Source organism: Papaver somniferum, chromosome 1, assembly GCF_003573695.1.
Source record: "Papaver somniferum cultivar HN1 chromosome 1, ASM357369v1, whole genome shotgun sequence".
Taxonomy (NCBI): domain Eukaryota; kingdom Viridiplantae; phylum Streptophyta; class Magnoliopsida; order Ranunculales; family Papaveraceae; genus Papaver; species Papaver somniferum.
The window spans coordinates 21,433,439-21,505,527 of record NC_039358.1 but is presented as its reverse complement, the minus strand read 5'-3'; the positions used below and the strand labels follow the sequence as shown (position 1 = coordinate 21,505,527).

At 36.4% G+C, this 72,089-nt stretch overlaps 1 protein-coding gene across 4 annotated transcripts; it reads left to right on the top strand.

Annotated features, from left to right (window-relative positions):
- Nucleotides 1-38,589: 38,589 nt before the first annotated feature.
- Nucleotides 38,590-42,992, top strand: LOC113280991 (plant-specific TFIIB-related protein PTF2-like). Of its 4 annotated transcripts, none has more exons than XM_026529641.1 (6): nucleotides 38,590-39,267; nucleotides 39,361-40,278; nucleotides 41,062-41,175; nucleotides 41,545-41,805; nucleotides 41,887-42,531; nucleotides 42,626-42,992. In XM_026529641.1, exons 1-3 carry the CDS (start codon nucleotides 38,694-38,696, stop codon nucleotides 41,103-41,105), a joined length of 1,536 nt encoding a protein of 511 aa, XP_026385426.1. In that variant the 5' UTR covers nucleotides 38,590-38,693; the 3' UTR covers nucleotides 41,106-41,175; nucleotides 41,545-41,805; nucleotides 41,887-42,531; nucleotides 42,626-42,992. The 4 variants fall into 4 exon arrangements, with proteins under 4 accessions (XP_026385426.1, XP_026385418.1, XP_026385415.1 ...); XM_026529633.1 differs by having other exon boundaries at nucleotides 38,590-40,278; nucleotides 41,887-41,919; nucleotides 42,005-42,531; XM_026529630.1 differs by having other exon boundaries at nucleotides 38,590-40,278; nucleotides 42,631-42,992.
- Nucleotides 42,993-72,089: the final 29,097 nt, after the last annotated feature.

Sequence of the window (72,089 nt, the reverse complement as noted above, 5' to 3'; positions counted from 1 at the left end):
CAAAAAAGAAGTCTTCGTCTCCTTCATCCACTGGGGAATCTCAGAATGTGCCATCTGAAAAAGTTACCATTGATGTATGGTTTTCCAATGCATTTAAATTTTGAATTTTCCATTTACTATCTCTCATGCGCCTTGTGTTTCTGCAGGGCACAGGATGCAAACTTTGGTTTGGAGAAAAGGACAACATTGTTGCCATTGGTAGAGCTTACTCTTCAAAGAAGGTATCTTATAAAATGAAGTCAGGAATGACGGGTGAGGTTACATGATATAACGTCATGGTTAGTGAAGTACTAAATGAAACCATCAAATTACCCTTTGGCACATCTTCTGGGATAAAAACTTTAAAAGATGTTGGTGATGCTGAAATTTGTTGGCCATCAAATCAAACCATCTTGGATCAAAAGGTTGGTTGCTATGCTTGTTTTCTTTATTAACTCATTGGATATGTTTTTACACAAACCAGTTATATATATATATATATCTTGTTTGATATAAGAGACGGATATGTTATCAGCTATATGAATCACGGACGTTAGTGTATATTTTGGAGAATCTTATAGAACAAGATATGTGGTTAGCTATTTGATTGTGAGTCAGTTGTGCATTTTGCTTAAATAGTTTCACTGCAAAAACAAGGTACAACTTTCATTTCAATTTTCTGATGCAGGTAAGTCAACCAAAACATTCTGAGGCTGTGAAATCACCGGATCTACTCAACGGAAGCCAATCTCGTATCGCAATATCTGAAAAAGTACCGAAGGTATGTGTTTTAAACCAGTTACATGATCTTAAGACCATATGAGTCTGAAATATGCTATCAACTACTATATGAATCACAGATGCTAGGGTGTATTTTGGAAAACCTTGTATATTTGTTACATATTCATCCGTGTCTTCGCATTCTGATAAGCACATAAATACTATATTTATACACATATTTATATTAGCTAGTACTGGACATTTTGATTAATATCATTATTTTAATGCTTACGTAGAAAGTACAAATGAATTGGATCATCCGAAAATAAATGATTGAAGTTAAAATGGTGTTTGCGACTAAAAGCTCCAATGTTACGGTTTACTGCATCAAAGACGGATGAACTATTTTTCTATGCAACCCACTGAGACCATATGAAGGCCAGAAGATTAATAAGCACTCAAGGGAAGAGGACAAAACATGGTAGCAAAAGAACTCTCTTTGTTAAGTAAGTGAATTCCACCAGAGGCGTCATAATGGAATGGGTCAGAGACCACTACAGATGTATAATGTATGTACGTTTTAGAGTGGGTTTACTAAGTGGACGTGGCACTTCTCCATTACATTTTGGTTGTGGAATATTTAAAGCATCCAAGGCATGTCCCAGCCTTCATCAAAATGAAAGGAAATTGCGGTTCTCAAAGCCGGCAGTGAGAGTGAAAGTATCAAGAGCTACAGTCGGAGTTCTTGCCGTCGGCGACTAGGGGTATGAACTTGGAATGGCGACCGAATTGTTGTCTTGGGATTGTGTTATCCGAGGTTGGGAAAACCAGTTGGAAGAACTGATGCAAATGCCATGGTTACTGCTGTTGATTCATGGTTGTATACCAAGGAATATGAAGGGTTCTGGAGGACGAGATGGGACATTGAAGCACTGTTGTGTGTGTTGGCTGTATGGGAAGTGTGTGAAGACGTGAATGAAAACGAGTTCTGAATCCAGCTGGTGGCGTTATCGTGTGAGTTTGTTGCTGCCAGTAAACAGGAAGGCATGAGAACTGAAACGAAATGAAGATGGGTATTGATTGGAGCTCATTGTTTGTGGCCGGATTTGGTGACGAGATTCAGTTTGGCAGAGACATGTTGATGCTGTTGGCTAGTCGAGTTATGTTGGCTCAGTTGGTCAGAGAAAGGGAAAGAAGCGAAGTGAAGACTGGATGTTCTCATTAATTTCAGGGTCGTCCGTGTATATGGCTGACATTTTCTATATCACTATATGGGAAGTTCTGGGTTAGTTTGCTGGAGATGGTTGAGTTGTTGGTGATCATTACACGGAGAGGTTTACAAGAAAGAAACTAAGAAATGGAGCTGGTGTTGTGGTTGGTTCAAGCATCTGTAGTCGAACCGAGACAGAATTGCAGCTGACAAGAGAAGCAAAGGAGCTGGATTATTCACTGGAGTTCCTTGTGTGTCGACAGAGCAAACAAAGCTGAGAAGAATGGCGATGGCCGGTTTTTAGTTCGAACTCTTGGTTTCCATTGAAAAGTAAATTAGCAGCAGCGGGACAAGGCAGTGATGGTGATCGAGACAATCAGTTGGCTGCTCTTATTACTTGTGGTAATGGTGTGAGTTCTCGGGCAGTCACAGTGATATTAAATGGGTGATTTGCATGGGCTACCGAATAAGTTGGTGTGAGCTATTATTGCATGGGCGGGGGCGGAGCCGCAACTGGACAGAGCCTAAAGAAGAATAGGGTTTGCTGTTTACCGTTTTCTCTTGTTATGGCTTGCTAGTTTTTCATGTTAGGGTGAAAGGATTAAGTTGTAGGTTGATTTATTTGTGTTTTTGAAACAAGAGTTTTTTATAGTACGAGCTTAATAAATGTGGTTTGTTTCTCTATCAATGATTTACCTTCTAGCTAGATTTTTTCATGTTTTATGCCATGTATAGTCCATCGTTAGATTAGTAGAAGAATTCATTGAACCTTAGTAATAATCGAATTATGAATTTCGTTTGACTAGTTATGCCATGTATATCTAGTGCTTAAGAGTTCTACTTTTTGGTGAGAGCAAACAATCTTTTGATAATTATTGTCGACATTTTAAACGAAATATCTTATGTGTCAATATCCTTTGTGATTGAATCCAATAATTTACCTACAATGAATTCTCGGAACCCTAACACCTCCATAATCATTGGTTATGTTCTATTATTTCATTTTTAATTCTGAAAATCCAAAAACATCATTGTTGTTAATTAATTGAGAATATTGATTATTGGTATTTCCACCGCTCCCTGTAGGTTCGACCCGTACTTTCCTATGTCTACTAGCTAGACACCGTGCGATTGTGGTTAATCACATATAGGGTTTCCTGAAATCCTATCACATTCACGGTGGAATTTGGCATATTTGTCACCCGAATATGGAATATTACTCTACTGCTGCAGGTAAGTCGATAAAATTCGGGGAAACATACTCTGGATGTGACATCAAAAGATCCACCTAGTCGGAGCCAATCTGATATCACGACAACTAAAGAAGTTTCTCCGGTATCTGTTTTATTTTTACATGCATTTTAAATCTCAATTTGTTTTGAAGTTTTCGCTGGAAGATGTTCATATGCAATATAGTTCCGCAGGGTAGAAGGTGCAACCTTTTTGACGAGCTGTCTAAGGAAAACGTCCTTGCTAGAGGTAGAGCTTTTCTGTTAACAGGAAAACAACAATTACATGGAATGGATGGGTTGGAGGTTGATTGCCACAAAATCCTGATTGATGAAGTAATAAAACCGAATTTCTGTCTACCCGTACGATTTGCTGGTATGGAAACATTAGGGCAAACTTTTGGAAAAGCGATTTCTTGGCCAAAGTATGGTGTTCAGTTTATCGAGCCTGCTAAGAAGGTTAGTTGCTTGGCTTGTTTGATTTGTAAGTCGAATATACATAAACCAGTCTATCAATTATATGAATCACCGATCCAAGTGTAAATTAGAGAACCTAGAAAAATAGAAACATGTGTAACTTTCAAAAGTAACTAATAACTCTTTTAATCTTATGCAGAACCCTACCAATAATTCACAACCAACTACTTCTCTGCGGAAGTCTCCTTCACGTAGCAACCCTTCTGATGGATCTAAGAAGCAGTCTCTTAATCTTATGTAGAACTCTACCAGTAATTCCCAACCAAATCCTTCAATATCTCTAGAGAAGTCGTGCACATCTACGGCATAACATCTGGATAACACATCTAATGGAGTATGTTTTTTCTGATTTTTTTTCTTCGTAAATCTATATTGCTAATTTTAGCATCTTCTTTTTATATGATGTTCATATGCCGTATCTCCGAAGAAAGAAAAATACAACTTTTGGAATGGATCTAGGGGAAACGTCGTTGCTAGAGGCAGTATTTTACCTATGGTGCCTAACCAGAAAATACATGGACAAGATCTTCCTAGTAACTGTTATGCTGTCAATATCCAGGAGGTTATAGTTCCATCGTTCGTGTTAACCGAACCAAGTGGTGAGTTTAAGTTATTAGGGGAAGCTAAAGATGGTTTTGTGGCATGGCCGAAAGATAATTGTTCCATCTCTGATGACAAGGTTAGTTTCTTAGCTCTTTTGCTTTGTTAATCAAGTATATAAATAGTTTTACATAAATCGTGTATTTCGTTTGATGAAAGAATAAGTACGAGATAGAAATATATTAACACCTAAATGGAACATGAATGCCAGTGTAAATTTGAAAATTGATATTTGGTTACGGATTTTATTATGGGCGTCAGCTGTGAAAAATGCCGCGGCCTTCAGTGAAGTTGGCTTTATTACATTGTTGGAAAAATGATTTTTGTCTGTCTCTTGTTGAGAATTCACATGATAGACGAATTCGCCTTGGATTTAGAATATATATATAATACATTCAATCTCTTGCTGCAGGAAACTCCACAGCATGGAAAACCTCATGAGCAACCAGAACCAGTTTTAGATTCTGAGAAGAAATTGAATAGTGAAAAACTGAATGAGGAGCACCTAGCAGTCAATCCACATTCGGGGAGTCATGCAGCCTCTGAAAAGATTTCTCAGAAGACTAAAAAGGCGCAAAGAAGGTTATATGCACCAACTGTGCAGAAGGCATACCAACTTTCAGATGGGCAACAGAGGAAGACAAGGTTTGGCGCGTCGAGAATGTCACAACCTGATCCATTGCATGCAGAGACACCACCATCAAAAAAGTTGAAGAAAAACTGATGATTTTTGGATAAATGCTCTTTAATATTTTTTTTGCAAACTGTTAGACCAAAGCTCAACATTTTTTACTGTGTTATTAATAATAATATGAATTTTTGGCATATATGAATTTCAGATTTAACCACAATTTATAAAGTATATAAGAGAATTTGGATAGTGTCAGGTGGATGGTTTAGATGCGCCATATCTGAACGGCTTAGAGGCGTCACACGCGTAATATACACGCTTCGAGATTAATTGGCGTGGATAAACATAACATAAAGACACATTAAGCATATATAAATTGGCGTGTCTAAATATCATATAAAGCCACGCTATATGGCGTGTCTATAGGTTCTCCAATGAAAGGCTCCCAACGTTACATGTGGACGGTCAACGTTACATCTGAACGGTCAATATTGCATCATCTTAAACGAGATCCAATGGTACCTAATACAACCACGTGGATGAATGTAATTGTAAATTGGCGTGGAAAAATATCACATATAGCCACGCTATATGGCGTGTCTATAGGTTCTTCAATGAACGGCTCACAACGTTACATGTGGACGGCGTAGGATGCATATAATTTAACGGTCAATATTGCATCATCTAAAATGAGATCCAACGATTCCTAATACGGCCAAGTGGATCAAGGTAATTGTAAATTGGCGTGGCTAAATATCACATATAGCCACGCTCTTTGGGGCGTGTCTATAGGAAATCAGTGAACGGCTCACAACGTTACATGTGGACGGTGAAGGATGCATATAATTGAACGATCAATACTGCATCATCTTAAATGATATCCAACGATTCTTAATACGTCCACGTGGACCAAGGTAATTGTAAATTGGTGTGGCTAAATAGCACATATAGCCACGCTATATGGGGTGTGTCTATAGGATATCCAATCAACGGCTCACAACATTACATGTGGACGGTGAAGGATGCATATAATTTAACGGTCAATATTGCATTATCTTAAATGAGGTCCAACGATTCGTAATACGGCTACGTGGACCAAGGTAATTGGAAATTGGCGTGGCTAAATATCACATATAGCCACGCTCTATGGGGCGTGTCTATAGGATATCCAATGAACGGTTCACAACATTACATGTGGATGGTATTCAACGGTTCCTAATGAAGACACGTGGATGAAAGTAAGTGAAATTGGCGTGGCTAAAACATAACATATAACCACGTTAAACCTATATGGCATGTCTCTCGGATAACCAATGGCTACGCCAAAAAGCAATTTGCGTATCTAAAGTGAACCAAATAGGCACGCCAAAACGCAATTTTCGTGTCTATAGTGAATCAAATAGCCACGCCAAAAGCAATTTGCGTGTCTAAAGTGAACCAAATAGCCACGCCAACAAGCAATTTGTGTGTCTAAAGTGAACCAAATAGCCACGCCAAAAAGCAATTTGTGTGTCTATAGTGAATCAAGTAGCCACGCCAAAAGAAATTTGCGTGTCTATAGTGAACCAAATAGCCACGCCAAAACAATAAATCGTGTGTCTATATAGTACCAGTACTTAAGTTTTTGGGACCCTATATAGCAAAGCCTATATGGCTCTGGCGTGTCTATTTCATGCAGAAATAGACACGCATGGAAGGCGTGGCTATAAGCTACCTAAAACCACGCCATGTTACCTAAAACAACGCAAGCAGAAGTCACGCCTAGTCCAAACCGAAGTGGTGTTACAAAACCCCTATGGACACGCCAATTTGGCGTGGCAAAAGGGTCTCTGTTTACTAGTGTCAGATATTGATAGAGATGTTGATGAGGAAGTCTCAGAGTATGTTAAGTTTTTGGATTCGTGGAAGATGAAGAAGATTACAACTTCTCATGTCTCAGCTCTTCTGACTCCTCTCTGTCGAGAAAACAAGAAATTGAGAAGATGTTACGCAGGTGTTTATTTTTTGAATCGTTCTTGCGAATAGATCCTCAAGTCACTTGAATGTGATAATCTTTATCAAAAGTACTTTTTGTTGGAAGAGAAACTTGTCGAATCTGAAGCGAGGTTTAACTCTCAGCAAACAAGTTTTGATGATAGAGAAAGCGCTTATCTCCCTCGAGAAAAACACCTTGAGGCTGATTTAGCTGCTGCTCTTGATAAAATCAAGATGTTGGAAGATGACTTGAAAAAGTTCAATACTAGTTCAAGCAAATTAACCACTATGGTAGGAGCAAGTAAAAATCATTGTGATACACGAGGATTGAGCTATAAGGGAATAGATGCTCCAAGTATTAGCAAAGAGGTAAAAAAATTTCAAGGCTAGTGATTCTTCCCAACAAAAGGTTTCCGCTGATGGCAAAAGTGAAATACCTTCACCGGCAGTTAAGTTTCAAAAGAGCAAATTGACTATTCTTTTGCAAGTTAGTCTTTCTCCAATTGGGAGCATCAGATCTTGTCTTCGTCTTTACGAAGTTATCCTTTTGATAACCATTACGATTGTGTAAAGGCTTCGTATGACGTTTATAGGCAAATCTAGGATTATCACATCACTGATTCCTTTGCCGAAAGGTTTGACGTTTACAACCCGTAATGTCAAGAGTGTTAGCCTTAACATATGATCCCGGTTTAATAACTTCTTTTGACACCCAAACAAGAATATCATGAAGTTTTTCATTCCTTATACGAAAACGACATCTCCTTTCCAGGTGACCTTTGTTTCCACAATAATGACAAATATAAGGAACTTTCTTACCCGGATTCATGTGTGCTGGTTTTGGAGGTTGATAAAATCCAATTCTCTTCTGGAAAATCTTGAAGAGAGTAATGGGAAAAAGGTTTCGGTCGTTCCTAAACGCACTCAAAAGTGGATACCAAAGAAAGTCAATGATATTTTGAGTGTGAAAAGGAATGATCTCCCAGAAAGTTCCATGACTATGGAGAAAGCAGTATCCATGATGCTGGAACTTAAAGATTTCTTTGGGAAGATGGATTTGGATGTGAAAGGTTCTAAAAGCGATCTCCTTCATGATAATCCAAAAGTCACTTGTGGTGAGCAAGACTTTGTTCACCCCAACACAATTTGATTGTGTTGGAAGTGCATCCTCACTAAGGAATGCCCTGCTTTGTATATGGTGAGGGAAGCACAAGAATTGGGGCACACAGATTATATTCGGTAAGGCGGTAGAATTCGATTGGATTCATCTAAAAAGGTATGTCTATAAACTTGAGCAAGATTTGTACTTTTATTTTCTTAGAATACTTATAATAATCTTGTTTATCGTTCATTTCTACCTAACTTGATCTGTGTTTAAGGTTCTTAAATGTTTAGGTTTGAAAATAATAGTTCGGGATGTTTGGACTACATGGTACACATACCAAGTATTCATAACAACATTCAAAATCAAAATTCAGGGGTTTAAGTTCGCAAACCCGTATGCATACTTGACATCGATATTCGGTAAACTTGTTTTGGCCGTAACTTCTTCGTCCGAACTCAAATTTACCTCATTCTTTTTGCATTCTCTTCCTTATTGAATTCCCTTCAAAATGGAGATGAGAAATGTTGAATTTGGATGAGTTAATATTGGTCTTTATCCTGTCTCTTGTTTTTTAGTGTTTGCTCCGTTTCGTTGCACTTGTTCTATTTTCTTGGACTTGGGCACTGGGATTCTTGGAGAAATCCTATTCTAAGCTATTTCGTGGATGTTACAAGAGTGATGTTGGTGAATCACAAAGAAGGAAGTTTGAGAATGGGTAGTAGTTCACATTGCTATATATTCTTGAGTGTTCACAATCATCTCATGTGAACTATGGTGCATAGTCGTCAATGACTTTGTATGTTCTTCTTTGTTAAGGAAATATTTTTATACGCTTTTGGTAACCACTCTTGGTATAAATCCGTGCGAAAAAGATTGATTCTACCTTCTAAGGGCAAAGATTGTTATTGCAGTATTTTAATGGTTTGATATATTGCAATATTTTTATGGGATATGTATTGTTTGCGTCCGTGAACTTGAAGGTCCCATATTGCGGTCAAAAGTAAAGTCGTTCATGAATTAGTATTTCGTATTGATGAAAGGACGAATGGACTTTTGGAAATTACAAAAGTTATGCCTATACAATCACGTATTTGATGGAAAATAGGATAAAATCTTTTGTTTGACAGGGATAAAGTATATTATATCGTTATGATGGAAAATAGAATCGATCCTTGTATGTTATCCACGATATTGATCTTCATTGATCCATTTTATTATGTTCTACCGTGAAGGCTCCATTGTGTGTCTTATGTTGAGCACGATACAACTAAGTCGATTCTTCTTATTGGCTTGTTGGTTGTTCCATAAGATGCTATATGTTGAGCATTAGGAACTAAATTAATCAACTAGTTTGATTATTTAGTTTGTACTCCATAAGTTTTCTTTGTTATGTTGAGTACATGTACGGTTAAGGTTGTCATTTTCTATGATGAACTTAGTCGGGGTTCCATAAGTTTTCTTATGTTGAACCCAAAATAATTGAATTGATTACTTCGGTGATTAGTTTGGTTATTGGTATTCCAATTGGATTAATTATAGGTTCTCTTGTAATTATTCTAGTTGAGTTTTCATATATTCCACAAATTCTTGTGTTGAGTATATGAACGGATATACTAATCATGTTCTATTGGTTATGTAGTCCCATATTCCGTAAGGTTTTCCTTATGTTGAGTATGTGAACGATTAAGTTATTCACCTCCATATGATTAACTTAGTCGTAGATTGTTGCTCCGTGAGTTTACTTATATTGAGCACTTTCAATTAAATTGATCACTTTTGTGGTTTTGATTTAGTTGCGTATTCCAATTAAATTAATCATGGGTTTACTTGTGGTTAATTTGGTTGAGTTTTGGATATACAAAATCATTCTAATTGGTTTTGGTATCCAATAAAAAAAATCCTTCTTTTCTTTCGAAATTAAGGTCGCTCTTGTTGTTCTTTCGGGAATGACATCAAATATGGGAGAGTTCTTTTGAACTTGTGCTTAATGGTAATATCTTGCGGGGAGTGTGGCTGTGGAATTTTATAGGGGTTATCTTGCGTCTTAAAACTCCTTGATGAATGTTGTTAGCTTCGGCTATAAGATTGCATCTAAATTAAGATGATATGTTGTCTTTCTTTTGGCCATGAAATGTCTCTTGTGGAAATTTCATTATGAACCCATTCTTGTACCTTTGCCAATTTTATTGACAAAAAGGGGGAGAAATATTGTAGGTCACACTATAAATACATATGGTTGTCGGATCATTGTATAAGGGGGAGTGGTTTCCATGATCGAGATGGAGTATTGACTAACGGGGAGTGATACATATCACCATAGTATTATTATTAAAGTCGTGATGCAATTGGACTTTGATGTTCATAATAATACTATGACACTGTATAATAATGATCGAGAATCTCGATTTCTCTCATTGTTATAGCTACGGATCTTCAACAACGGTGATACTTAACTTACAACCTTTGGGATCATTGGAGTACTTGGAAGGACGAAGATTTCAAGGAACGTTGAAGATTGGACTATGGAATATGAGCCACTAAAGTTTATCTTTTTTGAATTCCATATGTATTAATAGTTTTGTCACTATAATTGACAAAGGGGGAGATTGTTAGAGCATAGCTCGGTCAACCTCGCATGTGTTGTTATATCAAGCATGTTTTTCAATGTTAGTGATCAAAACTATAAATTCTTGATTTCTAGCCTATTAGCTAAGTCTCGGACTAGGATAGGAAAAGTGTAGTTGAGCTCAAGGACTTCATGGTGATTCAACGACAACGACGAAGATCTACACCAAGGAACCGTGGAACTTCATCAACAAAAAGGTATGTGAAGACTTGAACTTATCTATCACTCGAAAGTCTATCTATTCTTCTCTTACTTCTTATGAGACAAAAGTCGTATGCTATATAGACTAGATCATATACACTTGATATTTCGAGCTGAGTATTCATTGCTTATCTTTTATTCAAAATCATGTGTTACAGGTTTATCTTCACCTAGTGACGAAAGTCATGAAAGTTTCAATCACTTTGGAAATTGCTCTGACGAGAAAGGTTTGTTGTTCTTCACAACTGAATATCGCCCTCTGAGAATGTTTCAATGATTGAAATGAGAGTTTAGATTATATAACCATGTATTCCTTGAACCGAAGTTTTCGAACTTTGTTGATCAAGAGAAATCGGTAGGATTGTGGAATTGGCTTGCCAAGTCCGCGAACCCAGTCCGCAGACTCAGTCTGCGAACTGACGGAAGTTCTCGACCGAGAATTTCTGCTGGGATTTCCAAAACTCGTTTGTGTGCTAAGTCCGCGAACTCAGTCTGTGAACCCAGTCCGCGAACTGGCGGAAGTTCTCGACCCGAGAATTTATGCTGATTTTTGAAAACTCAACCGATTAACTTAAGTCCGCGAACTTGTTTGTGAACTTAAGAGGTTATGATCTAAAGATGTGCTCTGAATATGAAACATTAATTATTAAGGAATGCTTTATGCAAACCGTGGCTATAATGTTCATGAGCCGATTCTAATCGAATCGAATCATCTTTGTTTCAATTGTGTCTTGTGTAGTTACATAAGATCTCATAGCAATTGAACAACTCTTAACTAGTTCATTGAGTCAATTGAACTAGTTATGGTGAAGAAGAACATGATTAATATGAGATGATCATATGGTTGACCTTTTGGGTTATCATGTTGAATCAACATACGTGTACTCGTTTGGGCATGGTTTTCTCAAACCCAGTAAACGTGTGACAAGCTATGTCTTTCGATCTAACGGTTGAGAGATATTGGCTTGAATCTAAATCAGGTTTTCATCTAACAATGGATAGAGTTTGCTTTGTACCTAAGGCAAAACCCTGATTTGAAAGGCTATATATAGGAGACATCTAGATAGAGCAAAACTTAATCCCCACACGTCTGTGTGCTACTAGTGCGCTCGCTAGAGTCAATCTCCATTAACTCTTGAGTTTCTTCTCTAAACTCGAGTTAACGATTTAAAGACTTCATTGGGATTATGAAGCCAGACCGATACTACTTTTATCGTAGTTGTATGATCTGATCTTCCATCTTCTATCGTACGAGTACAATCGATTGATTGACTTGAGATCGTGAGAGTTCTCCGATAGGCAAGATAAAGAAGTCACAAACATCTTCGTCTCACTGTTTGTGATTCCTCGACAATTCGCTTGTGTAGTCAGGAAGGATTATAGAGAGGTGATTGATTAATCTAGGCTGTTCTTCGGGAATTTAAGTCTGGATTATTAATTGGTTCATGTTACCTTGATTTTATATCTAAAGACGGAACAAACCCTAGGGTTTATCTGTGGGAGACAGATTTATCCTTTCGATAGACTCTTCTGTGTGAGACACATTCGCCTATTATCAAGTCTGTGATTTTGGGTTGCAGCAACTCTTAGTTGTGGGTGAGATCAGCTAAGGGAATCAAGTACGCAGTGTCCTGCTGGGATCAGAGGCCTAGGAGTACAACTATACCTTGTATCAGTGGGAGATTGGTAGGGGTTCAATTATAGATCAGTCCAAAGTTAGTTTGCAGTAGGCTAGTGTCTGTAGCGGCTTAATACAATGTGTATTCAATCTGGACTAGGTCCTGGGGGTTTTCTGCATTTGCGGTTTCCTCGTTAACAAAACTTCTGGTGTCTGTGTTATTTCTTTCTGCATTATATTTTATATAATAGAAATAATACAGGTTGTGCGTTCGTGATCATCAATTGGAAATCCAACCTTTGGTTGTTGATTGATATTGATCGATCCTTGGACATTGGTCTTTGGTACCGTCCAAGTTATTCCTTGTATTTGATAAAGACTCGCTATTGATTTTAGCTTGAGTAGAAATCAAATCAAGAGAGAGATATTAACTCCTTGATGTACTTTTATCTAGATTGAGTCTGACTGTCTAGTTGATTCTCTAGCAAAGTATTTCGGAGTTAATCCATACCGATTGCTAAGCGAAATATTGGGTGGTGTTGTTAGACCCCCGCTTTTTCAGTTAACCTATAGGGTCTCGGTAGAAACCTAAGGTTAAAGGAGAATCGACTCTATCTTATCAACTAGTATCACACAGTAGGTGTGGGGATTAGGTTTCCCAGTTGCTAGAGTTCTCCTTTATATAGTCTTTCAAATTAGGGTTTGCAATCAATGGTAGCTTAGTAACAAAGCATTCAATATTCACCGTTAGATGCAAACCTAATTAGATTCAAGATAATATCTTTCAACCATTAGATCGAAAACTTTGCTTGTTACACACAAATGAAATGCACGTTTTAGATTTGTGTAACCGTACTGTTCCTTCCATTAGAAATCACAAAGACGTCTCCAGCATGCCAAATGTAACCCACTATATTCAAATCAACACAAAAAGAAACCATAATTGCAATTTCATTAACCAGATTTACAAATACTAGTCAAACCCACCATATTTACAAAAAGACCTTAATTCCTAAGTGGTTCCATTACAATCAAACCCATTCACAAGATTCACATCAAAACATGACCCAAAAACCTAGTATGTAATTCCCTCAAACTTCTGATAGATTAACTATTCATACCAGGAAAAACTAGAGTGTTACCCCCCCCCCTGCAAACACACACCTTAATTACAAACAAACTAAAACTGTTACCCACTGCAAAACACCTTAAAACCATTAAACCTTAAAACTTTTAACACCTTAAAACTGTTAGCAGTTACCATCTGCATAACAGTATCAAAAAAAACCCACCTATTCCAAAAAAAGAAAAATATCCGAATAGCAACATAACCACAAGAAAACATCTGTCAGCAGATTCAACAATATGAGGAAAATCAGCAATGAGCAAAATGATCAGCAAACACCTACAAGATTTCTTTGAATTTTCACGAAGAAGCTCTTAGTCCGATTTCACAAAATCGAAGCTTTCTCATCGAAATCTTGTTGATGTTCCAGGGATGATTATTCAGAATCATCACCGTTGTTCTCATTTCTCTGCTGACTGCTATCGTCATCGTTGTCGATGCCCATCTCATGATCGCTGTAATCATTTCTATATTGACTGCCTGTTTCATTTGCACTTCCATAACCTTCATCACCTGCATCTTCACTTCCTTCATCATCTTCATTCTCTTCCTCCAAATCTCTAACCTCAACTGGTTCACCATTCTCATCAACACCATCAATTGTTTCTCCATCAGAATCAACATTCAATCTCTCATTCATGGTTCTTGCAAAAAGCCTAGGGATTGCTTTTTCTGCTAAGAAACTTTCATACCATGCATCCTAAATCTTCTTTTCTCTCTTCCTCCTTTGTTTCTCTGTCTCAGAATTTCTCTCATGATCATCACTTCTCTCAAAATCATTCTCTTTCTCTTCAGAATCACTTGAGGTTGCACTGTGGGTCTTTCTCCAAACAAATCTGCTCCTTCTCCCCTCATCTCTCTCCTCTCTTTCTCTGGATTTCCTCACATCTCTTGCAATTCTCTTCCTCTTCTATTGTTCATACAGTGGAGAATTTTCCTGACGAACTCTTTCGAACTCAATCAGACGATTTCTCTCGTCAATCTCTTGATGCACAAAATCCATCAAATTCTCCAACTCTCTAGTAGAGAGAGTCTTGGAAACTTTCTTGGCGAACTTAAAAGGTGCAGAAGGATGATTATATCCGTTAGCCTTTTTTACTCCTAGATCACCCATTATCTCTAATTTATGTTTTCTTTTCTTAATTTCCTTGCCTAATTTAGGATGATTTTATGTGTTTTGGAAATTCTCTGTTTAATTTCCTTTTGTAGAGAAGATGACATTAATAGTCATTTAAGGCATTCGATGGAACGTCTAGTCCCTTAGCAATTCACGCCTATTCAAAGGCATGCGCAACAAGTCCTAAACCCATCATAATAACTCCTGCACACCAACATTGCTAATGGGAGTGTACCAAATTAGAGGGTGGTGGGTTCAAAAATCATAAGAGAAAACTGGTTTTGCCTTGGGGATGGTACGCCCCCCACTAATTTGGTACACCCCCATTAGCCTAATTGCAGACTCTTCTGATGGTCAATATCTAATAAATCTGCCATTAAGGGGTTGATAGACAGTTCAACCAAGCACTAATTATCATATTTGATTTTTTGGTAGATACTGCAGCGCCAGCACCTGTTGAGGGACATGATGTGTCGCTGGTGTACTGCATCTATAATGGCAATGTTCACACCTGAAATGGCTTAACATTGATGAGATTTGTTAGGTGTACAAAAAATGGTCAAATAAGGTCAAATACCAAATAAAATCAGCACACTTGTGTATATTTGGCATAATTATTTGATTTGATAATTAGTTAACAGATGGGCCATATCTTGAACTGCAGCATGGTTTGGTTCAGGCATCATGCCATATCTCAATACCCTGGTCCCTGAGTCCTGACCAAAAAAAATAGGTCAAGCAAAATCAAATCACTGTGCCACATAATGCCTAAATTTTAAAGAAAAATAAAAAAGGTCTAAAGAGTTTCGAACCTCCAACTCAAAATAACTAAAGTGAACCACTGTGCCTCACTAACGTTTTTGAAATTTGATTTCCCTTCAAGATATTTTCTATTTTTTTTGTTGTTGTTGTTACCTTTAACATCTAAACTGGAGTACTTATTATTGTACTAGCTAATTCCTTTGTTACTAGTGCCTTGGATATATAGTAGTATCTTTTCTTTACTACTTTAGTCAACTACATTGCACTATTTTACTCCCAATTCACATATTCTTAAAAGCAAACTAATAAATTATTACGGAGTAATATAGTACTAGCTAGTGCCTTGGAAGATCATAAATGCTTTTTTGTGCAATTTTTTTTGATTAAAATCCCAATTCATATTCTTAGAAGCAATTCTAGCTAGCTCTTACAATTAAATTTGTATTAAAAGAATCGATCGGTATTTATTTTTTAAAATACTGGCCGATAATATAGGATTTTATCATGTTTATGCCTTTATTCTGGACGAAACATGAAATATCAGTGATACATAAATATGAATATCCGATAATATCGCATTATTGGTCGTATCGGACATCAGCGATAATATTGGCAAGGATGTTTGGGGATCTTAGGTTGTCAGGTGTAACTAGTTTATTTGATTGGTCGGCATTATGAATTCACGAACGACAATGATTGGCTTCGTCGACAAGACTCGATATCCAAGTTTTTTTTTACCAATGTCACTCTTGGACATGGCTTATTCAGCTAAACCATTTTTTATTTCGATGTCACGATCATAAAGAGTATAGTTCATCCAAAATTAAGTTTCCGAGAGTATTTCCACCAAGATAAATTGATTGATGGTAATTTTCCATTTTTTCCGATGTCACTCTTGAACGAGCTTGTAAAATCTAAGTTTCCGGAGATCACCGAGATAAATTGAATTAATTTTCTATTTTTACTGATGTCAAGGACGAGCTTATAAACCAATTTATATTTCGATGTCACAATATTAGCAAGTATAATTTATCGCCCAAATCTAAGTTTACCAGGGAATATCTCCAACAAGATAAATTTATTGATGGTAATTTTCAATTTTTACCAATGTTACTCTTGGACAAGCTTATAAACCCCGGATTTTTATTTCGATGTCAAGATATCTTAGCAATTATATTTCATCCAAATCTAAGTTTCCGGAGATCACCGAGATAAATTGATTTAATTTTCTATTTTTACCGATTTCACTCATGGACGAACTTGTAAACCAATTTATATTTCGATGTCACGATCTATGGTAATTTTCAATTTTTACCGATGTCACTCTTGGACGAGCTTCTAAACCAATTTTTATTTATTTCGATGTCACGACCTTAGCAAGAATTTTTCGTCCAAATCTAAGTTTCCGGGGAGTATTTCCACCGAGACAAATTGCTTAATGTTAATTTTCCATTTTTACCGATGTCACTCTTGGACGAGCTTGTAAACCAATTTATATTTCTTCCAAGTTAAATTCCTTGATGTTAATTTTCCACCCAATTTTTTATTTTATATTATACTGTATTTATTTATTTTCCAAAGCTATACTTGTTCACTAGCCAAGTTATCATGCTTGTACGTGGCTAAGCTAGAGGTTGAATCGTAAAGTGAAAACGTGTGTCACGGTATAAAACACGAGCAAGGGAGACTAGGAGAGTACTACTACTCGGTTTTTCTTTTCCAAGTCTCTCTCTAAACTGAACCTAGGGTTTCAGTATCAAAAACTGAAAGTTTTAGTATCAAACCAGAGAAAATGACTTCTATAGTAGTAACTTCCTTCCGATTTCTTCTTCTTGATGATGAAGACAACGAGATTGTTGGTTATTTTGGTTGCAAGGTTGTTCCTTGTTTTGGAGATGAAGAGGATGATGATTATGATGTTGTTGACGATGGAAGAGGAGACGATGAATGGTATGATTCTGAGGATGATGATGATGATGATATGATTCTGAGGATGATGATGATGATGATTTAGATGATCCAGAACACTTCTTTTGGTTTGGGCCAGCGCTTGAGGATGAAGATGAAGACGATGATGTTGATGATGATTCCATACAAAGATGTGGTTACGATTGTCGACAGCAGCAGTGAAGAAGGGGATTCTAAATGATCTAGTCCTCTGTTTTCATGGTTCTGCTATGCAAGAATGGTATTGAATCACATCTCGATCCATCATCTTTTGTTTAGTTATGTCTTTTTTTTTTGTGTGTGTTATTAGTGTATCTTATGTTTTTTTTTAGATGTTTAATTAGTCTGTTTGTAAAGCTGCTTGTAAGTTTACTTTTTGTGAATGTTTAATATTTAAGGATGCAATATTTTGTTTAGATTCCAAGTGCATATGTTGTTTAATTTTTCCATTGTTCATCTGTTGGAGTATCAATCTCTTGATGAAACATGAATAGTAATGTGTTTAAGGGGGCTTGGCTTAGAGATTTGGATCTGAAGAGTTAGGGTTAACCATGATTTTGTTGTGGCTTTGCTGTTAAAGTGATAGGATCATGAATATGATAGGGACTATATACTGAGTCTTGTATTAGAGTTGAAAAACATAGCCAAATTTTTCATAAATTGCAATACCAAATCTGACAAACTTAACCAAAAAAAAATCAGAATTCAGAGCACAATTGAACAGTAGGCCTTTGACTGCTACATATTTTTCTTACACAATTAAAATTAGCATACTAAAAATAATGTAAATAACTTGAATTTAGTCTATGCCGAGTGCTCAGCCATAAATTTGCTGGTCTTGGTGGCTTCCCATGTTCTTATTCATTATAATCATTATCCAAATGTTCACCATAGCTTTTCTCAAATGCATCCCAAGAAGCAAAACCCTTAGGAGGAGGATCATCTTCAACATGGATCATTTTCTTAATATGAACTAATTCCAATTCTTCATCGACATACTCTTATAGTATATCACCAATGCTTTCCACAAAGTCATCCCATGAAGAAAAGCCCTTCGGAGGAGGAGGATCATTATTAACAAGACCATTGGCAGGAACAACACATTTCTCATTAGAACTCATCCTCTCAATTCCTTCGTTCTTTTACTTATGAACGAGGTATCTAGGATCCAAATCTAGCTAAATATATTATTTTTTCCTATAAATATCTAGTATGCAAATCTAAATATAGTGGGTGGGTTATGTCATGAATATAACAAACGAAAATCAAGGTGATATATGGAAAGTGCGATTTTGCGGATTTTGCGAGACCCAACAGAAAAATATTGCATTAGGATTCTAGGATTAGACTACTGATCGTCAGTTCTAATTAGACGCCTATATTCTTGCTGAAACCCTAAAGAAATCTCTAAATATCCTGACACGTTAAGCATTCATGTCAATGAGATAGTACACTTGTTAAAATTAAAAGTTTACCTTCCTTTTATAACAAAATAGTCCTTCCTTATTGAATTTCAGACGCAATTTTTCCTACTACATTATTACTACTATCATAATTGATTTTTTGTAAAATTCATAGACCAGCACTTATTGATCATGCACGGTTTACCAGGGTTTACAGGCATTATGTGACGCTGGTGTATTGCCATATCTTGATTTGTCAAAATACATCATTATTATCCTCTCCTGACCCGTCCCATCTCTTAATTGCACACAACGTTATCTTTAAGAGTAAAACGAGGCGGTAGCCTAATTTGAAGGCCATAACTGTAGCATTATGGTTCACCAGGGTTCGCATGTTTGGCTCATGTATCAAGCCATATAAGTACCTGACCAAGTGACCAACAATAAGATCTAATTAATAAAAAAAATAATAATATTTTACATCGACGAAATTAGGGATGGTCATGGGGCGGGTAGTGTCAATCCCAGTCACTGCCCCGTTCGTAAAAAAATACCCATCCCCCCCCGTTACCCATATGAATTGGGGCGGGCAGGTATGGGAATACCCATATGGGGGGGTTTCCCATGGGTTACCCGTAACACTGAGTTAATACATAAATTTGATTATAATCAAAACTTAAATATGATTCAAACAAAAATAATAACGTAAGAACGACGCATTCTGGAATCTTAAATTCAGTAATTTATCTTAAAGTGAACAAAAGAATCTGTTAATGACTTATTAGTTTTTCTGTTTTTTCCTGTCCGTTCTATCTTCGTCCACGTTAACCATTTCATTATCTGCTTCATTTTCTCTATTTTAACTTTTAGAGAATGTGTTTGATCACAAAAAAAAAAACGAAAGTGATGAATGTACAAGAACGATCGAGAATATGATAAATGAAAGAAAGCTCGACTAAGTGGTGGAAGTATAAAAATTATACACATTGTTGCATAAAAGTCTAAACCCCTAACTTGTGAAAGATACGGGGCTGGGGACCTTGAATCCCATCCCCACCCCATCCCGTAGCTTAGTTTTCGGGTATTACCCATACCCGATCCCATCTCCATTTGTGCGGGTAAAACCCTACCCGAACGGGCGGGTACCCACGGGATGGGTTTGGGTGGGGAAATGGCCATCCCTAGACGAAATAGGCAAACGCGCAACAAGCTGCGCCGCGAGCCCTTTTTGAATTGCAACCTAACCTATGGAAAACAAACTCCCTCGAACCAGGAGTCATGACATTACTGTGCATGACTTTCTGGACTCTTCTGAGGAGTCCAACCGCCTCCGGAGCTAAAAAACCAAAAGGAATAAAGGTATGCCCATTATCAAGACACGCTTTCTCATGTTTCGCTATCTTACCTGAGGCAGCCCTCAACGCCGCTTGCCCGACTATAAACGTACCATGTCCAATTCCTACTAATGGAGAAACCCCAGTAAGATTAACACATGCATGTTTTCCGTTAGCCCACCCAAAAATTAAAACATCTGCTGGTCTGAGCGTCGATTTCCCTTCGAGTGGATCAGTCAAAAAATTGACAGCCGCTTCTTTCTTTGCAGAAATACCGGCTCTCCATAGTATATCATATAAAATGTCCCTCACATGATCATGTCTATGTTTAAAACCAGGGTCTACCTTACAATGAACTGCATGTTCCCCATAATTGGAATAGCAAGTAAGAAATCCTGAACATGCCCGGCTTGCAGACAACCCGTAAACCCTATCCATGTCTTTAACTGCTTTACCAACAATTAAAATCAAAAAATGGTCAAACATAAGGTCCCTGCACAAATTGTGTATATTTATTTATTTAATTTTAATTAGTTAACAGGGCCATATCTTGAACTGTAGCTAGCATGGGCAACTACCAACACTATGTCAACAGCGCCTGAGACATAGTCTATTCTTTCTCCCAAACGATCAGCAGCAGAAATCTCTCTCGAATCCTTTCTTTTTCGTCGAAATCGAAATCCAGTTTCATCTTCATCAATTTCACACCCTAAAATCTCCATCAATCTTTACTCAATTTCGACTTAGATTACAGAGTTTGGATTTGGTTGATTGAATATTCAATCTTCTCTAACCTGTAACCCTAAATTCAAAGTTGGGTGAATTGAACGAACCACCACCACCATCACCAAGTTCGTCCTCTGCTTTCTAATCGAAGACTGGGTGAATTCATTGAATTAATTCCACGATGATTATCTTCATGTAATATTCATTTGGGGTTTCTTGGAGATTCATCTGCAGAAAACTTCATCAACAACAATGAATCAATTGATTCTTCTGTGAAAGATCGATTCAGGCCTAGATTTAAGTTTAATCGATCTCTCATAGAAGTATTGCTAGTGATTCATAATTTTGGAAATGCAAATCTTGGTCATCTTCATCTAAGGTATTTCTCATTCATTCATTTGGGGGTTTAATGATTTTTCAAATTGGAGGTTACACACTACTGATTTTGAATGGTATAATTTCTGATGGTGATTATCTCTATCTTTCAGATTTTAGGTGTATTATGTTTGTTGTGAATTGTATCATGTTTTGAGAATGTTTTGGTGATTATGAACATCTCTATCTTTCAGATTTTATGTTTATTATGTTGTTGTGAATTGTATCCTGTTTTGAGAATGTATTGTGATTATGAACATCTCAATTGCATGATTTATGCCTCCACCAAGTAGTTTTATATGTCAGTTGACAGATGATCTTAAACTAAGACATAGTATTTGGTTGTATGATGCCATCATTGGTGAATAAAGCTTGTATTCTGTTTTGAGAAGCAGCATCTCAGGAGTCACTGTGATTTGTATTCACTGTCAGATTGTAGAATTAAATTAGGTGTGCATAAGGCTTCACCAAGTAGTGCTCATGTCAATTATGTGCAATTCGAATACGACGCAACCAACGCAAGCCAATTATTGTTAGTCACTGTGATTTGATCTTTATGTCTAAAGATCAAACATATATGGATGTTCGTAATGTGTCTCTTTGCCAGATTGTAGATTAATACTAGGTGTGTATATGCCTCTCTATCAAGTGAATTAGTAATATTGACTTGAATTGTTTCATTCCTAACGTATCTTTCAAGTCGTGCTATATTGAAAACATAACTGCGAAGCTGTGAATGATTATACCTTCTCCAGATCATCCTTGTTCATCTGCCCAATCATCTTCATAGTGGCTGATAGCCTTTCACATCTTTCTTTCTCTTCTAACTCTTTCAATATAGGAACTTCAATATCATATAACAAGTCATTTACTCTCTTGTTTACCTTCTCCAGATCATCCTTGTTCATCTGCCCAATCATCTGCATAGTGGCTGATAGCCTTTCACATCTTTCTTTCTCTTCTAACTCTTTCAATAGTTGCTCTTCAGTCATGGGGGCTTTACCCTTTGGTCTGTGTTGATATCATCACCAGCCATTTTGATTGATTTGATTTGATTTGATTGAGAAAAATTCAGAAAACAGTAATCTCCCTCTACAAATTCTCTCTCTGAATTTTTTGCTCTCTGACCCTTTGGTTTCCTTGTTAATCCCTTTGGTTTCCCTGTTTATTCTCTCTCTGGAATAAACTATATTCTTGTAGGGTCACGGATATTCCCAAGAGAAAGCTTTAATCGAACACGTACCCTAGTCTAATTGGCACCTATTCTAACCCACAATGTTATAATGACGTGATAAACCTAGGTAAAATGGCATTTTGGTTAATCAAAGTAGAAATTTTTTTATTTCCTTCTCTTACTTGCGCGGGAGAAATACTGGAAGAGGTGAAATAGAGAAACCCCAGGTAAGGGATTCTTCCTTCTCTTATCAGATTAAATTCAAACTTACTTGTTTAATTTCATGAATGGGGGATGTTTTTATTTTATTAATTTGAAATTACTATTGCTAGGGTTTCAGGTATATACCTTTCCCAAATCTAAAATCGTTTTCTATTGTATTATGTAAACCTAGGGTTCTACAATTTTAAGAGTTTTTTATGATCTTGGCTGTGATTCTATATCTTAGTAATTTTAAGAGTTTTTTATTGTCAGGGTTTCTTTTGTTTTGTTCAGGTCTTTCATATTTTTATGATCATAAACCAATTTAGTCTTGAGGGTTTTGGGTATACTTTTTGGCCACACTTTCAACTTGGCGTGTTTATTTAAATGTTGAGTAGTTTAACCAATCTAGTATATTCAAAACATTAATAAAAAACATCTAAAGATGGGAAGCTTGGTGGATTGGTACGTTATCTAAATCCTTCGAGGTCATGCGTTCGAATATGGGCGAAAGATTTTTATTAATTTTTTCAAAACGAACTTTTTAGCCACGCTATAAAACCGGCGTGTCTATAGAACGCACACTATGGACACACATATACTAGCGTGTCCAAAGAAGAACTTTTTGGCCACACTTTCAACTTGGCGTGTTTATTTAAATGTTGAGTAGTTCAACCAATCTAGTATTTTCAAAACACTAATCATAAACATCTAAAGATGGCCAGCTTGGTGGATTGGTACGTTATCTAAATCCTTCGAGGTCATGCGTTCGAATATGGGCGAAAGATTTTTATTAATTTTTTCAAAACGAACTTTTTAGCCACGATATAAAACCGGCGTGTCTATAGAATGCACATTATGGACACACATATACTAGCGTGTCCAAAGAAGAACTTTTTGGCCACACTTTCAGTTTGGCGTGTTTATTTAAATGTTGAGTAGTTCAACCAGTCTAGTATTTTCGAAACACTAATCATAAACATCTAAAGATGACCATCTTGATGGATTGGTACGTTATCTAAATCTTCGAGGTCATGCGTTCGAATATGGGCGAAAGATTTTAGCCACGCTATAAAACCGGTGTGTCTTTAGAACGCACACTATGGACACACATATACTAGCGTGTCCAGAGAAGAACTTTTTGGACACACTTTCAACTTGGCGTGTCTATATATCCTACACTATGGACACGATATACCGGCGTGTCTATAAATCGTACACTATGTACACATATACCGGCGTGTCCAAAGAAGAACTTTTTGGCCACACTTTGAATTTGGCGTGTCAATAAATCGTACACTATGGACACGCATATACTGGCGTGTCTAATGAACCAACTTTAAAACCACACCTTAAATGGCGTGACTAACCTTTTGGACACGCCACAACTCCCTAATGTGGCCATAAATAGGTCTAAACACGCCCAATACCTAATGTGGCCATATACTGGTCTATAAACACGCCCAATCAAAAATTTAAAGTTAACGTGACTAAACGGTTGAAATTTTGACATGCTAGTAGCCCTGGCGTGGCTGAAAGCACTTATATGAACACGCCCATTGAACATTGCGTGTCTATAGGGTAGAAGTATACCCTATAGACACGCCAAAACCAAAAAGGCGTGACAGGCAAATTTATTTTGGCGTGGCTAAAGGCCATTTCTATACTAGTGTGAATCACCTTCATCAGAAAGTTCATCCAACTGTTCTTCTAGGAGAGTTTCCCAATCAACAGTTTTTACATCAAGAGAATGTTTAGATATTGACTTAGATGTGACAGTTCTCTCAGGTGAATCCAAGCTTTTAGAATCATCTGGTAATTTCTGAACTGGTACGTTATTATAGATAGACTCGTCCATAATCAGATCGCTACAAACACAGACTTGTAAGGTCTTTAATGTGTTTGCCTGCTCTGATACCAATTTAAAAAGCGGGGGTCTAACAACACCACCCAATATTTCGCTTAGCAATCTTTATGGACTAATTCCGAAATACTTTGCTAGAGAATCAACTAGACAGTCAGACTCAGTCTAGATAAAAGTATCTCAAGGAGTTAATATCTCTCTCTTGATTTGATTTCTACTCAAGCTAAAATCAATAGCGAGTCTTTATCAAATACAAAGAATAACTTGGACGGTACCAAAGACCAATGTCCAAGGATCAATCAATATCAATCAACAACCAAAGGTTGGATTTCCAATTGATGATCACGAACGCACAACCTGTATTATTTCTATTATATAAAATATAATGCGGAAAAGAAATAACACCGACACCAGAAGTTTTGTTAATGAGGAAACCGCAAATGCAGAAAAACCTCGGGACCTAGTCCAGATTCAATATACACTGTATTAAGCCGCTACAGACACTAGCTTACTGCAAACTAACTTCGGACTGATCTATAGTTGAACCCCTACCAATCTCCCACTGATACAAGGTACAGTTGTACTCCTACGCCTCTGATCCCAGCAGGACACTGCGTACTTGATTCCCTTAGATGATCTCATCCACAACTAAGAGTTGCTTCAACCCAAAATCACAGACTTGATAATAAACGAATCTGTCTCGCACAGAAGAGTCTATCAAAAGGATAAATCTGTCTCCCACAGATAAACCCTAGGTTTTGTTCCGTCTTTAGATACAAAATCAAGGTAACATGAACTAATTGATAATCCGCACTTATATTCCCGAAGAACCACCTAGATTAATTAATCACCTCTACAATCCTTTCTGACTACACAAGCGGATTGTCGAGGATCACAAACAGTGAGACGAAGATGTTGACTTCTTTATCTTGCCTATCGGATAACTCTCACGATCTCAAGTTAATCAATCGATTTTACTCGTACGATAGAAGATGCAAGATCAGATCACACAACTACGATAAAAGTAGTATCGGTCTGGCTTCACAATCCCAATAAAGTCTTTAAGTCGTTAACTCGAGTTTAGAGAAGATACTCAAGAGTTAATGGAGATCGACTCTAGCGAGCGCACTAGTAGCACACAGACGTGTGGGGATTAAGTTTTTCTCTAGCTAGATGTCTCCTATATATAGCCTTTCAAATCAGGGTTTTGCCTTAGGTACAAAGCAAACTCTATCCACCATTAGATGAAAACCTGATTTAGATTCAACCCAAGATCTCTCAACCGTTAGATCGAAAGATAAGCAATAAATACTCAGCTCGAAATATCAAGTGTATATGATCTAGTCTATATAGCATACGAATTTTGTCTCATAAGAAGTAGGAGAAGAATAGATAGACTTTCAAGTGATAGATAAGTTCAAGTCTTCACATACCTTTTGTTGATGAAGTTCCATGGTTTCCTTGGTGTAGATCTTCGTCGTTGTCGTTGAATCACCATGAAATCCTTGAGCTCAATTACACTTTTCCTATCCTAGTCCGAGACTTAGCTAATAGGCTAGAAATCAAGACTTTATAGTTTTGATCACTAACATTGACAAACATGCTTGATATAGCAACGCATGCGAGGTTGACCGAGCTATGCTCTAACATTAATGACTTGAAGACTTCATTGGGATTGTGAAGCCAGACCGATATTACTTTCTTTTAGTTGTGTGATCTAATCTTGTTGTTTCCATCGTATTGAGTACAATCACAATGATTGGCTTGAGATTGATATCTCTGATAGGAAAGATATAAAAGTAATCAGAAACATCTTCATCTCATCATTTGTGATTCCACAATATCTTCTTTCTCCGCGTAGATTAAGATTATTGTGAGGTGATTGATAATACTAGGCTGTTCTTCGGGAATATAAGTTCGGGTTATCAATTGGTTCCTGTTCACCTTGATTTATCAAAAGACAGAACAAAAACTCGTAGGTATTTCTGTGGGAGACATATTTATCTATTACCGTAGACTTTTCAGTGTGATACAGATTTGTTTATTAAAGTCTTCGACTTTGGGTCGTAGCAACTCTTAGTTGTGGGTGAGATCAGCTAAGGGAATCAAGTGCGTAGTATCCTGCTGGGATCAGAGATGTAAGGAGCGCAACTGTACCTTGGATAAGTGTGAGATTGATTAGGGCTCAACTAAAGTCTAGACCGAAGTTAGTTTGTAGTAAGCTAGTGTCTGTAGCGGCTTAATACAGTGTGTGTTCAATCTGGACTAGGTTGGGGTTTTTCCGCATTTGCGGTTTCCTCGTTAACAAAACTTCTGGTGTATGTGTTATTTCTTTTCCGCCTTATATTGTTTATCTTTATAATTGAAATATCACAGGTTGTGCGTTTGAATCAATCAATTGGGAAATGTGACCTTTGTTGTTGATTTAAATTGATTGATACTTGAACATTGGTCTTTGGTTCCGTTAAAGTGATTCTCTTGTATTCAATTAGACTCGCAGATTTCTATTTGCTTGAGTAAGAATTGAATCGAGAAAAAGAGATATAACTCTTTGATATACTTTATTAAGATTCAGTCTAGTTTATTCACTTGAAAGTATATTGGAGTTAGTCCATACAGATTGCTAATCGAAATATTGGGTGTGGTTGTTGTACCCCCGTTTTTTCAGACGGCCTAGATCCGATTTCGAGGAGCCAATGAGATGTCGTCGTGATCGTCGGCATCCCCTCTTCCATGAGGACCGATCATCTTGTCCTCAACCTAACCATACGACTCCTGGTGGATACCCAAAGTTGGTTGGTGATTAGTGATTTTTTCGTGGGTTTGTAGTAATGAGGTTCAAACTCTCGGACTTGTGAAGATTAAATTTAAAGGTTTAATAAAATTATATACAAAATTATTAACAATGGGTGCGAGAGGTAACCAAGACACTAGATTCCACTATTATGCAAAATTGAATGATAAATATTTCAAAACTCTATTCAATTCTTAAGTCCTCTTTATCTTTAATTCACTATCAATCATACAGATTCTCAAACATTATTTGTAAACCTTAAGCATAGATTATCAAGAGATTAAACCAAGCATAACCTATCAAACTGAATAACAAATAATTAAGACAATCATTCAAACAATTTAAAACTCTGCAAAAGCAGCGATTAGGTGAATTATATAATTAAATGAAATAGTTACCCATTTATGTTGCGTGAATAGCTTCCTCCATTGCCTTGGTTACGAGGGAATTAGCTCATCATAGTATAAATGCTCTCAAAATAATTTATTATGGCTCAAAAATGGTTTACAAATGATGAGAAGAAGAGAAAATGGTGTAAACAGCTAATGTGCGACCCACAGGAAGCGTCACACAAGAACGATACATATGAAATGCTGTAGTCTTTGGGAAACTACGACCCACACTCCACTGTCGCTGTCACTGTTGAAGAACGACAGTCTCTTACAGTCTATTGTTCTTCGTGTTCATCTTCATGCAGCAGCAGAAACAGAGTTTTGTTAAACTCTGATTTCGTCTTCTCTAGCTCTCCCTAGCTCCCAAAACTCTCGACACCCTTTATCTGACCTCCAAGGACTATATTTAAACCCGAAGCATGCATCGAATCTCCTCCATAACTCCACAAATCCTCGGCAGTGAAAGAAAATATTTTCGGATATTTTTTCTTTCATGTTTTATAGCTTTTCACGTGTTTTCTCTGGTCCGCACGCTCCAATCGATTACACATGCTCCAACAGGTTGCTCGATGCATGAAACACGAGCAGAACACACACCAAAATCTTCCAGAAGTCGTAGAGAATCCTCTCTTTATGTGTTTTAGTAACCTTTTTGAGCCCGTGAATTGCTAGCCAATTCTAGCCAAATTTGAGCTAATAACACTCACTCACAGCTTTTTTTCCATGTTAAATCACAACTTCTCACCACCAATTTTCAACGATTGAATCGCACTAGAACACCTTCATTTTGCTGATTGAAAATCTGTTAGGAGTGAAAATGGTGTTTCCCCGCCAAAAACACGAATTGAATGTTGAAGATGATTGCCCCTTATCCTGAACTGGGGTGCGAATAGCAGTATGCCTTGGGGGTGACCTGGGGGTGCCCCTTAGTAATTAGGTTACCCCTTATCCAAAGCGAGAGTCCAAATAACACTTGTCCTCCGGTGCCAAAATCACTTTTCGAGCCGAATTTTTCCAAAAATGTTTATTTCCTAAAAATACATAAAACACAATATTAGTAAAAATAGAGTTCCAACAATACAGCATTGAGGACAAAGTAGACAAAAAATGTGTCTATCAAATATCCTCGAGCAAACTAATCTAAAAAATAAATGACTACACTTAGACTGCAGTAAGCCGTTAAAACCATTAGTGGCCCTAGTGGCGGAGTGTTGTCTCCGGAGGGTTTACCAGAGGTGTACCCACAAAACCATTACTTACCCAGACCCTAGCTATCTATGTAGAACCTTGGAAAGCACTAAAGAACCTCCTTGGTTGCATACTTATTAATTACAGGAGGAAGTACCCTGACGCGAAATTCCAATTGATGTATACAGTTTCTCGCTTCAACATACTAAAATTCATAAAGTGACAGAGCTCTACAAGATAGTTTCAGATGGACATCATACTCGGAGTCAAACTAATCATATGGATAGATTAAGAATGGATATTGAAAAATATAGATGCTTTTGATGTTAACTAGGTGAACGATGTTTTCTCTCAATCGTCTGAAGGCCACTGCCAAAATAAACCTATCCTAAATGTCTGAGATAGTCTGACTAATATCAAATCACTGGCATATACAAGGGAACCAGTGTTCGATAATCCTAACTCTAGGTCAACACAACTGGCATATACAAGGGTTCCGTGGTCGACTTTTATTGAATTTTATTCCGTTTGGGTCAAATGGTCTGGTCTAAAACTTTTTTTTTTTCATTTTTTTTCAATACTCAGTCCTTATTTTACCCTAGTAGTGGTAACAACTTGAATCGTGAGCCCCACCTAATCACCTAGAGAAACATAGTTTAAAAATAAAAATAGAAACAGAAATGAAAAGGACTCAACGAGATATGGCGAAACTATCATGTTATTTCTAACACCTAGCTCTGTGCTTTTATGAATAGACTCTTTAGATGTTTCCATCTAGTCAGATTGGTCCCCTCAACTCCTAAACCAAAATGCTTCCATCCACTTAGATGGTTAGTGCATCCTAAATAAGCATAAATTTCTAGGCTCTGGAGTTTATTTATTATGCAACTAAAAAATTTCTCTCATACCCCCAAACTTAAACCTAACATTGTCCTCAATGTTCTAAAGATAAATTAAAAACATGAACAAGGAGAAACTGTTACCATGGAAGCAAAGATAAGGAAAGATATTACAGTGTCGCAAAATATGGGTTACCTCCTCAAGAATGCTAAGTTTAAAGTCTTCAGCCAGACATCGAAGGAATTAGTCACCCTCATAGATCATATAGAAGTAGTCGGAATAACTGTGGGTCATCTGGATCAAAAAGTATTACCCACAAGAAGAGGAAACTGCAACAGACCAAAAAGATGCGAACATACCCTTGTTTAAGACAACACATCTAGTTGGTGGCTCAGGTTCAGTTCTATAACTGGGTCTAGATAACAGTGTTTTCATCGGTTGGATTTCCTCAAAGCTAAGATCCCGGTTCAGGTATTAGAGTCGTGGAAAAACTCAACTAAGAACTTATAAGCACATAACAACAACCTGATAACTGGGGATCCTCTAAGTCAGTCAGATTTGACTCACACAGCTGACCACAATGAAGAGATGGTCTTCCTTAAGAAATGTGTGTCGACCCTACTATCCTAAAGTGATTAGGTTTAGTCTCAAAACTTAATAACCGACACATCTTCAAATCAAAAGTTCCCACAATTGGTTGAAAAGTTTTTGGTGGGAAAACAAAGTCAATCTTGGTATCATAGCCTTGGGTTAACCACCATCAACCAGAGGATGGGTTTCTAACAACTGAGCTTCTTTTCTGGACATCATTAGGTTCGGGAAAACGTGTATGAAGATAATCTTGTAATGGTTGAGGCACAAATGTCAAGTCCTACAGGAGGGTACTTTCTAAGAGTTAAAGCACACGGAGATGATAATCACCCCAAACTTAGAGTTTTCCCCTCTTCTGTCTTCGTTGTCTCATAGAAAGACTAGTCACAACTTCCCTAATTTCTAGGTCATCAGATTCCTGGAAATGGTCAATAGATTCTTCTAAGTTGGGTTCATCATCACTCATTTCTACGAGTTTATCATCTTCTAAGACTAGTGTTTCTAAATCGCTAGATTCTAAAACAGTATTCTCAGGGTAAACTCTTTCCTCTAAACCATCATCACAATCATATAAAGGATTATCAGATAAAGGCTCATAAACTAAGGTTTTAATCATAGTTACCTCCTCCGATTCACTGATAGGCACATCAAATAATGGATTATCCAACATACTGCAGGCTAAAGGATCATGAACTACATCGTCTAAAACGGTGGTATCTCTAGTCAAATCCACATCCTTTTGAATAGGTGAATAATTATTAAAATTATTTGGATTTGTATTAGAAACAACACTATCATTATAAAGCTCAATCGGAGCAACAAATTCCTGATCACTATGCCTACATATTTCATGTTCTTCATCAATACTATCCTCATCATAATCATCACTATAATAACATGAAAATGATCGAACCTTATCAAAACAAGTAGTGTTACCAATTCTAACCTCGTCCTCAAATTAGGCAAATATTCACTATTGAATCAAGGGTAGAATTAGAAACCCTATTTTGGAAATTTAGATTATTTCGAGCAGCATTAGCCAACTGTTCATTTTCTGCCTCTAGACGTGCCTGAATTTCACTGAGCATAACACTTATACATTCACCACTCTCGTTTATCATCTCAGAATATCGTGTACACTCTTCTTTTGAACTATTCATTGCCTAAACGTTTATAATCCTTTCAATCCGTTGTTGGGTCTCTTCTAGAGATGGAACAGGTTCAGAAATATCATAATCAGGACTAGTTTCCAAAAACGAGTAACCAGTACTACAGTGTTCCTGATTTTCTTGCTCGTAAGACCAATTCGCGTGTGGATAGTAATTGGGATCACCATGGTATGAACCATAACCTTGAAAAGGTTGGCGTTCCCAACTACTATTCCCACCATGGTCATAAAACTGATGATGTCCATATTCAAATTCAGGTCGATACTCATTGTATTGGCTTCTATCATACCAGTTCGACATTCTTAATTGCAAGGGAATTCTACACAACCACAAACAAGGCTGACTCGACCAAATCAAACCTATAGAATCTAGCAAACAAAAAGCATGATGGCTCCACTTAGATTGTTTTCTAGACCAGCTTTATTCCTTCGAAAAGGAATTCGTTACAATTTGAGCACACCCTTCTGGAATCAATCCGAGCTAATGTAAGTTGAATCGAGGCGAGGGAAGCTCAGTGGAGCTTTGATACCCAAGGCCTCACCGCTATTACAAGGCGGCGCAGTCACGCATTCAACTTACAGAAACCATCAAGAACTTTGAAGTATACTTAAAAGTAACCAATATTTTTCGAAAGATTTTCCTACCAAGCTCGTTACCCTATCGGTCTCGTTCTAATCAAATTTTAAGCTTGGGTTCGCGTTAGGTTTCGTTTTCCTAAGGCGGGCAAGAAGGGAGCGGTGATGAAATCCGAACCCTTATCTTGTATTGGCCAGGCCTTGCCCTTTACTAGGAATTTAAAAACAGTCCAAATTCGTCCTCAATCAATGAATCACCTTAAGGAATACAGTAACTCGCTTACAGGAGATTCGAGTGTTTCGATGGACTTACCTCCTACCAGACGGGGGATGAACCGTTGAAGTCGACTCGGGCCACGACTCCTATGTCATGTACGAACCCGAGGGGCCGAGACGATATTGTAATCGTCGTCCTTCCCTGCAAACAGTTTATATTAATTTTTTTTTATATAACCCTTCCGTAGGGTTTAAAATTAAAATAAATTGTCCAAAGTCCAGTCCAATGAAAAGAAATACAAAAATAATAATAATAATAATTACAAAAAAAAAATGGAAAGTCTCTTAAAAAAAAAAAATAAAAAAATAATTCTCTCTCTTTTTTTTCTCTCTTTTTTCTTTTTTTTTTGCTTTGTCTTTTTTCCTTCTCTTTTAGCTTTAAGCTTTGATTCCAAGGTCTTTAGTATCCAACTTCAAACCTGTAATAAAGACACAACCAAAGAGACGTAAAAAGAACAAATGGAATAATAAAAAACCTAACAATTCTACCTAAGCACAAATCCCCGGCGGCGCCAAAATGATTAATGATTTTTCGTGGGTTGTAGTAATGAGGTTCAAACTCTTGGACTTGTGAAGATTAAATTTAAAGGTTTAATAAAATTATATACAAAATTATTAACAATGGGTGCGAGAGGTAACCAAGACACTAGATTCCACTATTATGCAAAATTGAATGATAAATATTTCAAAACTTATTCAATTCTTAAGTCCTCTTTTATCTTTAATTCACTATCAATCATACAGATTCTCAAACATTATTTGTAAACCTTAATCATAGATTATCAAGAGATTAAACCAACATAACCTATCAAACTGAATAACAAATAATTAAGACAATCATTCAAACAATTTAAAACTCTGCAAAAGCAGCGATTAGGTGAATTATATAATTAAATGAAATAGTTACCCATTTATGTTGCGTGAATAGCTTCCTCCATTGCCTTGGTTACGAGGGAATTAGCTCATCATAGTATAAATGCTCTCAAAAAATTTTATGGCTCAAAAATGGTTTACAAATGATGAGAAGAAGAGAAAATGGTGTAAACAGCTAATGTGCGACCCACATGAAGCGTCACACAAGAACGATACATATGAAATGTTGTAGTCTTTGGGAAAATACGACCCACACTCCACTGTCACTGTCACTGTTGAAGAACGACAGTCTCTTACAGTTTATTGTTCTTCGTGTTCATCTTCATGCAGCAGCAGAAACAGAGTTTTGTTAAACTCTGATTTCGTCTTCTCTAGCTCTCCCTAGCTCCCAAAACTCTCGACACCCTTTATCTGACCTCCAAGGACTCTATTTAAACCCGAAGCATGCATCGAATCTCCTCCATAACTCCACAAATCCTCGGCAGTGAAAGAAAATATTTTCGGCTATTTTCTTTCCTGTTTTAGCTTTTTCACGCGTTTTCTCTGGTCCAGCACGCTCCAATTCGATTACACATGCTCCAACAGGTTGCTCGATGCATGAAACACGAGCAGAACACACACAAAATCTTCCAGAAGTCGTAGAGAAACTCTTCTGCATGTGTGTTACCTGTTTTGAGCCCGTGAATTGGCTAGCCAATTCTAGCCAAATTTGAGCTAAGAGAACACTCACAACAGCTTTTACATGTTAAATCACAACTTCTCACCAATTTTCAGCGATTGAATCGCACTAGAACACCTTCATTTTGCTGATTGAAAATCTATCAGGAGTGAAAATGGTTTTCCCGCCAAAACACGAATTTGAATGTTGAAGATGATATGCCCCTTATCCTGAAATGGGGTGCGAATATAAGATGCCTTGGGGTGACCTGGGGGTGCCCCTTAGTAATTAGGTTACCCCTTATCCAAAAGCGAGAGTCCGAATAACACTTGTCCTCCGGGTGCCAAAATCAACTTTTCGAGCCGAATTTTCCAAAAATGTTTATTTCCTAAAAATACATAAAAACACAATATTAGTACAAAAATAGAGTTCCGACAGTACAGACATTGAGGACAAAGTAGACACAAAAATGTGTCTATCAGTTGGCCACGCTACTCATAAGAGTCTTAAATGAATTAACGGCAATCAATAACTGCCGCAAAATCATCTCAACCATCCAACTTTGTTAGATGCTGACCGGCTTAGATTCAATCTTAGGCGACCAACAGGACGCCATGATTGTTGTCAGCCACTTCCCTTCTTCGTGAGCGGTCACGCCGCTTTCGATCGATTTGCTGGGATTTCAACCGCTCAACCAAAGAGGCTAGTTGCGCTCCTAACAGCTGCACTTCGTACATATCGATTTAATTTGAACTGCTTGCTTAAAGCGATGCTTTACATGCATTGATTATAAACGATATCATAAATATCGATTTAATAAATTATTTAACTATTTAACCTAAAAGGCACCGTATGCTATTTTTGAGTGCTAACTCACATCAAGTCTCACTTTCATGACTTGACTCATCACATATGACCACCTACCGCCTAACCTGCGCGTGATTGGTCGAAATTATCAGGTCTTGTCAGCAAGACCCACTTAGCAATTACTATGAAGGATTTGTTTTATTCTCCACGTGACTTGCTCCATTTTCCACAAAAATATTCGAGACATCAAACATGTCACAAACTGGGGGATACTCATCAGGATATTGGTCTGGCGGTTTACAGCGTGCGGCATGCAACACGCCCATTGTGAGAAAGTTTTAGGAAAGGCGGAAGGTTGATAGCAGCAAAGGAGTAGTGGGTGTTGAAAAAGTGGGGTCTAACAACCTCACCCAATATTTCGCTTAGCAATCTGTATGGACTAACTCCAATATACTTTCAAGAGAATCAACTAGACAGTCAGACTCAATCTTAAGAAAAGTATATCAAGGAGTTATATCTCAATTTCTCGATTCATTACTTACTCAAACAAATAGCGATTTGTGAGTCTAATTAACTTGACTGGTACCAAAGACCAATGTTCAAGGATCAATGAATTTCAATCAACAACCAAAGGTTAGATTTACCAATTGATTGATTCGGCGCACAACCTGTGATATTTCAATTATATAACAAAATATAATGCGGAAAAGAAATAAGACAGACACCAGAAGTTTTGTTAACGAGGAAAGCGCAAATGCAGAAAAACCACGGGACCTAGTCCAGATTGAACACACAATGTATTAAGCCGCTAAAGACACTAGCCTACTACAAATTAATTTCGTTCTGGATTGTAATTGAACCCCAATCAATCTCACACTGATCCAAGGTACAGTTTCGCTCCTTACGTCTCTGATCCCAACAGGATACTACGCATTTGATTCCTTTAGTTGATCTCACCCACAACTAAGAGTTGCTACGACCCAAAGTCGAAGACTTTAATAAACAAATTTGTATCACACAGAAAAGTCTACAATAATAGATAATTCTGTCTCCCACAGAAATACCTACGAGTTTTGTTTCGTCTTTTGATAAATCAAGGTGAACAGGAACCAATTGATATACCGGACTTATATTCCCGAAGAACAAACTAGAAATATCAATCACCTCACAATAATCTTAATATACTAGCAAAACAAGATATTGAGTAATCACAAACGATGAGACGAAGATGTTTGTGACTACTTTCTTATCTTGCCTATCGGAGAAATTAATCTCAAGCCAATTTTACCATTGTACTCAATACGATAGAAACAACAAGATCAGATCACGCAACTACAGAGAAAATAGTTGGGTCTGGCTTCACAATCCCAATGAAGTCTTCAAGTCGTTAACCTACAGGGTCTCGGTAGAAACCTAAGGTTAAAGGAGAATTGAGTCTAGATTATACAACTAGTACACACATATGTGTAAGGATTAGGTTTCCCAGTTGCTAGAGTTATCCTTTATATAGTCTTCAAATCAGGGTTTGCAATCAATGCTACCTTGGTAACAAAGCATTCAATATTCACCGTTAGATGAAAACCTGATTAGATTCAAGCTAATATCTTTCAACTGTTAGATCGAATCTTAGCTTGTTATACACAAATGAAATGCACGTTCATTTAGGTTTGTGTAACCGTACCTAAACATGTACACCTAGTTGGTTCAACAGTAGTTAACTAATGGTTAGCCATATGAGCACTTTCATATCAACCTTATTCATCTTCACCATAACCAGTCTAAATGACTCAAATGAACTAGTTCGAGAGTTGTTCAATTGCTTAGATCTTATAGAAGTATACAAGACACAATCGAAGCAAAATCGATTTTGATTCACTCGAATCGATCCATGAACACTATAGCCACGGTTTCAAATTGCATTCCTTATTATACAAATGTTTTAGTTCATGAACAAACCAATTTTAGAAACTAACACACTTAAGTATGCGTACTTAAGTAACTGTTTGAGTTTGTTTTGGTTTTCAAACTCAGCAGAAATTCACGGACGTCAACTTTGAGTTGGTTTTGATTTCCAAACTCAACAGAAATTCACCGTTGTGAACTTCCTCCAGTAAGCGTACGGGTACGCATACTTACCAAGTCTCCATCAACCATTTAGTACACACACAAGTATGCATACATTTGGTTCCCGGTTTTGGACTTATACACTAATGTGCGAACACACTATATGCTTATACCCAAAGATGGTTACATGTTCTAAACTCTTTATTTCAATCATTGAAACATTCTTAGAGGATGTTATATAGAGGTTATTCACACTCTATTTTTCACCAAAGCGATTTTCAAGAGATTGAAACAATCAACATGACTTTCGTCACTTGTAAAAATGAATCCAAAGCGAAATCTTACGAACACATATTTCTAGAAATAGATAAGCGAGATAAACTCGGCTCGAAATAACAATTGTGTATAATCGAAGTCTATATAGCAATACGAATTTTGTCTCAAGATAGGAGATATAGTAGATAGACTTTTGAGTGATGGATAAGTTCAAATCTCCACATACCTTTTAGTCGATGAAGATCCACCAGTTCCTTGAGTAGTTCTTCGTCTTTGCATGATGAACGTCGTGGAGTCTAGAGCTCAACTACACTTTCTATCCTAGTCCGAGACTTAGCTATAAGTAGACTAGAAATCAAGACTTATAGTTTTGGCAACTAAACTTGGCAAACAACCTTGAGATAGCAACGCTTGCGAGTTCGACCGAGCAGTGCTCTAACAGGTGTAAAGCAGACCAGTCTTCCCTTCATGAAAGGGACATGGTTCTCACCACTATTACACGATCCCCACTTCTCCACTACTTAACTACCTCCACTTCCTACGAGATCAGGGCATTCAATTATGACTTGTATAAATAGGTTTTCAACCTATTTCAACCAACAATAGTGTTATCAACACAAGTATTCAGAAACATCCAAAACCCATAGCTTTCATTCTGCTAGCAGTTCTACGTTCTGATAGCAAGTCATAAACAACCACACCTTACAGAGAATATCACTCTTATCTCACCACCTTCTCTGCTTCCCTTCCTAAGATCAACTCTTTTCCTTCCTTTGTACCGAGTTGAATCCGGCCATTTCTTGGTTTAGGCCAGAGTCTTACAGATTGATCTCTCAAATCTAAAGTACTCACGTGCAGTACATTTTGTTTAGGATTTGAATTATTTTCTCATCAACACACCCAATTTACCATTTTCAGCAGAATCAGTTTTTACCCTACTACAGACCAAAGTAAGACTGGAACGACCATTTCTTGGTTTAGGCCAGAATTGTACAGATTGATCTCTTAAATCTAAGGTACTCCTGAGCAGTACATTTGTTTAGGTCTCTTAAATCTAAGCCCAGACTTGTTTCTCATCAACCTACCCCATTTTATCATTTTCATCTGAATCAGTTTTTACTCTACAATGCCCGTAAAACAATTCTAGTTTGCTAATAAAAATACATTTCAATGAGGGGAGACGACCAAAAAATATAAAAAAATCGTTGAATTGCTTCGAGTTTGGAACAAAAGCGGTATGGATTTAATTGAGCATAAAAGTGGATATAATTACTGGGCGATGATCAAGCTGCCTCGCGGCTCAAGCATTGCCGCCCCTCAACGGTATCATGGTTCTATCGTGCGGCATGTGCTGTCGCCTTGTAGGTGTAAACGTGGCGTAAACTAACCTAATTGTGTGGGCCCTGAAAGAGTGCAAAGGCTTTATGGTTTAATTATATGGAAAGTGAACCAAGAAATTTTGAATTTTCATATGGAGTCGGCTGAGAGAGATTGGTATTTATAAGGAAACCATTGATGGGGGCTGAAAACAAATCCCACCACTTCCCTCGTCGTCTCCACTTCTTTTCCTTTACCTAAGAGTCAGTCAAGCACTTCACCTCAAGCACCAATAGGGTTTCACTCGAGATCCCCTTACCAGTTGTTGAACAAGGAAGACAAGACATGATTGTCAAATTTTAGGGTAAGAATTAAACCTTACCTTATTTATTCTGTGTGTTTATTTAGTATTAAATTATCGTATAGAATTTGTGTAATTTGATCCCAGATTGAGAAATTTTAGTTGGGATTGCAATGAGTTCTTGCTTCTGTAAGAATTGCAAAAAGAATACAGTGATTCGAGATGATATTACGGATAATTTGGTATGTGAAACATGTGGTCTTGTACAATCTATCGGTGATAACCTTGTACAATCTTTTGGTGGCTTAAGCGATTTTGATGGTACCTATGTTCGTGTTGGTGACGATTATACTTACAAAGAGAATAAAATTCACAATGCCAAAAATGACATCAAAGAGATAACTGATAGATTTCAGTTTTCGTCTCGCAAAACGATCGAGGTGGAACAGATGATTGATGAAATTACTGAGGGGGAATTCGGCGCAGGCAGATGGTTCAGTATCCTTGTAGGTGCATGCTCTTATGTTGTAAGGAGACGGGACAACTTGCCTCTTTCGATGAGAGAGGTTGCCTCAGTTATAGCTTGTGATTATCATGAGCTCGGACGAATGGTTCTTCGTGTTGTTGATTTTCTTGATTTAAAATTGCCCGAGTTTGATATTGTAGCATTCTTTGAATTTTCTCTGAAGCATTCTCACAGTTTTGCGCAAGTTTCTGAGGAGAAGAAAGATGAAATGGTTAAACAGGGTACATTTCTAGTTCAATGTTTAGTCAAGTGGTTTGTGACAACTGGGAGACAGCCTAATCCCATTGTTGCTGCTATTATGGTGTTTGTTGCAGAATTGAATCAAGTCAAAGTTCAGATTGAAGATATAGCAAAAGAAGTTCATGCTGGGGTAAATACGAGTAAGAGACGTCATGGAGAGCTTCTGCAGATTCTTGTTAAAGTTGGTCAACCCTTGCCTTGGGGTAAGAATTTAACAGTTAAAAATGTAGTAAATAACGCACCTTCAATACTTCGGTACATGGAGCTGAAGTCTAGGGTAAAACCTAGTGAGAAGAGTAAGAACATAAAAAACTTTAGATCTGAATTTGAAGAAATTATTTGTGGGTGTTTGAGTAAAGAAATGGAATTCACCGAAGATGGTTCATATATAGGGGATGATTTACAGTACTATAATGTTGAAGATAGAAGTGTAACCTTAAGTGAGAGTGTTACTGATTTGGACAAGCTCAAAATCTCACAAGACTGCTTGTCCAAGATCTATACGAAGTTCTCGAATGATGGTACTTCTCCAGAAGCTATGGCCGAGAAAGAAGAAGAACATCCTAGAAAGAGGAGGAAAGAACTAGGTCTTCAAAGTGCTCAGGATTGGTGGCGAGGAAATTCTGAACTGAGCGAAAAGCTTTCACTTAGAGAAGTATTGGAGAAGAATGTAGGATATAATAATTTGCCTCCATCTTTTGTTGCTAATAAAATAGCGTGTCAAAGACGGAGAGAGAAGATAAATGCTGCCAGGTTCCGGATTGGTGAGACTATGGGAAAACCTGCTTCCTCTGAGCTGAAAAATGGAAAAGAGATGCCTTATGGAGCAAAAGGAGGTAATATGGATTGGGAGGATTGTATAATAGAGATCCTCCTGCTTCATCGAGTTAAAGAGGAGGAGATCGAGAAAGGTCATTATAGTACACTGCTTGACCTGCATGTTTTTGATTCTGTCAATGCTAGTAAGATGTTCGCAAATGCAAAACGACAACGTAAGTAGAATGCACACACAGTTGCACCAATCTTATGTTAGAACCTGAATTTCATTAGCTCCTTTTGCACAATTCTTTGTCCAATCATTTTTCTTTACTTATTTATGAGTTTGTATTACATTTATACATACAGATGTTATAGGACTAAATGAATTGAAGTAAATAACAAGAAAATGAATTATTTTTTCTTTGCATACTTGTTCCATTTTTTTTTTCTGTATGCAAAACAAAAAGATGAAGTAAGTTCTTCGTTAATTTTGCTTACTTGAACTCTTCTACTGCAATTGTTCATTATTAGTAAATTTTCTGTTTGCCAGTGTTTAGTGGGACCATTCAGATAAGAATTAAAGAACAACATTTACCTAAATGAACTTGGACAATGCTATCAACGAGGCTCTTTATGTGCATAACTTTGATGAGAGTAAACTTTCTACTAGAATTCGAACTTGCTTATGTGTTCATAAAAATGGAGTCATTTGATTTTTTTTGGTCTTGCTCTTGTACGATGCTCAGCCATGTCCTCCAGTGGAAAGTTCGAAAGTCGTACAAACTTGATTCTGTGAACTAGTTTTACCAATCTTTGCTTCAGAGGAACATTCATTGCCTGCTTTAGGTTGTTCTTAGGAATTCTGGCAGCAGTTCTTATCGCTAGATCCATTTATCTGTGCTGAGTGGCCGTAGATATTTGTATGTTTATTTTATGGAAAGACCTTGTTTTACTATGCTTCTCTTTATATGTAATATGATCTGCTACCGGTAAGGATCTTTTCAGCACATATACAGGCACAGAAGATCTTGTCGCGAACCTAATAAATGGTGGAGGTTGACAGATTCAGATTGAAGCAAAATGAGTGTACCGGTTCGAGTAGAGATGTCCATAGAACATGAGGTTGACAGGTAACTTGTTATCTTCTCTGTTTCAATATTCATTCATCCTATCTGCAAATTTAAGAATTTTGCAGCACATGCAAAAAATGATAGAAACCAATGGAAAGAATTCACCGGGTACTGCTTCGTGTATAGTTCTCGTGGATACCAAATTACCAGATTATAGTTCCTTTAAGTGTTGATGTAACTTGTGTGTAACCAATGAAGAACAGAACATCCAAGATATTCCTGTACCCTAAAGTGTTTGTTTTCAGGATATGGTTGAGTTATTTTATAAATTATGAGGATATTCTACTATGTGGAGTCTAGATAGATCCGTCTGTATCTGCAAATTAGGAAACAATCTACAGTTGGAAGTTCCTTTGTTATATTCTTCAGTGAGACTGGTGCTGGTAAACACGTTCCAAGCTTGAACCTGCAGTCGTCAATGAAGATAGATCCGGGACTTATGAACAATTTCTCCGTCTTGAACAACTAAACCTGGCACAGATATGCTGCTAATAACTTCGCAAGAAGACATTATACAGGTATACAGTAAACTACCCTTATTTCAAATGGAATTTTTTACCTTCCCTCTCCCCAGGTACTCAATCTTGTTTACCTAAAAGGAGCTTTCTTCTGCTTGGAGTTGTTGCTCTGGTATGAGCTATCCTCTTCTTCCCACTATTAATTACTGTATTTTTGGAAATATATGGTAATTTCTGGTACTGAATACTGTAGGTCACCACTGTAAATATGGAATCATACAACAGTGTACTCTCTCTACTCACTCACTCCTCGAACACATGGATGTTGCAGTGTTATTGAAATATGAAGTAGTATATGATATTTGTCTTAGATCCCTTTATATCGAGAGGCCAACATACACAAATTTGCACCATTTAATATCTCAAGTCATATCATCCTCGACTACTTCCTTGAGGTTCGATTGAGCATGGATGTTACAGATTTCCAGGCCAACCTTGTACCCTGCCTCAGGAACCCGATCCATTCTCTCATTATGTGCTCCTGTTATCTTCACGGGAAAGACATACCTTGAGCAGCCACCGATTCCTGATTTAAAAGTGCAATGTGTACTTGCAAGCATGATAGTCAATTGCGATCAAAGGCATGAAAATGCATGGCTTCCTGTTTGATGTCCCCTGGTGCCGTCTTTCAAAGACCAATAATGCTGCTGTGGCGACTTACAAGGTTCAAGGCCAAACTTTATTTTTTGCCTTTTGTGTTGCCATACTGCCATTTAATGTCTTCTCTGAAGTAACTGGCTCGGTAGATAATTGATCCCTTCAATTTGTCAACCTACAAAGTGTCGACTCGGCGGCCACTAGAATGCTTGCATACGATAGCATACATACTCAAGATAAGGTAAAATAACCAAACTCTCCTTACTCATGTTTTCTTACTTCCTTTATATGATTAATTTAAAGTTCAACCTAAGACTTCTGTTTGTTTTCACTAGGAAAGTCCCTATACCGAGGAGCCAGAGTTGTATCTGTTCTGTGACGAGGTATTAAGTATCAAGAATTCCGTCATCTTATCCAAAAAGTTTCACCCTCAATAATGCGATTAAGTTTTATTGTTTTTATGTTATTGTCTGGATATATGTTGGATCCCAGACATAGGTGATGACTGGTGAACAGGATTATCATTGCCTAGTATGTTGTATCAGCTTAAGTTTTTTAGTATTGTCATTGCTTTTTTTAGTTTGCCCGTTGCTGGAAATTTTGTTGAATAACGAAATGGTCTTAGAAGTGGTTTTCCATTGTGATTGCTGGAGTCCGGAAACAGATTGTGAGTTTTTTTGTGGGAGGCTAATAACATTTTCAAGAGCGTCCTCAAGTACCACATTCATGTGCTTCTAAAGTTTTAGTCAGTGACATTCTGTTCTCAATTCTTTCTATTTTTGTTTTAAACGTAGGAATATGCCAGTGTTCATGCATCTAGCAGTATTTTTTGTCAATTAACCTTTTAAGTCAAAAAAAAAAAGAAAAAAAGCAGTATTTTTTGTCATGAATATATTTAATGATCTCTTGGATCGTATTTTTATGTGCATGTTTGGAATGCTTACTCACAGATGTAATTTGTCATTTGTTGCCAAGTTTCTATATTACAGTAATGACCAACTTGTTTGAAAAGAATTGTCAACTGTACCTTTGATTCGGTAGGACCTGTGTCTTCCTTTGCACAGAGTTTCCGTTCAACCCCATCTTGGTGCTCTTCTTTCTCCACTAATAATGACTCTAGCTAGGCATTTTCATCTCTCTCTCTCTCTCAACATGCAGTGTAGTGTTGTCTTATGCCATCTATTACTTGCCTCTTGGTAGTTTTAGCTGTATTTTTTTTTCTTGATCTGTGTTATAGAAATCTGAACTCTCGTGGTAAAACCTAAGTTCAGAGCTTTAATAGTTCTTTGGGTCGGCAATATAGATTGCAAGGAAGCCAAATACTCCTCATATGTGGTGCTGAATACTTGGCTGTGTTACCTGCTTTAGCAATCGCGAAAGGCAGAGGGCTTTACTTGGTTATAGCTGGAGTGATTCCTCTATCACCGGTGATTGCTGCTAAGGGTCTGAATGTCTGATGCTGCCACCGAGATAGTCGAGAGTCCATGCATTCTAGCGAAACATCATCTGTAGTCCAGCTGGTTTAAGTAGGTAATATACTGCACCAAATTTTCCATATTATTCAGAGCCTCTTACGTTCTTCCACTGATCTTATGCACCAGTTGGATCATGGATCGCGATGGCAGAATTAATTTCTTAGAATTAAAGTCTAATTCTAGGATCTCCAATAATTTAGTATATTGCCAGTATTTTGTTGCTGTTTTGGGGAATCTGCTAGTGAGACCCGGCATTCTGTTTTTGAAGTGTATGGCAAAGTCACTACTAAAGGTGTAGAGTTGCTCAAATTTTATTCAATCCGTCAGTTCCGTAGAGTAAGTTTTTAGCACACGTTTTTGCTGAAGGTTTTACCATTTCACTAACCTTATGAGATATCGGGCAATATCTGAAATACTACATCCAAACTGAAAGATCATGTGATTACTTGTTTATCTTCTTCTTGTGATTCGATAATTGTAATACTGAATTAATTCTAATGAGTTTGTCACTCTTTTATTTCTTTTCGATCAAGATCATAAAATATTCCTCAACTTATAATAATACTTTCATATATTTATGTTATGGGCTGTGGGAGTATCCGGTTAGATATTGAGAAATTTCCTCTTTAGTCCAAAAACCGGATCCGGGATTACTGTGTAGTCCAGCGGATAACCAAATTATCCGCTGGGTCCAAAAATGTTTAAAAACAACGGCAGTTACCTTTATACCCATAACACGGGATTATGTCAGTTCCTTATTCATTTTTCTTCTTCACAGTTTTCAGTTCTTCTCTCTCGGTTCTCTCTCTTCTTTCAAATTCAGTTACCGAAATTTGAAATCAGTTACAGGAAAACGAAATCGATAAAGGTCAATTACCGAAATTTGAAATCGAAAATCTATCAACAACAGTTACAGAAAACCTAATTTTCAGACCTAATTTTCATTTCATTCAATTGAAGAGAGAAATGGTATTGAATAGAAAAATTAAAAGGACAATTACAGAAGAAATTACAGAAGAAAACCCTTCTCCAGCAAAAAGAAGAAGAAAAAACGATGATGATTCACCAACAACAAACCCCGAAGAACCCCCCTGATGTTACTCCTTCACCAATAACAAGAAGTAGGAGTAAAGTTGTTACTCCTTCACCAACAAAGAGGAAGAAACATATCGATCAGAAAATAGGTAAGTTGTTGTCGTTTTTCTTTTTGATTTCTATGCTCAATGGAATCACTAGATATTTGTATGTAGTGTCTGGTATACATGTTTTCATATGTTGTATATGCAATTTGAGACAACATATTGACATGCAGTGTGTGATTCATATGTTTTTTGTTCAATAGAAACACAACATCTCTGTGAGTCATATGTTTTACATGTTTTTCATCTGTTGTGTATGTAATTTGACACAACATATTGACATGCAGTGTGTGATTCATAGTTTTATAATGTACTACATATCAATATGATGTCTGCAATTTGTACTTATTGATATGTAATGATAGCATCTCAAATTGATATGTGTGTTACATATTATTATCTGCCTGTAATATGTAATGTGTAAAAAACTTTTGGTTTACAAAAACAGCAAAAACCAAAGGAAAGAAAGCAGATGCTGCTCCTGAAGCAAAAAGCAAAAGAAAAACAGCAGCGCGACAACTACTAAAGCAAAAGGAAAAACAGCGACAAAGGATGCTACTCCTTCACCACCAGCAAAGGGGAACAAAGCACTTGTCCTGAGAGCTGCTACTCCTTCTCCAAAAGGAAAGGGAAATAGCAAAAAGGGGGAAAGCAAAAGTGCTCCTGAAACAAGGTTTGTAATGTTAAAAGTGAAGATAATTCTTAATAACGAGGGGGCGCTGCCCCCTCGACCCCCGTAAATTGTGGTTCATATGTAGTTATAAAATTACCAGTATGTTGTGGTATTTGATATGTAGTTGTTTCATGTTCATGGTAGATACATTAACTACATATTTGATATGGTGTCGGGGAAGAGAAGGGGAAGAAAGCAGTTGCCTTGAGAGCTGCTACTCCTTCACCAAAAGCAAAAGGGGGGAAAGCAAATGTAGAAGGTATGTAGTACAACTACATATAAGAACAAAGCGTATGAATAATATGTATCCTTAATAACATATGTTTATGAGTATGTAATGATGCATTGTTGTGCTTGTTTTTGGTATTAAGTGTTTTTACATTTTTACTGTATCAAAGCAGATACATGTGCCATACGTACTATTACAAATCGACATGTAGTTAAAATAATACGTAGTGGTATCTACTATTACATATCAATATGTAGAGGTAAATACTTATACTCTCATAACATATTACATATCAATATGTAGAGGTAAATACTTATACTCTGATAACATATTACATATAAATATGTAGAGGTAGATACTTATATTCTCGTATGTACTGTTAATAATATGTAGTTTCAAGACTTGGTAGATATTACAACTACATATTGATGATGTAACTACATATTTGATATACCATATTGATATGTACTGTAATAGTTTTTGGTTCTTGTTATTGTGTAGGTGCTAATAAGCGTAAGAAAGGAGATGGAAAACCACGAAGTTTATACCGTGGCGGTTTCAGGGGCTTGTGGGGGCTTGTGAAGACTATTAGGACCACTAAGAAGGCTATTGCGAAGTCCACTGAAAACCTTGAGTTGAGTGAGTTGCAGCTGAAGATGATTTCTGAAGCATCATTCGGTAACCTGTTCCTAATGTTCTGGTGCACAAGATTTGAGTTGGAACATTGGTTGAAGATTGAAGATGCAATGACGAAAATGTTACGTTGTTACGTTAGGGGTCAAGATCCAAACAAGCTTAGATTTGTCTTTAAAAGGCATGGCCAACCGAATGAGCTAGTATCCACACCAGAAGAAATGGCACTTATTTATGGGATGCCGAGAATTCCAAATAGGGAATATCTTGATTATAGGCTTACACAAGTCAATAAAAAAAGTGGATGGCGTGAAACAAATTTTCAAAAGGACTTTTCCTACTGATATGAAAGCTGGTGATAAAGTGACTAGGCCAATGATTGTGAAGGCAATCTTGAAAATCCTTAAACGAACACCAATTAATCTGAAAAAGAAGAAGTCTGATGAAGAGTCTCTGCAAAGCGTGGGTGATCAATCAAATGAAGATTCTGAAGAAGACGAGGAAGACAGGAAGATGCCGAAGATCTTGTTAGGCTTATCTGCCTGTATATGTGCACTTCTTATTTTTCGCTACAAGTGATGCAAACGCTTTGACTGAAAAATATATTGGTTTCTTCTTGATCTTGAGAAGGCTAAGAATATTTCATGGCCTGACCTCATCCATTCTCATTTAGAGAAAGAGCTGAATGAAAACGTGGAATCCGTAGAACGCACAAATGGTTGTGCTATTTTTTGTTGGTAAGAATCTATTTATTTGTTTATTCTACTTCAAAATGTTTTGTTTTATGTGTTTTCTACATTTTGATAGTATATCTAATACTGCATATCAATATTTTGCAGCCATGGTTTGCGGAGCATACCCATTTGGTGGCCCGAGGATATAGTGACAGAACCTGCAGGAATGTATGTGCCAAGAGTGGCTAGGTGGAATCATACAAAGATATGTGCTGAGTTCCTAAAGGATATTGATCTTTCTGAGTATCAGGTAAACTTGCCGTACATATTTTGTCATAATAAAAATATATATTGATAAGTACATGTAGTTCGACATATTGATATGTAGTTATTAGCATATCAATATGTAGTAGTTATTAGCATATCAATTTGGTGATACATATTGATATGTAGTTATTAGCATATCAATATGTAGTTCTCCCTGTGTATCTAATAGAGAAAGAACTACGACATGTTTTTTTTTGGTAATATCTAATATGTAGTTGCTTTTTTACATTTATTTGATTTGTACCAGTTCCATGTTGATTTCAAAGACGATATCACACACGAAGAAAGACAAATCCTTAATCGTATTTCAAGAAGGATTCAACAGGAAGCAAATGATGATGCTTTTTGTTTAGATGACAATTCCGAATCGGAAGAAAGAAGAGGAAGAAGAGAAGAAGAGAAGGAAGAAGAGGACTCAGTATTGGGGGGAGAAGATTGGAAGATTAAATACGATGATTTGAGGAATACAATATCTTCCAAATGGAGTGAATTCAACACAATGCAGCAAGAGGGCGAACCGGTTGACGCTTCAAAGCTTGAGTTCATGTTGCATGAAATTTCCCTTTGCAGAGAGAAGCCAGCCAGGAAGATTATGTTAGCTTGGGATGTACACCTACTCCAAGAAACCCCAATGAAGAGTTGAATGTGGACCAAATAGTTGAGAACGAAATACAAGGTTCTCCGGAAGATCAAACAGATGCTAATGTCAACATTCCTGAAGTTGGTTTGTCAACACCGAAAGATCAAACTCATGCTAATGCCACCTCTGAGGTTGAATTGTCAACAACTTCAGTATTGAAGTTCCATGATGTTGAAGTTCCGCGTTCTGAGGTTAAAAATTGGGCTAAATCTAATTTGGAGCAAAAAGTCAAAGAGATACAAGAGAAAAAGGGCAAAGAAAACACACAGGTAAGTAGCATATCAGTACGTAGTCTAAGTAGCATCATATCTATCTGTTACATATCAATATGTAGTGGTATCTACCATTACATATTGATATGTAACAGTACATTCTTGTATACCACTATCTATCTGTTACATATCAATATCTATGTTACTTATCAATATGTAGTGGTATCTACCATTACATATTGATATGTAACAGTACATTCTTGTAGTGGAACATATTTATATGTAACAGTACATTCTTGTGGTGGTAGACATAGCAAAAACTCAAGCTAAGTAGGTTTTTGTTGACAGTTTCAATTGATTTTTGCAGGTTGATCAACTTGAAGTTAGGCAGGAAGCAGCAAAGGAGTTGCTTACAACTATGCTAGAAACGAAGTCTTCAGTTGTAGTTAATTCGCAGAAATTTCCAGAGTATAACGCCGGATTGGCGGCGGAAGAGTTTCATTTGCTGGATGTACCTTTGTTTACTATGATGTCGAGTTTGGAACACATTGAAAAGCTGTCTATGCCAGATTTTATAGAAATGGCAAACTCTGGCATTGGTGTTTATGTCGAAGAGTTTGCAGACCTCCTTCCAGATAACAACGATGGTCTTTTTGGTATTAACTTACGAGAACAATTTGATAATCTGTTTGGAAGAGATTTGCGGCCTTTACAAATTCCACAAGAAACAACTGAACAAGAACCCATTGAACCGAAAGATGCAGGTGAAGTTACAGGTAAGCAACAAGAATACATACCTACAACCAGTTCAAAAAGTCATTTGGAGGTTGCATCACAAGATCCTTTGGATGTTTCATCACAAGATGTTCTGGATGTCCCCTCGCAAGATGTTTTGGAGGTTCCATCACAGGTGAATGATATGTACTAAAAATCTCATTTTGTGTAGTTAATATTACACTACAAATCACTACATACTGATATGTATATAGTATATCAGTATGGTAGCACTAGAAATCACTATACCATACAATCATATACCACTACATGCTTTCAAAAATGATTAGGTGATGTAACTATGTTTTATGCAATATAGATATTTACATATTTTTTTATGTTGATTAAAAATGCAGGAACAGTTTAGCCCAAGCCAGAAAAAAAAATGGTAAAAGTGAACAAAAAGCGCGCTACAAAGCCCGAAAAGCAGCAGGTAACAACACCCACCAGACCTGTTACTCGTTCCCATCCTGCAAAGAAGGTAGATGATATATATGAGAGTGGAAGTAAGTTCTCACCATCATATAAAGGACCGAAAGTGCAGCAGAGAAGCAATACCACTAAACAAAAAGAGAAAGCTTAAATTGCGCAAGTATTTCCGGAAACTGACTAAATCACCATTCTATAATGACATGAACGATGAACAAAAGAGTACTCTTTCCACATACATCAATAATGCAAAAAATCTTAGGTGAGTTCTCAATTGACACTTTATATATTGATATGTACTATTAGTTTGTGTATGTACTTTTGATATACATACATATTTGTAAAAAAATACTGAGAAAGACATATCAGTATGTACTGTTACACAAAGAATACTAACCTTTACGTCGTTTATTTTCTAGCTCAATTGCTTGGAGAGTGGGAGAAGGTGGTCTTTGTGTAAGTGGAACTACAGTTGATGACTTGGTGCAGAACGATTTATTAGAACAAGATCTTCTCAACTACGCACAATACAAGCTTAACACCAAATTTCAGAATGAGCAACCGATGCACGAAGTATACAGGAAATACTTGCCTGTGTTGCATCTGGATCCGTCCGCTTGGGTAAGTTGTTATCTTACACTGCATATTTACTACAACACATATTCAAAAATTAAAAAAGTATGTAGGGGTAGGTACACTACATATCGATATTGCAAAAACAAAATTAGATATAAACTATTTCAAGTACATCCATGTTTTCAGTACAATGTCGAGTTCCGGATAACCTCAAAGGAGCAGCACATGATTCTGTTTACAAACCAATATTGGCGATGGATGAAAGTATCAAGAAGATTCTTGTACCAATGTGCCACCACAATCTTCATTGGACGCTACTTGAGTATGACTGCGAAAAAATGGTGTTCAACCACTACAATTCTTCTAAGGCTGAATGGGGAGGTATTTGTTATCCACACGCCTGCAAAATGGCAGATTACATGTACGTACCTATCAACGTGTACTTGCTGGAGAAGAACAAAGTAACAATGAAGAATGTAATAGTGAATGAATGTGAAGCACCTCAACAAGGGGGATCGCCAGACTGTCTACTGTTTGTGATGCATTTTATGAAGATGAAGTCAAAAAGAAAATATGTGGGAGTGCCTTTGGGAGATGATGAAGAAGTGCAAGCGAAGATTCGTAACAAAAGGGTCCCGTTAGCATGCAAATTGCTGAAAGCATCTCCACCAGAAATCAGTTGGCAGATAACACAAAAATAGTCTTACTTGCTAAAAGTAATCTGACAGTACATATCACTATTTACCTATTTTCTTTTCTTTTTATTCTTGGTTACATTTCATTTCATGAGTTCAAGAATGTTCAAAAACATATAGTTTCCAAACATGTTTTTTTGGGTATATCTAATATGTAGTGATTTTTAATTTGAATTTGGGTTTAACTTTAATGTAGTGATATTTCAATTGTGTTACTTAAACATGATTTTGTGTTGTTGATACGAGGGGGCGCTGCCCCCTCGACCCCCGTGAAGATGGTGAATCAGCTGGAAAACCACATATCATAATTAAACTAACCACTACATATCAGTAAGTACTGATTGTTTTCTTTAATATGTACTAACCTGATTGAAACCACAAAAGTTTTTGTGGAATTGTAATTATGATATGTTCTAAATAATCTTAGTGGAAGATGGTTAAACACTACAATACTGACATGTAATTTCAGTATGTAAATACTTCACTACTGGTGATAGATACTGACATTTTGAATAGACTTAACAACATATTTCATTATTCGAAAATAACTACAATAACTACATTTTGATAGACTTATAATGTTTCAAAAACCAAAAGATGTTCTAAGAACAACAAAAACAGTATTTTCAGTACACTTGTAATGTATGTACTGTAAATGAAATACTTATTAACCAAATTCAGTTGGTACTGACAAAATCAAAAGAAAAACGGTGGTAGATTAGAATAGAATAGGATTAGATAGTAAAGATAGTTAGATAGACAAGGCTAGAGGAAAGAATTGTGGAAAAGGAATCTGGCAACATCATCGATATAACATTCTGCTGCACGTTCAAGCCTGTGATAAAGAAAAAGAGAAATCAGAACACTACTTGCTTAAAAGTACATTGTATTGTATCATACTTACTTAATTAAGACATTAATATGTATCTGACTGAAATACATACCTGACACAAAATCATTCTTCAGAAAGTTCATTGTCGGATAAGATTGCATGTTGCCTTGTTGTGATGAGTTTCAAATTACAGTTTGAACACTTGACAGATTTTCTACTAGTCTCATATGCAGACTTAATACGTTTCCCCTTTTTCCTGCCTGGTGGAGACCTATTACTTCTGCTGGGAGAACGATATCGTCTACGTGATACTCATCGGGCCTGTGAAAAAAAACAGTATCATAAAATGGAATGAACCACAACTACATATGAATATGTACACGGTAATTGTTCCTGAAAAACAAATATCAAAAAATAGTGGTATCTACCATTACATATCAGTATGTAACATCCATATGTAAGTAGGTTTATGTTGACAGTTTCAATTGCTATTACATGTGTAAGTGGTATCTACCATTACATATTGTTATGCAAAATATGAAAATGTACTGATTAAAGACACATACCTGTCGTGGTTAGGAACGGGTCTAATAGCTATTGAATATAGCTTACGAAAAGTGGTAACTTTGAAATAATCTTCAACGTAATCAAGAATCCTTCCTCCAGATCTAGTAATAGCTGCAGTAGCGTGCGAGCATGGAAAAATAAACGCGCCATCGTTGGCAAGTACAAGTTTTTCTCTCTAGATCTACCATATGAGATCTGCACAGTACATATTCATGTGTTATTTTTCAGTACACCTAATATACACAGTACATATTTATATGTTCTCACAGAAACATGGTACTTAAAAAAAGAAAGAGAAAGTAAATAACATTCAGATGATAGAGATTAGGGGTAAACGCTAACCTTGGAGAATGCACTTCATAACGATTAGCATCTGACTGGCTAACTTTCCAGGGACGGCCAATTTGGATGTGTAGTTCAAGCAAGGCTTGATACGTAGGGGTTAGCAGTTCTGGGTCCATCAAGAGACTCTCTTCACGACGTTCTGACATCATTTCCATCATACGTATCCTACACGACAAGGGAATAGCAAGTCTATTATACTAAAAATATACGTAGATTAACAGAACATATATGCTAATAGTTACAAAAAGAAAACTAATATAAGCTTGTACTGTGACTAAGGAAACTGATACAAACCTGATCGAGTCAACGAACGCACACGCAGGTAATTTCTTCTCTTTGTTAATCCAGCTATTGAACGATTCAGCAACGCTAGATGAAGTGTACCATAACTACAGCCCTTGAAGAAAGCACTGGACCACTTTTCTTTTGGAATGTTGCGGCAGTAGTCAGCAACCCAAGGCCTTCCCAATTAACCATTTCTTGAAGACCTTCCTCGTATGTTGCAGGAGAAAGAGCATATGTGCCTTTCGGAAAGCATCAGTCACTTCCTTATACTTTTCGTCAGACTTTGCGATAGGTAAGTTTTTGTCCAAATGGAAGTAACAATATCTTTGATGAGAATCAGGGAACTCTTTGGGAATATATTTAACCAACCCTTCACCTCGGTCAGTCATAAAAGTGATTGGGCGATCATCATTCAAAGCCTCCTTCAGTTTCTTGAAAAACCATTCCCAGCTGATATTGTCTTCACCGGGTACTAAAGCAAACGCAAGCGGATAAAATCCTGCAAAAAGGAATTACTAGTTATGTTAAGCAACTATTGACACTACATATTGACATGCATATGGTTTACCTCTTTGTTGATATGTGAAAACCTGACACTACATAATGACATGTTAAGCAACTGATGACACTACATTTTCACATGCAGTATGGTTTATCTCATACTCAGTAAGGTCAATATGTAGTATGTAGTATGGTCAATACTCATTGTCAGATAGTGAAGTAAGGTCAATATGAGTGATCTAACTACCAGACACTACATATCAAAAAAAAAAAAACAGTTACCTTGATTGCCATTAAGACATGTTGCTGCCATGAGACCTCCTTTAAAAGTTCCAGTGAGAAATGTACAGTCACAGAAAATCATGGGACGACATAGTTTATATCCCTCTATACAAGCTCCAAAGCAAACAAAAAGTCTATTGAATCTTTTTGTAGCATCATTGAAATCGAAATCAATAAATGACCCAGGGTTTGTTTCCCTAACAGCATTCACCCACCAAGCAAGATCAGTGTACGACTTCACATCATTACCAAAAATCTGTTTATGCGACAACTCAATTGCATGATATGCGTGGTGATACTGGATTTCAATGCCACCACCAACTTTAAGATAATCTATGATCTCTGCTGGTGTTATGCGAGGGTTGTGCCTGACCATCTCATGAATTAGACTGTTCATGAGTTTTTTTGTAACTCTTGGATTCTTCAACATATAACCACCGCCACAGGTGTGCCTTCCCACATATTCCTTTATCTTAAAAACATCAATAGAACTACTAATGGCAGTTGCGTGAAGCTTCCATGAACAACCTTTCACACTACATACGGCGGTGAATCTCTCAAGGTCATTCTTCTTCTTAATTACCTCATATCCAGTTCTCATGCAGTATTTTTGGCATGCTATACGTACGGCATCAACACCACCATAGAATAATTGATCTGTATCATCAAAAATCTTATCAACCATCTGAAAAAAAACACTCTTGGGGCTTCTTTACCTTCTTTCAAATAACTATTCTTTGCACTGACAACTAAGTCCATTACTGTCAACTTCCATACGCCTAGATGCGCCATTTGAAATTACATCCACGTGCAAATCAAAGAAAGCTGATTTCTTTGAAGAATGTAATGCAGAGATGCCCTGGAGTGTTACATCGGCAAGAATAGGAACTATCGCTTGATTCTGGAAATAGTTAACCAGAATAGTCGATGGAGTCAACCAGCTCCACATATTACAGATGCAAAATTTCAAATCCTCTAAAGTTGAAAACGATGTAACCTCATATGCAAAATGATATTGCTTATGGTATACATGAGAATAGATGGAGAAGTCTGGTTTGGGAGCAACGTCAGACATGTTAACCCTGTAAAAATGACATGTACTGAGATGAAACAAAAAGAGTCTTTGTATTGACATGCTATAAGCAGTACGTATTGACATGTACTGACTCATATTGATATGTATTGGCATCTACTGCAGGATGAAAAAAGAGCATGCTATATGCAGGACGTATTGACATGTAGTGATTCATATTCATATGTATTGGCATCTACTGCAGAATGAAAAGAGAGCACGTTATATGCAGTACGTATTGGTAATACATACTACACGATCTGTCTAATGAAAACTAAACAGAACAACAACAGAAAAACGTAGAAAATACAAAAAATCAGATTACAAAAAACAGAACAGAAATCATAAAAAGAAATCATACCTTGTTCGAATCTGAGATAAACCTAATTCGAAGCTCAAATACCTAATTGAAACACACAAAAATCACGAAAATTACTTAAAAAACGAACGAAAATTACTTCGAAACTGAATTGATATTGTAAATCATCATAAAACAGAAATCATAAAACGAAATCATAAAAAGATAACAATGTACATCATATACAATTATCCTGATAGAAATCGGATCAGAATAAACCTAATTATTCATCAAGATTTCTAGAACAGCAGCAGAAGAGGATGATTGAAAGGATAAATACCTTGGTTCGAAGCTCAGATGACCTAATTCGAAACTCAGAAGAACCTAATTCGAAGCTCAGATGAAGATGATTGAAAAACAGTACCAGAAATTGAGAGAAACCGATCTGAGAAGAAAAAAAGAGGAAAGAAATTGACTTGTTTCGTCACTTGGAGTTGCAGAAGGGTATGTTGGGAATATTTGAAAACTGATCTTGTGTAAACCGCACGTGGATGGACTAGGGGATAAAGTTTCTGGTCCAAAAACATGTTTTTGGACCAGAGGATAAATCAATTCTGGGAGTGGATTAGCCAGTAACCGATTCCCTCATTCCTGGACTAGCCAGTAATTCCTAGTTAAATATTTGTATTTGAAAGTTGAAACTTCCGATGATATTCAAAATTTCAATGCGGGCTTGGATGGACATGCCTGCCTTGAGCACACTGGCGTAACCTCATAACCTATAGTTTTGATCTCCCTTATCAAAACTTTTAGGCCTTGAACATAAAAAGAACATTTCTTCATTCTAAATATAGCCCAAAAAGGATAAGAAATTTATTATGATGTTTTTTCTTGCTTTCAGCTTTCTTTGTTGTGGAGTATGTATATGTTATGATTGAACATAGGTTTAGACTTGGTGATTGGCCAAACGAGATTTGATGTGGAATAATCCTTGGCACCAACTCCACTTACAAATGAATGAATGATTCTCACTTAATTGTCAAGTTAATATGTCTTTGTATTTTTCTTTCTAAGTTTGAAAACTTCACTTTAAATATACTCTCTTGTTTAATGATTAGGTGGAATGAGATTTAAAAACCTAGAAACCTCCAAAGAAAGATGTGACCCAAACTCATTCATGCATTTTGATTTGTGGACTGGAGAAGATTCTTTCTTTCTGATTCATTCATTCACTCAGAAAAGTCATTCCATAATTTTATTATATTCATGGAAGAAACAAAAATATATGAAGAAATCTTGTGGTAAGGCATGACCGCATCAATAATTGCTTGCCACCTCTTTTATTCATATAGAAAAATGTGGGTTTGTTTTTTTATAACAGGGTTGAATTTTCGTTTGATCGCATTGAAAACGTAGTTAGAGGAAGAGGATTTGTTTCCTTATACAGCTATACCGTTCGTAGGGCTCAATCTAGTGGAAGGACCATCATTGAAGCTCATTGGGTGTTTTGTGATCGCAAGTGAAAATGATTTGATTGATTTTGGCTTTTCAACGAAAATGGACTACATTCTATTTACGTGGATTATATGGCTTCCAAAGTCACTTCTTCGATGAGAAGAACACTTATAAAACATTTGGTATCGAATCTAACAGATACTTCGATAATAAATGTTAGAAAAGTTTTATCCACGGTTATCTTAGAAATCTTGGGTTTTCTTAAACAATCCTAGAATATTTTTGGTGGTTGTCTTATGATCGAAACAAAGAAATTTGAAGCAAAGAAAAACAACCTAAATGTAACAAGTGCATGCTGATAAGTTTCGTAAGTTTTGTTTCAGACATTGATTTGGAAGCAGCTTTTGACTTATTAAAGTCGAAAAGATAATGCGATAGAAAACGTGAAACAACACTTGTTGCTATAAACGATTTCTAGACACGAAAACTACACTTTTCTAGTACACCAGAATGAGAGATCATATTTTCAGAGGAAAAAAATGTTTATGACTTTCAGTTCAAATTTGGTTGTCGATGTTTTTCGGTTGAACTTTACAAAGTTTACATATCTCATAAATAATTTTTAAAGAATCTTGGGTTATGTTGCTTGAAACTTTGAAAGGCTTATTTGATAATATATACTACCTCTCTTTCTGGAAAAGTGTACTTTCATTTTTTCAATTTGGCCTATTTTTAGGCTAAAATGAAAAAGTGAAAATAACATTTTTCCAAAAACGGAGGGAATATATAATTATAAATTTTTGTTGTTGTATTTAAGAAACAAAAATTTTGTTTGAACCGAGAAAAAAACTAAGCAAAAAACGTGTTATTCACAAACCTTTATTTGGTGGGCCAAAAGTGCCCCCTACAAATCCCAGCAGGCGTGGGGCATGCTTCTGTGGGTACACGGTTTTGTCGTGGTTTTTTTTTTTTGCGGTTCATTAGGAACCATTGTTTAAGAAAGTATTTCAACCCAATAAAAACAACTGATTAGACTAGGGCATTCAAGAAAAGGAAAAAATATAGCCAAACGAAAAGTAAGAATACCAACAAACAACCTCTCTTATTTAAGAGGTTGATAGATAATTTTCCACGTGTAGCTACCACTTTCTTTATTATTAGGAGTGTTTGTTGCTAAGTGAATAATTTCTTCGTCCATGGAGATTCCCTGTTCGTCATCTTTACTAGGATCGTTCAAGAAAATGGTCGACATCTATTGTTTTTTAGCTTAGATTAAAGGTAGGAAAGAAATTAGAAAACAATGAATAAAGAAAACATAAATAAAAATCTTAAAATTTAATTAATTAAGTAGAAGGTAGAAAAAGATCCTTTAAAACCTATTTTATAAGAAAAGGTTTGGTAACTACCAGACAAATTAACAAGGCGAATAAAGAAAGAAAAATATTCACGTCCCATGCTGACGAGTTTCAAAATCAACTCTGGTTATTGATATCATGGCCCACGATTATGCCGCTATACTATAATGACTTATGCAATTGATTAATTACTCAATGAATGGTGCATTGGGGAGTTATGGCCTGTGCCGCGGGGCGCTGCAGGCGTAATTGTCCGGTTCTTCACACCCCACCTTCCTGTGCAGTAATTGAAACAGATTCTGTAAGACCGCGACAAAAACATTGGGTAAGATATGAGAAAAATGTAAGGCCATGTGGTATTCGAAATCAGTATCTCAATTAGTACAACAAAATTGTACAGTTGGTGACTCGTGTTGAGAATATACACATCTATAGGTTTGTGAAAAAACGGTGGTCTAACAACCTCACCCAATATTTCGCTTAGCAATCTGTATGGACTAACTCCAATATACTTTCAAGAGAATCAACTGGACAGTCAGACTCAATCTTAATAAAAAGAATATCAAAGAGTTATATCTCAATCTCTTAATTCAATCCGCAATCAAACAAGTAATAATTTTCGAGCTCGATTGAATTTAAGAGAGATAACTTGAACGGTACCAAAGACCAATGTTCAAGGATCGATCAATTTCAATCAACAACCAAAGGTTGGATTTACCAATTGAATCGATGCAACGCACAACCTGTGATGTTTCAATTATATAACAAAATGTAATGCCGAAAAGAAATAACACAGACACCAGAATTTTGCTAACGAGGAAAACCGCAAATGCAGAAAAACCCCGATACCTAGTTCATATTTGAACACCACACTGCATTAAGCCGCTACAGACACTAGACGACTACAAAGCTAACTTCGGTCTGGAATGTAGTTGAACCCTAATCAATCTCACACTGATTCAAGGTACAGTCGTGCTCCTTACATCTCTGATCCTAGCAGGATACTACGCACTTGATTCCCTTAGCTGATCTCACCCACAACTAAGAGTTGCTACGACCCAAAGTCGAAGACTTGATAAACAAATTTGTATTACACAGAAAAGTCTATTGAATAGATAGTTAACCAATGGTTAGCCATATGAGCAGTTTCATATCAACCATATTCATCTTCACCATAACTAGTTCAAATGACTCAAATGAACTAGTTAGAGAGTTGTTCAATTGCTAAGATCTCATAAAAGTATACAAGACACAATCGAATCAAAACTGGTTTTGATTCACTCGAATCGATTCATGAACATTATAGCCACGGTTTTTTAGATTGCATTCCTTATTATATAAATGTTTTAGTTTATGAACAAACCGATTTTAGAAAGTAACCTACGTAAGTATGCAAACGGGTACGCGTACTTAAGTAACCGGATTGAGTTTGTTTTTTTTTACTTTCAAACTCCAGCATAAATTCACGGACGTGAACTTTCCGCCCGTATGCGTACGGGTATGCATACTCACCCGGATTTCCAACAACCGCCAATACGCATACGTGTACGCATACATTGGGTTCCCGGTTTTGGACTTTTACACAAATGTGAGAACACACTATGTTTATATCCAAATATGGTTACATGTTCTAAACTCTCAATTCAATCATTGAAACTTTCTTAGAGGATGTTAAAATAGTTGTTATTCACAAACTATTTTCATCAAAGCGATTTTCAAGTTATTGAAATAATCAACATGACTTTCGTCACTAGTAAAGATGAACTTGGCCAAAGCAAAAGCTTACTAACACATATTTCGAGAAATAGATAAATGAGATAAACTCGGCTCGAAATAGCAAATGTGTATAATTGAAGTCTATATAGCAATACGACTTTTGTCTCAAAATATGAGATAGAATAAATAGACTTTTGAGTGATAGATAAGTTCAAGTCTCCACATACCTCTTTGTTGATAAAGTTCCACAAGTTCCCTTGAGTAGTTCTTCGTCTTCAATCGATGAACGTCATGGAGTCTAAGGCTCATCTACACTTACTATCCTAATCCGAGACTTACCTATAAGTAGACTAGAAATCAAGACTTGTAGTTTTGGAAACTAAACTTGACAAACAAGCTTGAGATAGCAACGCTTGCGAGTTCGACCGAGCAATGCTCTAACAATTTGATCTTCCAACATTAGCATGTCTCGGTCGTGACACAACTATCATTCCTAGCAGGAATCCTCCAGAAGAACTATGCTCAATGAAGTATGTCGTAGATGCAACTTCTTCATCATCTTCATCATCCTCATCAGGTTTGACAGAAATATAATGGGAGATGCTAAGTGTAACCTCACAAGGGGGATCCTATAACGATCGCAACACTTTTTCAAGCTATAGAACATACTTATTCTTATTATAATTTAGATGCAACTATAAATGAATTGAGGTCTCAATGCAACGATTGCTTGTGCATAACTCAATAAAAGATAGTTATGCACATAAAGGAAGTTAACAGATTGAGGGCGAAGAGCATGATATTTGGATTGTGACTATCAACTTTTAATACTCATATTGGTACAACTTCCAGTGGTGGTAGTCACACTGAGTTATGGCACAATACTGTTTATGAAACACAAGAGCCTGAAGTACATATAGACAACACCGTGTATTTTTACCATGACGAGACCATTTGGAGCAAGGGTTCAGCTCTGGATCCCGAGTGAGGTTTATCATCCTCGAACGGTATATCCTTTAACTTCAATTATGCCACCTTCCTCCTCTTATTTTCAATATGTTTATGTTAATTTTCAACTTTATGAAGGATGAGATTTGGCTATTTTCTCAAATTTATTAGATGTTTATGACAGTCCGGAAATTAAAGCCTAAAGTATCAGGGCGCGCATGCCATGACTCCCCGATGCGCTACTTTGATGCTACTAATCGGGCCTTAAAACTTCTCTTCGCGCCAGACAAATAAATGTTCATTTTCCCTTGTAAGCATGCTCGACTAGCATGATGCGGCTAAATTAGCTTCTAGACCGATCCAACTTACTCTGGTTCTGCGTAGGGTATAAAACCTTAAAAGCCTTTTCCGATGCACATCTGCATGCATCACTGGCTTCCTAGTCTTTTTCAGGCATAGTACATGCCTTGGACTTGAGCATAGGCTGTTGCAGGCCTAATTACATCTTCCCTACTTATCTTATGCATAGTTGAAGCATGCACTAATCTTACTCGTGCTAAGGGTGCATCATCAAGCTCATGTCGTACTTGCCTTAGGGTTAATGCAATCTCTGCTAACTTGCATACCGATATTGCTTACTTTATTGTCCATGCTCAATGCACCATTGGTTCATGCTTACGTGGAACACCTTGATAAGAAGTATGAGAATCCAAGAGATGGAATGCAAATTGCCTCATCAAGTATTGTAATAATCATCTATTGCATCGTCGTGCTGATCTAGATGATGTGAGTTACCATAGTGTCGCAATCATCTCACAATTAGATGATATGAGCGAAAACGTGTTGGACCATTAATGCCGCAACTTATTACAGCTGCTTACGTACCCTATGGAGAAGGGATCAAGCACTGAGCATAGTTCATCCTTGTTAGGACAAGCAACATAAGCCAACTCATGTTGCATGGTCGTGGACAAGAAATAATGGCCTAGTTCGTACATGTCAAAAGGGACCTCTGCAAATGATGCACAATAATATGCATCATTGCCTTTCCTTCGCGTTGCACCATGGTGGCGCAATATTAGTTTCCAACACTGCAACTTTGATTTCTAAGCATCATAAGCCTTTGTTTTATCAAGCCACACGCCAAAATGATGTTTAAGTATCATATAGGCTAAGCTATGAAGCTTTAGGTACATCTCCGCTATATGTGCCTTCAACCAATTACCCCTCCCTATATATGTTTTGTTGACATTTTTACAAATCAAAGTTGGGGAGCACTTTGATATGCTTGCTTCACTACTCATGGTCATTGCCAAATCCCAACCCGTGAAGAGCCACGATAGTTGTATTTCCGTTCTGGCCCATATGTCAATTCCAATGTTGTGTTATGATGGCGCAATATTCCCTCGACCAGCCTGCTCTGGCATAATGCGCCATTGTAGTGCGTTATTAGCCTTTTGACCAATAGCTTACGTAATGCGCTATGGTAGCGCTATATTGCTCAAGGCCATCCTCCCAGCTGGCCTGATGCACCATGACGGTGCGGCATTGGCCCTTGTACAATATAATAGTGGTGTGATAGTGGCTCTAGGCCAATGTAACGTATTGGATCATGATGGAGCGTTATTGGTCCTAGGAAAATATTCCACATAACACGCAACATAAGCTTGAGATGAAGTTTCATCTCAAGCCAACGACGCATCTTAGGGCATGCCTCATGCGAAAATTGCAGGTCTTAAATTGGTGGTCTTAATCCGGGTCTTAGCCCCTGGAACAAAAATGATGAACAACAGTTGAATGTATTTCTAGTATTTTTAGTTTAATTACTAATATGAATATATTTTTAGCTTAATTTCTAATATGAATGTATTTCTTTATTATAGTTAGTAAAACTACTTTTTTTTTTTTTGCTTTGAAATCAAATTAAACATTATTTAATATAGGATTAATTTTCACAGTTAAATAGGAAAAGGGTTGAATGTTTTCAACACCTTTAGGATTCTGGAACAATCATGGTGAGTGAAAGGTTTATTTTTCTATCTTTGTCATTCATCAAAAGATCTTCTTACCAGCAATTTCACTTCTCGTTCTTACTTGATTAACTTGCATGGTTAAAAGTACAAATTCGTTTATTTCTTTGCTAATTGTTTTAAAACGATGGTGCAAACCAACTGCATCATGCTCTTTAAGATTTCTGATGTCATTGTAATAGATTTCATGAAGGTTATGCCGGAAATGTACATTCGTTGGTGTTGCACTGAGACGAAATTGTAATACAACCTGAGACTGTAATATAAAGTTTCAGCAAATAGATAAATCTTCATCTTGAGTATATTTTGAACCACGAACTCTGAATTGAACCACCTTTCAAAAAATTAGAAAATTAAAAGTAGAAGAGATTTAGTATGAGATCTGAAATACGGAGAAGGTGTAATTTGAAATTGGTGAAATGATTAGTATTTATAATGATTTCAAAGATAGCCATTAAGGCGACAAATTTATGGTCGCATGGCAAAGATTGTCACTGCTGAGCCGTTGTCGCCCAACGACCTAATCTTTATCGCTTGGTTGAAGCTCTATGAATCTCTGTCCGGTGAAGTAGGCTGTGTTATGCCTCATATTCTCCGTCTTGATGTATAATCCATCGATTTTATTAGTTTAGCTACTCGGTATTGTTGTTTGTTCATCCTATAGAGAGTAGAATGAACGAATATCTGATTTGAAGAACCCGTAGAATTTGCGCTTACACAACCATGGTACGTACACGCACCTCAAACAAGGCATGCAGCCAAATCTAGGACTGCAAGGGAATCCAAAGATGACTAGACCTCCTAAATTAAGAAGGTTATTATTGGGGCGTCACATTCCATTAGAGGGGCGTCACCTAATAGGACAAAAACGGGTCACCCAGAAGTAATATCAAAAACCCCTTATCTCAGATAATTTTGTAATGACCGAATAACCCTTTAGTTAATTTTAATTTAATTAGATAATAATTAATTTCTACGGTTGGAATCGATCCAAACCTGGACGTAAAACCAATTTCTACGGTTGGAATCAATCAAAACCTGGACGTAAAATCAATTTTTACGGTTGGAATTAAAAGGAACCTGAACGTAAAATTGAAATTTACGGCTAGGTTGACGAAAGGAAAATTTAGTAAACTAAACCTAGACGTAAAATTGAAAATTACGGTTGGAATTCAACTAAACCTAGACGTAAAATCACTTCTATGGTTGGAATTAAAAGAAAACTGGACGTAAAATCGGATTTTACGGTTGGAATTAAAAGAAACCTGGACGTAAAATGAGCTTCTACGGTTGGAAACTAATCCAAACCTGGACTTAAAACTACATGCAAATAAAATTTTACGGTTGGAATTAATCGTAACCTGGACGTAAAATCACTTCTACGGTTAAGTTTTATTTTAGCTAAAGGGTAAGATAGACATTTTGTATATGTGTTAGGATATCCCATAATTATTTTTTTGGACATTAAAAATCCAAATGATACCTCTCTATTGGAGTGTGACGCCCCAATAATAACCTTCTAAATTAATCACTGTGCATATGAACGTAAAAAGGATGACATTTTGCACAGCACCCAACTTCCTCCTATATTGTCTTAATTCACTCCAATGTGGCAAAAAATAAAAAGAACAATGCAAAAGGAAAAAGTTTAATAATGAGGGATGGCCAATTCAAACCTTAGATTGTGCAAAACTCCGCTTGCGGATTGGATAGATGCAGATTGGACCTTCCCGAGAAGATGTGATGCTGCTGCATACAAAGCTTCGAAAAAAAAGAAAATAATAAAGAATGAGCTTGAAGCCATAGCTGACTGCAAGTTCTTTCAATCTAGTATAATTTATTTATTTATTTATTTATAAGATTTACATATTTCGAACTTTATAAAATTAATCATTTACAAAAGCAAATATTATGCAGTCTTTTATGTTTATAACAAATGAAGCCGCGGGAACTAAACGATCTTTTGTATGAAGACCTTGTGGGTGAGAGTTTACTCATGTAGGGCGGAAGCGCGAAACAAAATTAATTCTAAAATCACGTGTTTTCGAGATATCCTTCTCAACGAAAAATATTATTTTTCATTAATCAAAATTTTTTATTCTTAGACTTAGTTTGATATTGGTGTGGCTTTTATAAAAGCACTTTTCTGATGTGCGTTGTTGTGCTATGTTGTGAGAAAAAAATAGTTAGATGTTTGATAAAATATTAATTAAAGTTAAAGCCTATTAAAAAATCAATTAAAGTGTGTTTGTTAAAATATCATATTCAACCATTTTTGTTGTGGAAAATGACAAAAACAGACATATCTCTGAAAATAATTTTATTCAATTTCATTAGATATAAAAATAATTAATTGTTTTACTATTAAATATAAATATATAAAATATTAAATTTATTAATTGTGACTATTATTGTGATTGTTAAAAAAAATTATTTTACTTAACCATTTTTTAATATATAAATATATATATTTCAAACAAAAAATCAAACTAAAATTAAGTAATTATTTAATATTAGTTTTTATTTTTGACTAATTAAATGAAATGGTATCATAAAATAATTTGAAAATAAAATATGATAATATTCAAAGATTAAAATATAAGAAATAAAAAATTGATTGCATATTATATTTAAGGGTAATTGTTGTCATTTGTAAAATAAAATAGGGACAAAAAGGATAAATCAAGCATTAAATTTTGGTGGGACCAAAGCTTATGTTTTTGTAGCTTTTAAAAGCTCCTCCTCCCCGGCTTTTAAAAATTGAGGAATTTGGGAAGTGCTTTGGGTAAAAAGCACTTTGATTTCTTTTTACCAAACATCAATTTCACTAACAATACAATCCTTTTACTGGTGATGGTGTTCGCGCTTTCGTCCCAGGCCAAGCTATTTCTAAAGCAATCGCGCGTAAACGTTCTAAATATTTGGATGTGTGTACTTTGCATGGTTATGGTTTGGGTGTGCTAGCTTTCACTACCTTAGGAGAACTTAGTGATGATACTATTTATTTTTTCAAGCGTCTGAAGAATTGTATTGTTAGTCATGACGCTGGTAGTGGTCTTGGTAGTTTTATTTTCCATAGATTGGGTGTTGCTATTCAGAAAGGGTTGGTGCCCAGCTTGTTGCTCGGTTACCAACTAAACCCTCTTCTGTTAAATAATTGTATTCAAAAAGATAATAATTAAATAGTTTATAAAAAGTAAGATAAAAAAAATTATTGACATATATAGATTTTGAAAGTGTTTTTGGAAAAATAAAAGCATTACAAAACCCAGCCTTAATATTTGTTTATATAGATAACTCCTTACCAAATTAATAACTATATATTTTCTTTAACTATCAATAATACTTATTACCTTATCTAATAGGTATTTTCTAAACTAATAAAATACTAAAATAAAAAATTACTTACATAATAAAAACGAAAATATCTTCATTAATTTATATATTATTTGCTAAATAATAATACTAAATCAAAGAATAATAACAATAAACGTGTAGATGTCGTGCAACGACTTGATTAACCGTTCACCCACTACTTTGCTAACTCCTTCAACCGTTTGCACGACTTACTCACATTTCTCATCGTAGATGAACACACGTGTTGTAGGCCACCGGACCAAAACCCTAAGTAATATCCCCCCATGTGACGTGATTGATGTCTCACGAACGTGGAGTCTGCAACGCATAGGTGTATTTGATTAGTCAGTTGTTGACTTATTAGAGTTTGAATCGAGCATGAGTGACGAATGCTCAATGATTCATGGGTTGAACATGTTAGACGTAAAGTTCTTAGATATTGCTCGTCTGAGCAAATATTGTAAATTCGAGCAACTGAGCATTGATTCGATGAATTACTGAATATTGATAGCTGGATCAATATTAGAGCAACTGAGCAAGTATTGCTCAATTCGACGAATTACTATTATTGAACCATTATTGAACCAACAAGTGCATACGTTTGGGTAGGGTTAACAAACCTAGAAGCGTGCATTTAGCTAAGTTTTCGATCTAACGGTTGAGAAATATTAGCTTGAATCTAAATCAGGTTTTCATCTAACGGTGGATATTGATTGCTTTGTTACCAAGGTAACTTAATGGCAAACCCTGATTTAAAAGACTATATAAGTGGACATCTAACATCAATGCAAAACTAATCCCCACACCTTACGTGTGATACTAGTTTGCGTGCTAGAGTCGGTTCTCCTTTAACCTTTGATTTTCTTCTTCTAAAACCAGGTTAACGACTTAAAGACTTCATTGGGATTGTGAATCCATACCGATACTACTTTATCGTAGTTGTGTGATCTGATCTTGCATCTTCTATCGTACGAGTACAATCATATTGATTGGCTTGAGATTGATATCTCTGATAGGCAAGATATAAAAAGTAATCACAAACATCGTCTCATTGTTTGTGATTCCGCAACATCTTGTTTCGCTACCATATGATTAAGATTGTTGTGAGGTGATTGATAACTCTAGGTTGTTCTTCGGGAATATAAGACCGGATTATCAATTGGTTCATGTTCACCTTGATTATTATCAAAAGACGGAACAAAACCTTTTAGGGTTTATCTGTGGGAGACAGATTAATCCTTCGGTAGACTTGTCTGTGTGAGACAGATTTGTTTATCATCAAGTCTTTGACTTTGGGTCGTAGCAACTCTAAGTTGTGGGTGAGATCAGCTAAGGGAATCAAGTGCGCAGTATCCCGTTGGGATCAAATGCGTAGGGAGTACAACTGTATCTTGGATCAGCGGGAGACTGATTGGGGTTCAACTACAGTCCAGTCCAAAGTTAGCTTGGAGTAGACTAGTGTCTGTAGCGGCTTAATACAGTGTGTGTTCAAACTGGACTAGGTCCCGGGGTTTTTTTGCCATTTGCGGTTTCCTCGTTAACAAAATTTCTGGTGTCTGTGTTATTTCAATTTCTGCATTATATTGTTTTATCTTTATAATTGAAATAATACAGGTTGTGCATTAGATCATCAATTATAGTAATCCAACCTTTGGTTGTTGATTGTCATTGATTGATCCTTGGATATTGGTCTTTGGTACTATCCAAGTTATTCCTTCTGTTTGATTAAAGACTCGTTGATTTCTTTTAGCTTGAGTAAATCAAAACAAGAGAGAGAGATATTAACTCCTTGAGATACTTTTACTTAGATTGAGTCTGACTGTCTAGTTGATTCTCTAGAAAGTATTTCAGAGTTATTCCATACAGATTGCTAAGCGAAATATTGGGTGGTGTTGTTAGACCCCCGTTTTTTTAATTGGTATCAGAGCAGGCAAACACATTAAAGACCTTACAAGTCTGTGTTTGTAGCGATCTGATTATGGATGAGTTTATCTCTAATAACGTACCAGTTCAAAAATTACCAGATGATTCTAAAAGCTTGGATTCACCTGAGAGAACTGTCACATCTAAGTCAATATCTAAACATTCTCTTGATGTAAAAACTGTTGATTGGGAAAATCTCCTAGAAGAATAGTTGAATGAACTTTCTGATGAAGGTGATTCAGATATTGATAGAGATGTTGATGAGGAAGTCTCAGAGTATGTTAAGTTTTTGGATTCGTGGAACATGAAGAAGATTACAACTTCTCATGTCTCACCTCTTCTGACTCCTCTCTGTCGAGAAAACAAGAAATTGAGAAGATGTTATGCAGGTGTTTATTTTTTGAATCGGTCTAACGAATCGATCCTCAAGGATTCTGAGGAACACCTACGTATGATGTCACTTGAATGTGATAATCTTTATCAAAAGTACTTTTTGTTGGAAGAGAAACTTGCAGAATCTAAAGCAAGGTTTAACTCTCAACAAATTAGTTTTGATGACAGAGAAAGTGTTTGTCTCGCCAGAGAAAAACTTCTTGAGGCTGATTTAGCTACTGCTCTTGATAAAATCAAGATGTTGGAAGATGACTTGAAAAAGTTCAATACTAGTTCAAGCAAATTAACCACTATGCTAGGAGCAAGTAAAAATCATCGTGATACACGAGGATTGGGCTATAAGGGAATAGATGCTCCAAGTATTAGCAAAGAGGTAAAATTTGTTAAGGCTAGTGATTCTTCTCAACAAAAGGTTTCCACTGATGGCAAAAGTGAAATACCTTTACCGGTAGTTAAGGTTCGAAAGAACATACAAATCGAGCAAAGTATATCAACCTCCAAAGTCAGCACATACAAATCGAGGTAAGAACATTCCTTATGTTTGCCACTATTGCGGAAATAAAGGTCATCTGGAAAGGAGATGTCGCTTCCGTATAAAAAATGAGAAACTTCATAAGAAGTTGAAACCAAGATCATACGTTAATACTAATCCTCTTAACGTTACAGGTTGTAACTGTCCAACCTTTAGGCAAAGGAATTAGTGCTGTGACAAGCCTAAATTTGCCTATAAACGTCATACGAATCCTTTTCACAATCGTAATGGTTATCAAAAGGATAACTTCGTAAAGACGAAGACAAGATCTGATGCTCCCAATTGGAGAAAGACTAAATTGCAAAAGAATAGTCAATCCAATTCTCTTCCGGAAAATCTTGAAGAGAGTAATGGGAAGAAGGTTTCGGTCGTTCCTAAACGCACTCAAAAGTGGATACCAAAGAAAATCAATGATGTTTTGAGTGTGAAAAGGAATGATCTCCCAGAAAGTTCCATGACTATGGAGAAAGTTGTATCCATGATGCTGGAACTTAAAGAGTTCTTTGGGAAGATGGATTTGGATGTGAAAGGTTCTAAAAGCGATCTCTTTCATGATAATTCAAAAGTCACTTGTGGTGAGAAAGACATTGTTCACCTCAACACAACTTGAATGTGTTATAAGTGTATCCTCACCAAGGAATGCCCTATTATGTATACGGTGAGGGAAGCACGAAAATTGGGGCGCACAGATTATGCTTGGCAAGGCTGTAGAATTCAACTGGATTTATCTAAAAGGTATGTCTATAAATTTGAGCAAGATTTGTGCTTTTATTTGCTTAGAGAACTTATAATGATTCACATACCTTTCTTATCGTTCTTTTCTACCTAACTTGATTTGTGTTTAAGGTTCTTAAATGTTTAGGTTTGAAAATAATAGTTCGGGATATTTGGACTTCATGGTACACTTACCAAATATGCATAACATCATTTAAAACCAAAATCCAGGGGTTTAAGTTCGCAAACCCCATCTGCATACTGCTCCAGGATACGAAAATTCGTCTGCAAACCCGTATGCATACTTGACGTCGATATTCGGTAAACTTGTTTTGGCCGTAACTTCTTCGTCCGAACTCGGATTGACCTTATTATTTTTTCACTCTCTTCCTCTTTGAATTCTATTCAAAATGGAGATGAGAAACCTTGAATTCGGATGAGTTAATATCGGTATTTGTCTTGTCTCTTGTTTTTGAGTATTTTGCTCCGTTTCGTTGCACTTGTTCCACTTCTCTTGAACTTGCGCACATGGATTCTTGGAGCACTACTCTTCTAAGCTAATTTGTAGCTTTTACAAGAATGTTTTTGGTGAATCACAAAGAAGGAAGTTCAAGAATGGAAAGTAGTACGCAGTGCTATGGAATTCTTGAATGTTCACAGTCATCCTTTGTGAACTATGGTGCATAGTCGTTATTGACTTTGTATGTTCTTCTTTGTTAAGAAAAACTTTTTATACGCCTTTGGTAGCTGTTATTGGTGTAAATCCATGCGAAAAAGATTGATTCTACCCTATAAGGACAAATTACCTTGTATGTGCATTACGAGTTTGTCTTGATGCCTATGAAACTTCTTATGAGAATTTATTCTTGTTTTTGAGAAGGATTACTAGAGTTTGAAATAGCCATTATTGTGACTACACATAGCTATTATTTTTCATCTTCTTGTTCTTTTCTAGGTTTTTGGTTTGAAATTCTAAAAATATTTGGAGGATGATGTTTTTGCAGTATCTAATCTTTATGATTTGTTATATTGCAACTCGTTATGGGATATTGGTGTTTACGTCCGTGAACTATGTTTGTCCCATACCTTGTCAAAAGTAAAGTCGTTTGTGATTGATATTCATGTATTGGTTAAATAATGAATAGACTTTTGACAAATAGAAAAGTTAAGCCTATATTGTCAATCTTTGATGGAAGATAAGTTAAAATCTTTTTTTTGCAAAGATTATGTCTATTGAATGTCGTTATGCGAATAGTGATGGAAGATAGAATGAATCCTTGTGTATTCCACAGTATTGATCTTTACTGATCCATATTTTATGTAATACTGTGAGGATCCGTAATGTGTCTTATGTTGAGCACTAAACAACCAAGTTGATTATTTTTGATTGGCTTTGTTGTTGCTCCGTAAGATACTATATGTCGAGCATTATGAACTAAATTAATCATCTTTTGGTTATTTAATTATTACTCCATAAGTTTTTCTTGTGTTGAGTATATGAACGGTTAAGCTAATCATTCCTTATGGTTAAACTTAGTCGTAGGTCTGTAAGTTTACTTATGTTTAGCACAATCAATTAAATTGAGCACTTTTTGTATTTAATTTGGTTGTGTATTCCGATTAAATTAATCTTGGGTTTACTTGTGATTAATTTGATTGATTTTTTGGATATAAAAATCATTTTTATGGTTTTGGTGTCCAATAAAAATCCTTCTTTTCTTTTGAAATTAAGGTCGCTCGTTGTTGTTCTTTCAGGAATGACATCAAATGGGGGAGAGTTCTTTTGAACTTGTGCTTAATGGTCATATCTTGAGGGTTGTGCGGCTGTGGAATTTTAGAGGGGTTATCTTGTATCTTTAAACTCCTTGATGAATGCATTTAGCTTCGGCTTTATGATTGCATCTAAATTAGTTGGTATGTATTTTTTCTTTTAGTCATGAAATGTCTCTTACGGAAATTTCATTATGATCCCGTTCTTGTACCTTTGCCAATTTTATTGACAAAAATGGGGAGAATTGATATGTAGTTCACACTACAAATACATATGGTTTTCGGATCATTATGTAAGGGGGAGTGGTTTCCATGTGAGATGGAGTATTGACTAAGGAGGATTGATACATATCATCACAGTATTATTGTTGAAGTTCTGAAACAATTGAACTTTGACACTGTGTAATAATACTATGACATTGTATAACAATGATCGAGAATTATGTTTTCTCATTGTTATAGCTACGGATCTTCAACAATGGTGATGCTAAACTTACAACCTTTGGTATCATTAGAGTACTTGGAAATGACGAAGATTTCGAGAAACGTTGAAGATTAGACATGTGGAATAGGAGCTACTAAACTTTCATTATCTTTTTTGTATTCCATATGTATTGATAGTTTTGTCACTAAAATTGACAAAGGGGGAGATTGTTAGAGCATTGCTCGGTCGAACTCGCATGCGTTGCTATCTCAAGCATGTTTGTCAATGTTAGTGATCAAAACTATAAGTCTTGATTTATAGTCTACTATAGATAAGTCTTGGACTAGGATAGAAAGTGTAGTTGAGCTCAAGGACTTCATGGCGATTCATCATACAAGAAGAAGAACTACTCAAGGAACTGGTGTAACTTCTCGACAAAAAGGTATGTGAAGACTTGAACTTATCTATCACTCAAAATTCTATCTATTCTATCTCATATTTCTTGAGACAAAAAGTCGTATGCT

Bases quoted from the DNA above. Each gene is read 5' to 3' on its own strand.
- LOC113280991 (XM_026529633.1), top strand. From the start codon at position 38,694: ATGAGTTCTTGCTTCTGTAAGAATTGCAAAAAGAATACAGTGATTCGA. The intron at 40,279-41,061 runs GTAAGTAGAATG...GCACATATACAG, and splicing joins CGCAAATGCAAAACGACAAC to GCACAGAAGATCTTGTCGCG.